The 58,189-nt window shown below is 44.2% G+C and overlaps 1 protein-coding gene, 2 non-coding genes and 1 pseudogene across 3 annotated transcripts; 3 read left to right on the forward strand and 1 right to left on the reverse strand.

The window, feature by feature from the left end:
• Positions 1–35,445: 35,445 nt before the first annotated feature.
• On the reverse strand, positions 35,446–35,519 carry TRNAD-GUC (transfer RNA aspartic acid (anticodon GUC)). The gene has a single exon. It is a non-coding gene; the product is annotated as a tRNA-Asp (tRNA).
• Positions 35,520–37,037: 1,518 nt separating this feature from the next.
• TRNAT-GGU (transfer RNA threonine (anticodon GGU)) lies at positions 37,038–37,109 on the forward strand. Its single transcript has one exon. It is a non-coding gene; the product is annotated as a tRNA-Thr (tRNA).
• A 1,630-nt stretch (positions 37,110–38,739) lies between these two features.
• On the forward strand, positions 38,740–41,203 carry LOC132254513 (NADH-ubiquinone oxidoreductase chain 4-like). Its single transcript, XM_059740349.1, has one exon. It carries the CDS (start codon positions 40,478–40,480, stop codon positions 41,003–41,005), a length of 528 nt encoding a protein of 175 aa, XP_059596332.1. The 5' UTR covers positions 38,740–40,477; the 3' UTR covers positions 41,006–41,203.
• An 898-nt stretch (positions 41,204–42,101) lies between these two features.
• On the forward strand, positions 42,102–43,480 carry LOC132254512 (NADH-ubiquinone oxidoreductase chain 4-like; annotated as a pseudogene).
• The last annotated feature ends 14,709 nt before the right edge of the window (positions 43,481–58,189 follow it).

Genomic DNA, 58,189 nt, shown 5'->3' on the forward strand with positions numbered 1-58,189 from the left:
CTTACTTCCAGCTGCTTACCTATTTGAGAGAGACTGACGAGGCCTCGAGACGAAGAGCTCCTCTTAGGCAGACTCTCTCAGGTCCTGGTTTTCTGGGAATCTCTTTTGATCATCGGGTGAATAAGCTGGTCCAGCATCAACATCATCCCGGTTGTTGTCCCTCTCCTTTGGCTTTCAAGGATAGGGTCCAAGTATAGAAGCTCTACTCGGGCAAGCAAACCCCTGAAACCTGAAAAAGGGAAGCCGCGGGCAAGAAAGATGAAGAAGCAAGGAAAGCCTAAAGCCTAAACAACAACAAAGTCTGAGCCAAGAGCTTCTGGTCTTCCATCAGCCCATTCACAGCTCAGAGTTTCGTCGAAAGAGCATTTCGGGATGCTTTAATGCCATGTTCTTTGCGGTTGAAGAAATGTCGTTGGGAGTCAAGGAAGGTTAGATTCTATTGAAAGGTCGGTAATCGAGGCCTAGACCTCTTGCAGGTAAGCCAACCCCTGTACCAACATCTATATCAGCACCCATAGAAAAAAAGGAAGCCGCAGCAGCATATGGGACAAGTGGTAGGCTTAGATCATCATCTCGATTGGAAACTAGAGCACATAATCATGTGCTATGCTATGTATTTTCAATCTCTCTCGAATACCAAGTCTCTTCTCCCTCCGAATTCCTACTCCTTATTTGGATATGATGAACAGCTGGTTGAGCGAGTAGACTACTTTGTCCTTTCTACCCAAAGGTGATTGGGATCCTAAGGCATGAACATCTCCTTCGTTCTTGGTAGGCATAGACCCAGCTTTATCCACATAGATTCGCAGAAAGACAGCTATAAGAAGAAGAATCTTTCTCATACCGTGAGTTTGTGAGTCAGTCTTTCAGTGTCCCCCTGTCGTATTAAAGAAAGTACTGATTCGATGTTGTTATTAGCCATTGTCATCTATTCTCTAAACTCCTGTAGTAATATGGGAGGTGCAGACTGCATTCAACATTATTCCGATCAGTAGGGATGTAACTGTGTATGCTAGAGCACGCTTACCCGTATGTCGATGATGTTCTTTTACGGTCATTTCAGCTTCATACGCATGAAACTCGATTAATAGATCGTGGCCGGGAGCGGCCGCCTCCGGTCCATACATTCGATTAGGGGTATGAATCAGGATGTCCTACATTAGACCCAATTTAGTGGGACTTAGAACCACGGTGGGATCTATAGCGATGAGAGCTTGCGGTACCATCTCCCAGAAAGCAAAGGATCCTAGTAACAAAGACATACTGAGCATTGGCTCGAGATAGCTGTCACCGTAAGGTCTATTCATAAGGCTCATAACCCAATTGGAGAACACTTCCGGATCCGACGATTCACGGTCGGGAGTGCGGCGAGAAGACGGGTTTGATACGATTGACTGACTAGGAAGTGAACTTAACTCCCCCTTTGGAGACCCAGTTTACTGCCACATAAGGGCACATAGGTACTTGTATTTCTTGTATATATACTCTCAAGTAAACCCCAATTGAGATAATACAACTATACAGCCACCGTTTGTTTTTTCATGGTATCAGAGCTCTAGGATTCTAAACCTGCCGCTGTCATTGTTCTAGCAATTTCTTTCCTGCTGCATCCTCTCTCAATCTCCTCTGCCATGGCTGCGACACCATCTTCCACTGCTGAAATTTCCTCATCCATTGAAACATCATCTCTTCTGTTGTCTGCTGCACATATTGATATTCCCAGCCAGGTTTCGTCCTTAGCGGCATCGTCGTTGACCCAGGTTTTTAAGTCCTTGCCTCCTAGCACTCTTGCCGGACCTCCATCTGTCATCTCCACCACTGCTCTTCCTCCCTTCTTGACTCAGGTATCAACTTTGTCATCTCCTATTCTCCTCAAATAAATTCCTTCACCCTATTCTTTTCTTCTTCTTATTTCTCTACACCATCATATCCTTCTGTTCTTCCTTCTTCTTTGTCACATTCTTATCAGTTTTCTATTTCGAATTCACTTCCTTCTTCCACTCTACTTGCTGCACCGAATATTACCAATCAAACTTGATTCCACCAACTATCTTCTCTGGAAAGATAAATTCCTCCCTGTTTTAATTAGCAACGACCTCTTAGGATACGTTGATGGCACTTTTCCTTGTCCTCCTCAATATACCTGTGATGCCGAAGGACGCTACACTCCCAATCCGGCTTACCATGCTTGGATTCGTACTGATCAGAGTGTGCGATCATGGCTCAACGCCACTCTCACTCAAGAGATGCTTCTTGATCTACGACCAACCTCTCCTCTTCTCCGCGATGTTTGGCTAGCTCTTGAGCGTCGGTTTGTCGATCAATCCACTGCCAAAGAGATTCAATTGAAGTATGACATGCAACATCACAAGAAAGGCAAGTCGAATCCCAGGGTAAGACCTAAACCACTAATTCCGTCTAATCGGCTTGGCCTATCCCCAGGTATTCCCTAAAAAATAATGTCATACAGCTCCTCATCACTGTCACTCTTTCTGGCATCTAGCTCAACGGTATCTGGTTCAATGTTCGCTAATGTCTTTCGTTCGATGTGGTATTTTGATGTTAGGATGAAGATTCAATCCAAAAAAACTACCTATAAGACAGCTTAAGCCCCATTATTCTAAGCCTATTTAGCCTTACGCTGATTCAAAAGCAGCTCCCATTCCTCCAAGAGAAGAAATGGCACCAACATCGGTCACTGAAGCACCTTTCGTCACTGAAGGAGCTATCTTCCCCGGCAACAGAGTTGGATAGATGCCATGAAGCTTCCCCGGTCCCTAGGGAGGGCTTTCCGAGACCAATGCCTATATTCTAACTTTCCCTCTCTCTGGCAGCTATTGAAATGGAAGTTGGTGAAATGTACGATCGATTTCAGCTATCTAGGGCAGTAAAAGAGGCATTCCGTCTTTACTCCGGCTTGACTATATGATGCCCTACTTTCCCGGTTTTCTGTGAATCCCGGGGAATATGGTATACTATGCCTTTTCGTTCTCATTCTGGTTCTGGCTGTTCACCTTCACTAATGATTTGATTTTCGATCCTCTACCGAAGTCACACCTTGCCAAGATCAATTCAAGTAGAAAAGGGTTCCAAGCCTTATTATAGCACGCACAGGTGAGAGCATCCCTACCTCTAATGCTTTGTACTTGAACTGACCGAAAGTCCTGTTTTGTTGCTTAAGGAGTGGCCTTCTAGGAGGTTTTCTATACCTCTTCGTCCCTGGCTTTTCTTCCTTCTCCCTTTGTTACTGACTTTGTTACAGATGTCGTACCTCTTCAGTCTATTGCTCCTAGGCCTATGGGTTCTAGAGTAGAGAGAATTCCTATTGACTTTCTTTCCCTCGGGGGAACTCCCTTAATCCCAGAAGTGACTGAACTCTCTTCCCTTCCGAAAAGAGCTGAAGTAGCCATGTTTGCATCGCTTATGCCTGCAACGGAAAGAGCATTTACGTATACGACATCTCATTCGGAGTGGGGATCACTCCTTTGGTTCAATGTAGGCTATCTTTCAAAAGAGCTGATCTACGACCACCCTCTCGTCACTCCCTTGCTTGACAGTGAGGGAATCCTAAGTACGTCATTTCACCAAGCAATCCTTCCTGCACTGAAAGGGGGGAAGCATCAAATTCCATGCCTCCCTCCCTATTGAATGGAGTTGCCCTATTATTAACATTTTTTGAAAGAAGTCCTTCTCTAACAAATCTACCAAGGAAAGATGCCACAAATCGGATTCTGTAACCTACTACCCTCGGGTTACTTTACTTAATCCCGGAAGTTCCTGCGCTTCCTTCTAGCCTACCACTGCTTGCTTTGCTGCCTACGAAAAAGCTTTCAAAGCAAAGAGCTTTTTCTCACCAAATGGGAACTGAAACACCTTTCGAACTGAACTTTCTTCCCCTAGCCTATGACATCATTCCATAGCCCTATGCCTACCGTCTTTCTGGGTCACCCATCATTCGCACTGGTAAGTCAGGACCATATACCTCGGGTGCCTTCTGGTTGGCTTTCCAAAAAGCCTATTCCTGAGCTCCCAACCATTTCTGTATGATGTTCTAATACTGCGGTTAGGCCTTTTGATTAGACATAGACAATTCCTACTGCCAAGCTAAAGGAAAAGATCTCACCTTCTTCGTCTCTTCTTGCTTTTTTAGTGGGGCACTTCACTCGAGCTAATCAGTCTTGGCTTGGTGCCGGGAATGGAAGAACATCTGATTCACCAATAGGCATATTACGAAGAAAAAGGCAATCTAAAGTGCCAATCTCAACTCCTCCTTCGGACCCTCACCTTGTTCAGTCTTGATGGTAGATAGTTCAATGTACGCTCGATTGCTAGTAGTTGGAGGGAGAGTTTGAAAGCCCACACTCAGTACTCAGTTACTTTTAAAAAGGCAGAGCTTAACCAGACTTCTCAGAAGGCTACGCACCTGGCTTGGCCACTCCTATTAATAAGGTTTCCTCTCTCTCAATCTCACTCAATAATTATACGAAAGAAGGGGTCTCTCCTCTTCGCTACCTTTCCAAGAGGCAGAAGCTGCCCTAAGTCCTACAGTTCCTTCCTTTTGTTTTCTTTCAATGGCTGCTAGTTGAAATGTCAGCTCTCTTGCTTTCTCTTCGCCTGGTACTCTCCTAACTAAACTAGTAGACCTTCCTCCAAGAGCTAACTCGCTGGCACTTGGCTGGGGATCAACAACTATAAGGTATACCACCATCGGAAACTGATTCAACTCTTGGTCACATTCAACCATCAAGAAAGAATCCACCATTTAAACGGGTTTTCACTCTTTCGGGCGATTGCTCCACGCGTTCAAATGCTACCCACGTTCAGTTCAAGCCTAGAAGAGCTCCTAGTCCGACTAACATTGGGCTAGCTGAACCAGTTTCAAAGGCTGGATTTCCCCTTGTGCTTGTTCTTTCCCAACTCTATATTGGCGGGAGAACCGATTCCCGAACTCTTCGGTATCTCGCTAGGTCCCAATGGCTTTGACTCGATTAACAGGAGCTCTACTTTCCTTTCGTCTATCTCTTTCCGGAATAGGTGTACTAGAGTACCTCAAACCTCAACTTTTCGTCACGATCCATGAGATATCTTTATGAGAAAGAGATACAAGAAAAAGGGGTTCGAAACCATGCCCCTGATCTAATCTAAATAGCCGAATCCAAAGAGGCAACTCTACTCTTTTGACTCCACCATAGTGACTCGGGTAAACTGTCAAGTGAATGAGAGCCTGAGAGCAGGTGACCAAAACCCCAACCAGTTTAGACAAACACTAAGCATACAGGTAGAGAAAGTGCTCGAGCAGAGACAAAGCTAGAGAATTGTCTGAGTAGACAGACCAAAAAGGCCAAAGTGGAGCTAAGTTAAAAAACAGATTATTGACCGCGCATCCATCCCTTGACTAGCCTGAACAAGGAGCCTACTTTAGCGGAGTTCTCCTATAGTGGTGGCTGCTCTCCCCTAAGAGAAGAAAGATTTTGGTAGATCATTCCAGTTTTGCAGGACAGCGGGGAAAATAGCCTTTTTGATCGCTCTTCGTTGAGCCATTGTTTAGGGATCGGTCGGAGAGCGAGGGCGGAGTCGGTCCCGCTCCAATACACATACTTAATCTTCCTCGCCCAGGGTGGAGAGGCTTAGGCATGGCAGCATAGATGCCCGCTCAGTAATTCCATAGGGAGGGGTTTCAGTACTGGAGCTAGCCCACTTTACCGAGGTTACAGTGGGAAAAAAGGGCTAGTTCAGTTTGAAATCGACGATTTGTTCCGTTAAGAGAGGAGAGGAGGGAAGCAAGGAATTGATGCAAGAGAATGCCCTGCTAGTCTTTACACAGAAGAAGAAGTGTAAGACGACGGGCTTTCTATCTCTTAGTCGTCAGGATATGGGCAATATACCCTTGCTGAAACTGGAATGAAAATCAATCCAATCAGTTTTGTTCAGTGGGCAAAGGCATAGAGTGTGAGTAAGAGATTCAAAGGAGGTCCTCAATTAGTTCATTTCGCACTTCTGTATCAATTCATTCCTTTCCGAGCTATGGTTCAGTCCCGGTTCAAGAAAGCCGAAGGAATGAAATGAATAACTTATCTAAGCGGATCCACCCAATAGGAAGATCGGAGATAGAGGAAAGATCTATCGCAGAAGAAGAAGCGGGGAAGATCGCAATCCTACCAGAAAGACTAAAAAGAAAGCGCTTTGATAAGACTTAGCTTAAAAAGGAAGTAGTAATGGTTTTATAAAAAAGATATAAGGAGTTCGATTAAATACAGTATAGTATATAACAACAGATTCTTACTATTACAGTTATCGTAACTTTCTATCCTACCAGTTGGACCAAAACGAAGGGCTGATGTCCGATGTTAAAAAGCAGTTCTTTTTATAGAAAACATAGTGTGAAATGAACTTTTCTTTATAAGAATCTTCAATGCGTAATCCTCTGTCTAAAGAAACAAAGGTGTTTTATGGCTTGTTGAGGCCACGGAGTACGGGAGGCCATTACATCCGCGGGTAAATGATGAAAAGTGGAATTTCCTCTATACCACGATTCATCCTGCCTCACTAGACTATTCGTGGGGTATACTCCCCCGGAAAGCTAAAGGATAAGCGGGACGAGTGCTATCTCCGAGACTCATCCAGGCAAAGAAAAAAGAAATGCTCTCTAGTAGAAAAAACCGGAAAAGAGGCATTGAAAGATTCACAGGCGAAGGGACGGGTAATAAACACTACGGTGGATTAGGTGTTTGCCTAATATCCCCAAGTATTCGAAGAGTAGTTCTTTCTTGAATTAAAGTGCTTTTCCGAGCGAATGACATTTCAACTTCATCTCGACAAGACTAGGCGGACGACTATTCACGAAAATCGACCCGACCAACTTTCGAATTAGGGTTAAAAGTTTAGGTAGCTTTGGGTGTGCTCTCTCTTACTGGTTTTAATACTTTCACACACGACCATGATCAAAGGGTCAATGGGTGTCCACGTCATCAATCTTCACACCAACGTCTCGATCCGGTGACGAAAATGGAGTCGTTCGATCTGGAGGATCCTAAACCTTCACGGGAAAGGAATGGAGTGGCTGAAAGGAGCGTTAGAGATTGATCCACCAGACGCGGCCTCCTCCTCTATGCTCTATGCAACCGAAGGCCGAACGAGTCCAGGGATTAAGGGAGTGAAGCCCAGGGCAAGAATCAACCAAATAGGTAGAGTCCCGATAGACTGGGAAGGTAGTTGTTCCACTCCTCTTTCTCGATGTGAATCATAGCCCAGTTTCGTAAACAAGGGAATGACCTATAGAAAAGGTTGACTTCAACGAGTTGGGGAGCGAAGCAACTTCCGGTAGCTACCGAGCGTAAAGTTAGCTTTTGGCAGCTCATGAACCGACCGGTCTTACCAACCTTAACTAGAGGGGCATCCCCGGTTGTAGCTCTTTTTTTGCACCTCCGGTGCTTGTCCTGGCAAGGCTGGTTCAACTCGTCCGTAAACTTTCATGCTAGCAGTGCTGCCCTGTGAACTTTAAAATCATCCGGGTCGAGCAGGTTTATTGAACAGGGAGGCGAATCCCAGGGTCAGACCACTAATTCCATCTAATCTACTCTATCTAGATAAATTCTCCGTATTATAAGTTCTCCAATAAGAGGAGTTTACATTTGAGAATACTTTCCCCGCTCTAGAACAATAGTCAGTATAGTTGGCCTTAAGCCTAGCTGTGTTACGGAATCGTGTTCAGGTCTTTCCTTTATTTAAATAGAAAGTAAGAATGTACTTCTGCTGTAAGAGAATGGCTTGCTGCGCCCGTCCTTGAGATCTAGAATAGAAGAGTCAACCTCGAGAAGAATAAGCGTGGATGCCGGCTCCGTGAAGGCTTTACAGAGAACTAGGCTTTTCGCTTCATTGGATAAAGGCGGAGATCACTGCTTTTTAATTCCTCTCTTTGGCTGTTCTTTGGTAGGTACTTTGCTAAGTATAGGACTAATTTCCCGGGAAGTGAGCGAGCTATAAAGCATATAGAGCATAGTAGATGAAAGCCGGAAGGGATGTGCCCATCAGTGAGAAGATAGCGAGGTTGTTTTTACATGCAGGTAAAAGATGCTTGTTCTTTGTCAGGTCAGCGAGTCAGTCATGAAAGCAGGGTTAGGAGACATCCAGAGGTAATATGAAATGGATGCCCAAAATGGGATGCTATCCCGGGGGAAGCATGGACGCTCGCTCATTTCTTAGCTTCTTTGAAGTCGCATCAAACTATCTATTCATCCTATTCATCAAGATGGAAATTCTATCTATAAGAAGGACTATCTACAAGCTGATCTTCTATCTAAGCTGGTAGAGCATATCTTCCGGGGAATATATTATATGAATGCTTTCATTTCGGCATAACAACCTGGGAAACGCTGAGATCGAACTAGGAAGGCCTTTCCCTTGTTTGAGTCTTCCTAACCCGGATGGTTCAAGCTACTTCTTTCATGAATGGCACATCCTAAGGCGTCGAGCTACCGGGGAATCCATCCTTCCCTCTTCTGCCGGTAAGCAATCTACATCCGCATCGAAAGTCTAAAGACCCTCGATAGGCCTTCAAGCTCAATGGAATCCACGATGGCGGAAACTGGGTCTCCCATTCATAGTCCCATGGATTCCGATCCTCCTCTTTCTAAAGCCGAGAATCGCATATTGGTTGTTGTCGCAAATGCGCTGGCCCATAATATAATAAGGAAGAAGAAATTTGAAGGTTTTTTGAAAGGGTTGAAATTCAATTTGTTCTTTTTGTTCCAATCGAGTAACACTGTTTTTCTGTCACTTTGACCGATGCTTTATATGAAGTTCCCACCTACGGCTACATGCCTATTAAGAGCTAGTCGAGCTAACCCCTGCTAGTGAATCTGCTCGACTCGTGGTATAGCTCGTCGGTCGATCGATCAAAGTATAGCGTATTAGCAAGCGTGACGTGCCGGACTGACCCAACACGTCTTTCTTTACCGGCATGCACAAAGTGCTTTCAGTAGCACTCGCATCTTATCACCAATGGGTTTGGTCTTGGAATTCATCTACTGGCATCGGAGAGAGAAGCGGAGTCGGGAGCTGGAGGAAAGAACACCTTTAGATGGACGGGAGAGGCAGTTGTTTCATTCGTTGACCCGGAACTAGGTACAACTCCATAATCAGAAGCGCAGGAAGCACAAAGAAGGATTTTTCTTCCTCATCTAGCTACTCTAGGTTGGGAGGTAGGTTCGGGTATAGAAACCATACTTTAATATCTTGGAGTAACCATCAAGATGAAGAGGACTTCTGCAGGCTAGATAGAGGCTGAAGGTCTTTCACGCTATAAAATGCTTCACTTTGGTAATAACTCCAAAATTATAGTGAAGTCTTTTCGGTTCTATAACTACTGGACTGATTACAAGGAGGTGGAATCTATTGTGGAAAAGGCCTGCTAAAAGAGGGTTTCATAATGGCATATATGTAATCTAGTGTTCGATCAAGTAGTTGGTCAAGTCTTCCTTTCACTGGCACAGCTGTGGGATTTGGGCCACCTTGTACAGTGGTGGCACTGACTATTCTGGCCTGTCACTTGGACATTATAAGCATCTATCTCAGGATTTGTAGGGACTTGGACAGTCTGTCCAGTCACTAGGTGACGAAGGTAGACTCAAGTTATTCGTTTGAGGAGAACTCCTATTCTGTACTTATCCTAATGGGACACCCTGCTCCCCTTGTTAAAACAAGGTTTGATACCTCTGGTTAGGGACTTCGAATAAAGGATTCTCCCTAAGGCTTGGGAATTCATTAGCCCTAGTGCTAAGGTCCTTTCTAAGTCAGATGCATGCATTCGAGGCCACTCTTTTGATCTCGCCAACCAAGGCTTGGTTAGTCTCATTGTGCTTAGCAACTATGGGTTCAAGGGTGACTTCTCTGGCCACTTGTTTGGCCATCGGTGCCATTGTTGTTGACAAGGACTGGTTTACATCGAAAATAACTTTATCAGCCTCTCGATGTGTCCTTTCGTTAACTTCGGGTACCAAGTAGGGTTTCACAGTCACGCCTCTATGACTCCCATATTCGTTCAGTTTCTCGATCTATCGGTCATGTTTATCGAAGTACTGGATTTTTAAGGTCTTCAAATTAAAGGCGAAGTTTCGTAGCTCCCAGGAGGGTCAAGCCCTGATTCCCAAATGTCGATATCATTGAAAACTTTTGATTCCGATCAAGTCAACTACTTTTCTTCAGCAGCTAGCCGGGTGAGAAGTAGGACAACAGTCAGAATCAGAGAATTTATCACTTGGCACTTACTCTTTCTCTTTTTGATCGGATTCAGCCCCAGACCTTGGGTTAAGCTTTTCCCGGGTTTCCTCTTGAAGCGGCGCAGCCCCAAGTACCATTTGCCTATCTCCCACTTCCCATTGTGCTTTTGATGGAACCTCTCAATCGACGGAAATGCCCCGGTAAGAGCTATGGACTAACTTCTTTACAGGCAGAGTTAGCAAAGGTACAGCCAGTCCCTCTTTTTTGCCCCTAAGGAACGAAGGACCACCAGGCGAGGAACTCACCGATAAAGATTAAGAAAGGAAGGAGCGCCGCTTGCACCCAATCAATGGGCCAGCGAAGGTCGGTCCTCTATTTTATGGTATTATAGTGGAGTCGAAGGACCTACGGGACGCTTACCTCTTAGCAACGAGATGTGTGCTTTCAGTAAGCGAAGAAGGAAGGGACTCGAGCTTTCAGTTCCGTGAAGAGAACTGATTCACCAAACCAAACCGTTCAAAAACGACAGTTCGGGCTTCTCTAAACTTTATGATGTGAACAGTTCTTGCTTTCAAGCCGTGTTAACCCTATTAAATGTCAGTTAGTAATCGCCAAGCCTCATGCTGTCGGTATTGGAAACGTCTTCAGTTCTTTTATTCATTCCGTTTAATCGTATTTGTATTTTGATCGGGGAACGATGTGGATTGGTCGGCTCTATAAGGGAGGAGACAGGAGCTCCAGCCTAGAGACGGTCCTTAGGCCGGACAGAGGTCTGAGGAAAGCCCCGGAAAGGTGGGCTTCACCTTTTTCTCTTCTGTAGCCTTCTAAGGCGAGGCCACCCTATATCTATTCAGGTCTGAGGTGGAGGAGGAGAGCGGGTATGAGGGCTCCTTCTACCCCTTCTATGACGAAAGACCTAGGTTGATTGATGCCGTGGATGGTATAAACTCTGGTTTCCATTTGCTAACAGTGAGATAGTGTCCAATAATTACCCAATTAAAATGCCTCCTTCAAGTACATGCAGATAATCCTTCTTCGAGTAGAACCTCAGCAGATAGAACCCAGGTCAAGGTCCAGCATTTCGAAGCCATTTTCCACAGGTCTCTTATACCTTGGTCCAGTCTTTTGTATCCCACCGATTTTCCTAGCGATCAAAGCCCTCCGCCACGGCTTCCAAAGATCCTTTCTTTCGCTCAAGGGAATCAGGACTTTAGGGTAGATGCTGTTTTGCCCAGATAAAGTGCCCTCTGATCCCCTTTCCATATCCTCAACAACAAACGCATCCAATTCATCTTCCTCATCTGCCCCATCATAGATGTGTGGTTTGGCTTTCCCCTGTTCCACCGTCTCTTTGAAGAACCTAGAACCCCAGACTGGAGCAGGTGTGTACGTTTGTTGGAATGTAAAGTCAGCCATAATCACGTCGTCCACTTGAGTGGGTGCAGGGATAGAGATCGGCTCTCCATTACTCCGCCTCAACAATTTCTTCTTGCTTTGGGAAATGATATCTTTCTCCTCTTTAGTCTGTGGTTGGTCTTGCGAGAGAGTTTGTGCGCCGCTCATCTTGGATTTGTCGGAGTTGGTTTTTCCCCATCTTGGGGTTTTCCGCGTAAATATCGGTGTCTCTTATTTGTGTGGTTTATTTTGCATTCCAAGTGTTTGATAATTTTTGTGATTTATTGCTTCCATTAAGCTTGTGGCATTATACTTGGTGAATTTCTCTACTTGGTTGGAAAGCATTCCTAACGGAGGGAAGGGAAGACGAAAGAACTAGGGTTAACAACGAAAAAGGTGACCTTTCAATTCTTCTTTCCGCTCTTGGTTGACAGGCTTTGTTACCGGACCGGCAGGTGTATAAAAAGGGGAAGTTTCCCTAAAAAAAGGTTTCCCGATTCAGGTTTAGATTCAAACGATTGGGATTCTATTCTTCAGGAAGGTCATACCAGGGAAGTTGTTACGAAAGGAGATTGAGCTTTCAGGTACAGGCGATTCAAAGGGTTTTCCTATTTTCCTAGCTCTAGTTCAGCTATTCGATCGAATGCCTCGGGTGAGATTCAAAGGCTTGCTTTCTTGGTTCCGCTCTTTCCTTTCGGGTGGGTTGGAAAACTTTCATATCAAGGGGGTTAGCTCTATCGAACGAGGGTTAGGTTATCAAAGTTTGAACAAACAAAGGGAATTCTCAAAGACTATTCAATTCGTAGCGTCAAGCGACTTCAAGGAGACATCATAGATGGAACGAAAGAAGCGAGGTTTCTATTTAATAAAAAAAGGTAGCGTAGCGGTTCAAAATGTTGATTGGGGGAGAGATCTATGTGTCATAGGATCTATCGTCAGGGTACCTTTCATCAGTGGACGTCAACCTTTCTCTATCGTCAATCGACCGCCGACCGCTCTGCGGAATCTCTTCAATCTCGGGATACGATATCACACATCCTCATTTAATAGGTTATTTTTATCATCCCAGTGATAAGGAAGGCATGCAGATTATAAGTATTGATATAAACAGACATGAAATGAACAGCTCTATGAGGCCAAATTCCAAGTAAAAAGTGAATTATAAGTAATGAGAAGATCAAAATTCTTGAACAGAAAAGCTTAGCACTCTCAGTGCCAGCAAGACCTTGCATGCGTGGAACTGTAAAATGGTCAGACACTGACATCGATTTCTGGGGAATTTGTCAGGAAGAAAAAGGGGGCAAGAGTTTTTTTACTTTACTTTAACAAAATGAGATGACAGAATAGCGTGTCATTTCGGAGAGTGCCTTACTCAGAAGTAATAGACTGATTAAATTAAAACTAGGATATATCTTTCATAAAAGTGAATCGCAATTCTTTATTGAATTCAAAGAAGATTTCGCCAATGAAAAAGATAGAAGAGCGGTATGACAGAGCTCAACAAATGAAGGAGCTTGCAGAACTAAGCAAGGGATGCCATTAAGCAAGAAAGAAAAAGGCAGAGCTCTATGCTCACTCAACCATAGGCTTTTTAGGGCTACGGGGGGATACCTATAGAGCACCTTCCCTACTTGGGTGAAGAAAGAAAGGAGTAAGAGAGTGAGCTACATACTTTATGCGATAAGGAGAGATCTCCCCCCATACTCTTACGAGTAAGCGAATATATTACCTTCCTCTAAAGAGAAAGTCTAGCTTAACTTCCCAGACTCTATCGAATCTGTCTAGCTACACTACCTGGAACCTAACCCTCGGGTGGATATAGAATGAATATTCATCTCCTGTCACTGAGGAAAGTTCAACCAAGAATGCTGGGAGTAGGAAAGATCATTTATTTACTACTGGAATCTGTGCTTACTAAGCGCTTTCAGTCAAGTCCGCTTTCTAATTTAGAAGCTGCTTGGATATGAATATATTCTCTGATCGGATAGCTTTACTTTACAAATTATATTGGGATCATTGAATTGGCGCTTTTAAGGACTCCAATATTTGACTTATTCCTCTACTTGTCAGCAGAGTGACTTACCTCTCTTCTATAAAAAAGTATGTAGCTCGTTTTCTCACTCTAAGAATAAAAAAATCTTCCACGCTTAACGCCCTAATTCCTTCTCTAGGCTATCATCCTATTGTATCTTGGTTTCTTTCGAAAAATTTCCTGTTCAAAGACCGAGCTAAGAACGTATCGGAGAAGGTTACCAAGTTGAGTGGAGGGATGTGTTGAAGGTAGGAAAAATACTTAAATGCAGGATATGTATGGCTAAGTTCATTTAGAAGTTGACTTTTCTGAGCCCCCTTCTTGTCTGTGCTAGGTTAAGTCAGCTGATGGTCGTAACCGTGGGATCTTCTCCAGAGTGTATAAAAACACTAGGAAGCATGATACCACGTCCTGCTTTAGGTTGCGTCAAACCTAGAGCAGAAACCAAGAAATCTGTACCCCTTACTCAAGATAGGGACCACTCAATACAAAACACATAACCTCCTAAAGGGAGGCCGGCCGGTCCTAACGTCCAAGATAGGTACTCGAAAATTTATACCCTTTAGCGAAACCTTTTCGTAAATCTTCCACATCAGACCAAAACGAACCAACTGAGGATTTAAACTTCCATTGTCGATTTCCGATTCACGACAGGTTAAATAAATAAGTAAAATCAGTCTTTTTTTTATTTTTTTTGACTTAACAATGGTGAAACGGAGTACTTAAGTACCAACGACAGTTATGTAGCCAACTCCTAACCCATGCTGTCAGGGAGGACCATTCAAGAAAATCTCTCAAAAAGGAAGCCCTTTCCATATGGATTAATAGGACGACCTCTCCCTAGCCAAAGCTCGAAAGGAAGTCTTTCTTTTTAGGTTTCTTTGGCATAATAAAAATAAGTATAAGCGGGTAGTCTATTCGCCAAGTACCTATGACTAATTCATCTTCTTCTAGTGACTCAGATCAAGCTTAAAGGTCCAATCGGGAAGCGATAAGAATAAGAAAGAGTGCTCCATACGGGGGAAATGATAAGCCTTTTAAAGTAAAGGGTGTCCTTTTATAAATAGTTTGAGTTCAGTCAGTTCTCTCGAATAGGCGAAAAGCCCTATCATGTATAGATTCGGTTTCAGAGGTGAAAGCAACAGTTAGGCTGCTCGCAAAGTATACTACACTTGTTGAGTAAGGTAAGGAAGGCAATAAGTTCGTTATAACCTCCCAACAATGCTTTCTATTTTCAAGTAAGTAAAGATTGAAATCAGGCCCTTCGTCAGATACATATACGCTTGCCCTTCTATTCCCGACAACGAAGAATTCATTGTGTTCCCGCTTCCTCTGTCGAAGGAGTGGTGCTTTGGTCAATCGCGCACCGTCCGCATGTGCTATCAGTCATTCTTGCTCTCAGTTCCTTCCCAAGCTTTGAGTGAAGCTCCTTACATCAACAGTTAAGTCATTAGTCTTAGTCCCAGAGCCTATCCATTTCCATTTTATAATTCCCACTTGGCTCAATAGCCGGAGATGAAATAGCGAAGGTTACGTTCACATTTCTAAGCGCTTTTATTCCTACATCAGATCCGGCATAATCAACAGGAGAGAGCCAAGCAACGGTTACTGATTACCTGACTGAACCACCAGGAGCGGATTAGGATGCAACTTCTATTTTCATTTTATAGTCTTTGGCAGATTACTTGCCCCAGGAATGCTTGCTTTCAGCAGTTAAGGGAAAAAAGGTAAAAAGAACCCCAAACCAACCCAATCTCGAAAAAAAAGAGACGCTTTTCATGTCAACTTTCTCTATGACTCTATCAACAAGAAACTGAGAAGTAGATCTTTCTTATCATATTCAATTGAGAGTTAGCGCGTAGTGGGAATTTTTTATTCTACGATCCTTGCTCTTGAAATTTATGGGCTTGGCCACATTCTATTATTAAGATTAGGGGTTCCCATCTCTCAAGTGAGTTTTATTTTCTTTTTTACTTACCCGGGTTAATTTTCTTCTTTTTTCACATTCAACCATCAAGAAAGAATCCACCAGGTATGAAGTGTCTGGTTAGATGGGACCAGGAAAAGAAGTGAGTTGCCCCCCTCTTACTATTGAGTTTCCTTCACTCGGGTATTTTAGTTCCACTTCACTAAGACGAGAGAAGCCCCACATTTATTTTCATTCTATGAGCTACGAGCATCGACAAAGATCTCCTTATTAGGGGGGAGATCCCTTTTTTTTATTTTTTCGATCTCCGTAGAAGGGAAATTGACTTGAAGCCAAAAAGACGCGGGTGGATAAAACTGGCACGATTTCACTCTCCCTCTATGAAGGAAATCAGCATGTAGGACAAAAAGACCGAGTTTCCATTAGGAGGTGGGACAGGAAGCTTAACCATACTTGGCTTTGGAAAGACTTCTGCTCGACACGTTAAAGCTTTCCGGGAGGATATTTGTTCCCATCTGAGATTCCCAGGTAAAAGACTGGGGCAGGGTATAAATCTCCTAACCCCTGACCCATAGTATTCATGGATCTGATCTTTCCTGCTATTCCTAAAAAAAGGAGAGTGTTCAAGGCGATAAGAGTCGGCATCGGCATTTTGGAAGAAAGAAAGGGCAAGAATCATTCAATTCTTCCTCGTCTTCAAATAGTCTCAGCTGTGAATGTAGCCCTAGACAGGTCACAGATCATTGCTAAGAGTTAGGCTTAGAAGTGCGCTTTGGTTAACAGTTTTCATTAGCCCTCTAAGGCCGAGACCTTAATAAGGAACGAAAGGATGGATGAAAGGGCAAAGGGACGAGCGAAAGGCTGATTAGGCTTCCCGGTATTCAAGTAGCTAGGGAGGGAGACATGGCTAAGGCTTCTGATTAGAAAGTATTCGAGATCGAGAGAAAAGAAAGGCTACTCCTGATCTTCTCTTGAATAGCCGTAGTCGTAGTCAAGTCTCCCAGGGATGAGATTTGTTGACTGCTAGACAGCTTTCCTTGGTTTCACTGCTTTGAGCTTGAACATGGGCAATTGACTGTTTAAAAGAGGAGATGCGCGCCTTAGGGTAGGTAACTCAATAGGGAATTGTCTCTATTCTATCACCGGGTTAGGAGAAAGAGTTAGTTTAGTGTGGTTAAGCTGGGACACCAAGAATGGCTTAGTCTTTTGTTTTATCAGCAGTGATTCCCCGTGTTCAAAGAAGAGAAGCTCTTGTTCAACGTCCTCCTTTTGGTGGATCTTTGCCTTTGCCGTTGATCCTAGCAATGAAGAAAAAGGCTATTTAAATAGTTGGGCACGCACCTTGGCAGTAGGATGTGAAGCTGTTCACTCTGCTTTCCGTGGTTCCGGTTTACCTGTCGAAGGTGGTATGGCATTGGTGTGTATATAAAGAAAAATAATAAGATCACGGCTCCTTTTAGGAAGGAATCTCTAGAGAGGAATAAAATCCCCTAGCATTTTGGGTGGATTGCTTTGAATATCCCTCTTTTTTACCAGAAGATTCGGAATTGCCGGTCAAAGCATCTTAGCATACGGCATCTCCGGGCTTAGTGTTTTAGCTTGGCAATAGGGTTAGCCCCCTTTCTTCAATGGAGTCTGCCTTCTCCTCCTAGGAGGAGAAGTAGGGAGAGCAGGTTTAGAATCCAGCAGCAATGGCAAAGGAGGAAGCAGCAAATCCTTCTCACGAATGAAGTGATAATCCTACCGGTTCCTTTACTAGTTATCTTTCAAATGAGAATAGTCCTTACTTTACTGAAAGCTTCGTAAGGGAGTCAAAAGACTGATTTACTCATTCTGTAACATAGGAAAAGGGGATGGTGACTTTTCCCTCAAATTCCGGTAATCGACGAAGCGTGCTGGGAATACTTAAATTAGCCCTCGTAAGGTCTTTCTATCACTCGTAAGGCCGACGTAGAGGAGAGATCTTTGAACTCGTTCGAGATAGCCAGATCAGATCGGTAACGAAAAGATGTTCGAGATGCGTTTTCATAGCTATGCTTCGTAGCCAAGCCAGGGATGAGTGACGGTTAACTGATTGATTTGACTCTTTCTCTTCCCTTGCTGTCTGGCTGACTTAAAAATAAATCTCATACCCCATACCAATGCTTGCTTTAGCTCTATCTGGAGCTAAAGGAAGGGTAGCTTATTTTAAAACCCTCCCAACTTGAACTCTATCTCGTGGGACTGAAATGATTATAAAACCAGTCCATTACTACAAGGCTAGGATAGATGGTGCTCATAGGCTGACTCCTACAGTAAAGAGCAGGTTCGTTTCGTCAACATGCTTCCTCTAGCTATAATAGGATAAAAGATGGATTACACTAGTTTATGAAAAGAGCTCTCTATAGCAAAAGGAAATTAGAAGGTTAGCTGGTAAAGGGTTTGTTTCTTCCTTCGACTCTATCACGCTTACAATCTCTAGCACCGGGGATTCAAGAGTAGACTGACTACTGGCTGTAAGGGCGGGGATATACTTCTTACTTAAGACTCCTATCACCAGAGAATTCAAGGGTTGGCAGACTAACTACTGGATACAATATAGGGTATACTGGTTCTAAGCCTACCTTTTCTTTTCCTTACCCGCTGACAACCTTGCTTACTTTGAACTTATTCTTAAGCTTGGCAGACTAGCTCCTAACTTCCTTGATAGAGCGATGAGCTTACTTAAATAGAGTTCTATCCTCAGTAATTACTTAAAAGATAACCTTGCACTAGAACGAGGCTGACTCAGACTCTTACTTCCGGATAGCTGCTTTATAACCTTCTTCTTACTTTTATATAGGGGGTTTGCTGGTTCTAAAACCTTTATCCCCTTTTTTTGAGGAAGTAAGGAAGTGGATAAACTATCTAACCCTGTAGGAGTAGGAGCCAGCTAATCCCGCTATCAAGTAAGCTAGTGAATAAGGAAGGTTATAGTAATCTAACCGGCTAAGCTATCCCTAGCGGTGTATAAGTCAGTCCCATGGGATATTTTATTTAGTTGAGTCAGTTTCAGTTCAAGCAGAAGAAGAAGGTTAGGAAGAAGAAGAGAAAGGGTCAGGGAAAGCAGAAAGTACGGAAGAGAAGGGGTAGCGTGATAAAGTCAGGATAGAATATCGTAAGTAAGGAAGTGCCAGATGCAAGAGTTGTGAAGTTTACTTTGCAAACCCTGTACGCTCTAACCCTCTATCTAGTCAGCCAAGTCTTCCTCCCTCTCCAACTCAGTCGAGATCTTCAAACCAGACTCTCGCAAATCCGCAGTAAACCCCTTACTGTACTGACGCAAGTCAGATAAAAAAGTCAAACTCATGTGGAAGCTTCAGTCACAGATCCTGTAAACCCCGGACTCTCACTTTTCTGTGCTTTCTTTTCTCTCCCCTTTGCTTATGAGATTTTTCTTAAGTAAGAAGAGGAAGGGAAAGAGGCCGGCCTAAGGAAGGTCAGGGGACTCTTCCTCCAGGAAAGTTTTTGGGGGCAGGGCCTGTGTGTGGGGAGGATTGGCAAGGAAATGTCATACGTAATTACAGTGCAGCTCGCTTGGACGGACGCATTACCCGATGCTCCTACGTACGCTAGTCTGGGCTGGCCAAACCAACCCTTCGATGCTCTCCCATCTCACGATTTTCAATGTGACGTTATTCCACCACTTCGTGTGACGTCTGACCTAAACAATTTTCTATCTGGAGGTCACACGAAATTCCGGCTATGAGACCGATCAAACGTCAGAATTTGTACTCACCCTTGGCCAAACGGGCTGGGATAGAAAGAGATCCTCCCGGTTAAAGCATGAAGTCTTCACTTCCATTTTGAATCCCCCCAAAAAAGCAGTTTCAGATGCAGTCGCAGAAGTTAGGGCAGACGGTATAGTTTACCCAGAATCAAGAGGAGCAGGGGAACGGACTTTCTTCCTAGGGGGAAGGAAAGGATGAATTTGCATAGAAATAGATATAGAGAAGAGAGGACCAACCTATGAGACTAGTTTCTACTTAATTAATAGACAAGGGCTCCCCGGTGAGAAAATAAGATGCTGTACTAGAGCATAAGAGGGCTAACTTGAACAGCTGCTAATAAGTGGACTGCTCTCTTTCCTTAATTCAGCTTGTCTTTTTGTGCAGGTATTGGACACTTTCTTTTCTAAGCTAAGATTGGTGCACCTTAGTGCTTGCTTGTTCGCAACTATACTCTTCTCTGACCAGAGATATAGTTACTCTTACTTATCAGCGTAGAAACCCTGAGCTCTAACACAGCTGAAAAGCGCTTACACCATAGGAAGGATAGATCCGCGGGGAGGGAATCTAGTTTCTTAACCGAACCGATAGGATAGAAATTATCTCAGGACTTCCCACAGTAAGTGAGTAAGTGAGAGATCCACACTACAGGGAGATCCTTTATCAAAAAGATCTTCCCACTTCCCGGTTTAGCTTATTAGGGCTTGCTTTCATAGCTGCAAGGTAGATCAAGTGATTTTAGGGATACTAGAGCAGCGCAGACGGATAGAGTTGTTTTTTATTTGACTAAGTAGAGAAATTGGATCAAGACTGAAGTGTACGACTCCTATTCCTTATGGGAGGTTTTATTGGAGTGATAGTGCTTGGAGTGGTCCCTTATCGTTTCGTGTTTGCTGGCTTGCTTGCTGGCTTTCTTAATCTTATCTAACTTTTCGCGCTGCCTAAGAAAATAGATTCGACTGACTCTTATCAATAGTAGGGGGAGATCTAGGAAGAAGTAGACGAATCCCCTTACTTATGCTTTGATTGGACTTTGGTGCTTGAGAGAGCAGAACAGAAAGCAAGAGACCTTACTTGAACAAACCCAGTGTTTTCAGTTCTTTTAGTAGGGAAGACAACTCCATAACTCAAGAATTAATGTAGGGGTAGGGGAGCAGTACTAGGAAAGAAGAAGACAGCTCAGTGCGTTAATAAGTCTACTGCTGTACTTTACGGGGAGAAGTCGACTTAAGTACTAGAACCAAGAGCGCTTACTATCAGAGTTGCGCCTAACACTCTTCAAGAGAGCGAGTCCTCTTCTCTTTCTTTATTGGAGATAGAGGTGCGCTTACTATTCTAGCTATGTCCTGCTTCTCTTTCTCTTTCTTAATAGAATCCCCAAACCCTTATCCGACTCGAATGAAGAATCTAAGGGATTTTCAAATGCCACTTGTCCCCCCAGGTTCAAAGACAGAAGCCAAATTCCTTGACTTTTTAGGAGTTGAATTCGGGGTTATGGGCGCATTGGCTATTTCTGACGCTTCAATCGCCATTTCTACACCATTTGAAGAGAGCTTCCTTACAGGAGGTTGAAAAAGCCATTTTCGTTAGACCCACTTGGTTATAGTAGAATGAATTTCCCACTAGAGAAACTAGAAAAGGTAGTCCTGCTGGCTAACTAGAGACAGCGCGGATGTCCTCTTGATTCAACAACTCAACCCTTCTTCAGGTCTCTCTAGGCCGAGAGAACACCTGCCATTCTAACTCATGATTCTCTAAGTAAGAATTCCTCCCATTTTATGAGCTTTACAGACCCGTCGCCGTCCCCGAAGAAAGGGAAAAATAGGAGCTGTAAGCACTTTACCGCTAGGTGAAGGAGTTAGAGAGCGGGTAGTTTTCATCGCTTGAAGGCCGATCTGTCTATATCAAATAGAAAGTTTGATCCTTTTTGTCTTGTTGTTTTTCCTTCTTCTCGGCTGGAATAAAAAATGCTCTCTTTGAAAGATAACTCGAAGAGGTCGTCCTCCTGACTCAGGTGCTAGAAGAGCCAACCAAGGGCTAAAGGACATTAAGGGAAGGAAGACGCTTTTAAAGCCCTCAAAAACCAACTCTTAGGTTTTTTGCTTTTAGCTCTTTCGTTCCTTCTTTACCCGATCCATCCGCCCGGAAAGCCCCCCTACCATCAGCCCCTGGAAGAGGAAGAGGAGGCACCTACCGAAGAAGTCTTCCCTCTATCTATTCCGGAAATGGTAACTCCTCCTCAAAAGAAGAAGACGAGAGGCTATCGAATGGATTGAAGGAAGCCGTTCCTTCAGTAATCTTACAACGAGGGAAGATACATCGACTCTCTCGGCTATCGCTTTCTTTATTTATTCCAGGCTTTCTTTCTTTCTTTATTCCAGAAACTCGTCCTCAGTCAGATGCCACTTTTCGGGTACCCTTAAAAAATAAAAAATAGATATTCGCGTAACACAGGCGGTTAGAACAATCTAATCCCCTTCCTGTTTATTAGTGGAATTGGCTGTTAGAAAGCCAGATGAAATAGCTTCAAAACACTCATCATGTCATGCCATTTCCCTGAAAGAAAGTCCCAATCCCAAGGCATAACCAGAATCAGAAGAGGGGCATCCCTACTTCCATAAAAAGGGGCTAAACAGGCTCTTCAAGGAAGTCCTCCTCTCAAGAATCATCATCGGCTTTGATATTGCTCTTTGCCTTTTTTTATGTTAGGTTAGGCAGAAGTACAAAAGAACCTTTCTTTGCAAGAAGAATCCGTATTAGGAACTCCTCTAATCCAACTCTCAAGAGGCATCATCGGCTTTTCCACTTCTATTTGCTTTTCGCTTTCCGCTAGACCCGCCCTCTAGCTGTAGAGTATAAGCTTTTCGGATCGTTCCTATCGAACAAAATCACAAGTTCAAAAGTCCCATTTCCGTTGATAGCTACTTCGCTTTTGGTTGGGAGTTGGCTATTAGTTATTTTTCCACAGTTTCCAGAAGGGGGCTCTAGATTGCATTTAAACAAGAGAAAGCATAAGTTGAATTAGTACCTTATAGGAGGTTGAGAAACTAGTTTTCGAGAGGGAAACTTGGTCAATGAATTCTAATTTCTTTTCCACTCCTGAAGTCATCTAACTGGGACATCTATCCTTTGCAAGCCCTTCTCGGCAAGGCCAGCATCTCGAAATGAAAAGATGTCTTCTTGTTCAAAGGTTTGAGTACTACCAACTTTGGAACTACTTTCTCTTAGCTTGTAGCTAGGAAACGGAGTCGCCCGGAAAGCTGTTTAGAATATCTTCTGGAAGAGTTCTTTCCTTGCCTTAACCTTCCCGCTTCGCTTGCCAGTTCCGCCTTAAGTAAGCTATAGGGCTTCCCAAGAGGGACGAGCTCTTCGAACTATGAACTCCAGAGCCAAAGGAAAGGTCTTTTAAGTCTCGACCAACGGGAGAGGAACGAAGGTATCGCCTTTAAGCCAATTCAAGGAAGGGAAAGGAAGTGCACTCGGTTGTAGCAGATCAGATTCTCTCTCTTAAGGTACGATCACAACCTATGAATTTCTGTTTTCTGTGCATCATTCATATATGCTAAATGCAACAGAGTAGAAAGGAGGTTGCTTTGGGAGGAAACGCATGCTTATGCTCAGTCACTTTCTATTCCCTGGATGATTGCTGGTGATTTCAATAGAATCTGAAATCCGAATGAGAAGATTGGGGGTGCAGTAGGAAGAAATTGAATTCGAGAAGTATAAACTGGTCTTCCCAACTGCTGCATAGAATCAGAGCTGGGTGGCACTGAAGTTCGGTTTCGATCAAGACATCCCAACAACTGACTATAGAGGGGGAGTAATGCGGAAGTTCAACCGCTGACAGAGGTCCTTTTCCAGCAACTCTCTATTTGAAAGCCCCTACTCCCATAAAGAATGCGCAGGAGTGGACTGAGCTCGGCTCAATATGGGCACTGGTGGGTCAGCTGAAACAGGGAGCGCACAGCCATACACGAATCACTTTAAATACAAGAAGCCGAGAACCCAATCGTGTCACTAGAGCCAGGATAGGCAGGGCGCCTTCATCAGCTACAGGCACCAACTTACTCACATAGGGCACAGTATCAACGGCTCCCGAGAGGGGCCAGATTTCAAAAACTTCTATCGGCGGTAGTAGACCAGTAACAATCCGGGAATGTCACACAACAACTGCTACCTCAAGTGCAGGCAACATTGCTTCAGAGCAAGTTACTATATTACGGGAATCATCCTCTGGTCGTCGTGTGAAGCAAATAGCCAGCAAGCTCTATGCTTTGTCTCGGCAGGTACACGCTTGTCAGTTAAGTCAGTTATTCGGGTAGCAAGCGGATTAGGAATTCCACTTTTCGGGAAAGCAGAGAAGATCACAACAACTCTTTAAGATTACGGTTAGCGGGACATCTCAGAGAATTTCCTTGTTCGGTCGTTTCCGTCCTTCAGTTCTTGAGAAGATCAGGAATTCCCTATTTCTTTCGGGAAGGGCATAGGCATTTTTCGGATAGTTGGTTTAGGTCAGAGAATCAATATGTCCTTCCGTTCCAACTCTAAAGGTAAGTGCGGTTGATTGAAAAACTAGTCGGCTTTTGAGAGATTTAAAGACATTACCAGCTTTTAAGTCAAGCTCTTTCCTTGCTTTTTCTCTCGTTAGGCACACGGGGGGCCAGGCGTACGATAGACAATCTATCTTGAGGGTGTCTTTCTTAGCCGCCCAAGAAAGACAACTATTGAATTCTGAGCCTTCCACTTCCGAATTTCTCCCTCGATGAATATTGTTTAACAACCTTGAATCTCTAAATCTTCCTTCTGATTTTTTTGATTTCGGGTAACTGAGATAGCACAGGCTTCAGGAAGGGAACTCGTTAGGAAGGCTACTTTGAAAAGATCATCTTTCTTTCAAGTTGTAAGTCGGAAGCTTGGTTTCAGTAAGGGCACTCGTCTGTTGGCTTTTGGAAACTCTCTCTTTTCGGTGGAAGTCTTTTAAGTATATAAGTTGCAAGGTCTCACTTGACTTTTCCACCCTAAGGCAGGGCTATGCAAGGAGTTCTTCCTTCCATCAGTTCAAGCAGATAGCTCTAGCCTTCATCAAGCCCTGAAAGAAAAAGTAAAGATACTTGAACAAGAGGAACTAAAGGTCAACTCACTACTTCCACTTCCTGCAGTTAGAAAATATCAATCTCTCTTCTTCCAAGCAGGCAGTAGGCAAAGACAACTTCCACTTCATAGCCGGTGTCTGAGGTAGCAAGATAGGGCTCAGCCAAAAAGTTTACTAGCGCAGGGGTGCTCACCTTTTTTGGCTCATTCCGGCATAATTCTATAAAAAATATTTTAATCAAAACGGTTTTTTGCTTTTGTCTCCGAGCTGAATAGATCTATCCAGTAACATGATGGATGATCGACCTTTACTTTACCTATATGAGGATGGATGGGAGCAACTGGAAGTCGACCTAGCTTCCTCTAGCGAGTGGACTCTTCGGCTGGATCCAAGGATTGACTTCTTCCAGTAGGCCAGGGGGAATAATGAGCAACCAGGAAGAGGAAGGAGCTGCTCATCTTCTTTGTCCAGGCCGAACTTCATTCAGAATAGGAGACCTCGATCGATACATAGATCATTGCTGCCGGCCGGTTCCGCCGCTCATTTTGTCCCCGCTATCTATCTTAGTATTAGGATTCCATTTTTTCCATTATGGAAGGGATTCGATCCAGTGGGGGTCCCACCTTCATGCCGCGACCCTCTTCCTCCTTTAGAAGAGGCGGCCCCCCTTCTTTCTCAAAGTCAAGTTTCTCGCTTGTTGGATTCCAAACCTCGCACGTATATGGATCAGTCTCCTATCCTTGCCGCTGTTGACCTCTTTCCTGTTCAGCCACAGAGCAGTTCGCAGCTGGATCTTTCTCAGGTATTTATTTCCTGCTTCAGTCTCTTCTCGTCTCCTTTCTTTCATTCAGCGACTGGGTACACACTTCGCCATGAAAGATCTTGGTGATATTCATTTCATTTCTTTCTTGGGAATCGAAGCCAAACGTACATCGACTTCTCTAGTCTTGACTCAGACTAAATACACCTTGGATCTGCTTACTCGCACTCATATGCAAGACTCCAAGCCATGTCCCACACCCCTTGCGTCTGGCTCAAAGCTCTCTGCATACGATGGTGCTCCTCTCTCTGATGCAACAGAATATCGTAGCATTGTTGGCGCCCTTCAGTACCTCACTCTCACCAGACCTGACATTTGCTATGCTGTCAATCAAGTTTGTCAGTTCATGCACGCTCTAAAGTGTGTTTCGTAAGGTGCCTGGCTAGTACGGACCCAGTAGGGCAAGCAATTAAGCTAGTCTGAAAGACATCAGGGTTGCAGCGTAGGTGTCAAAGGGTTTTGGTACGGTAAATTACTGATATTAATCCGGTATTTCATATAAAGAGTTAGTGATCTCCCGCTTCCAGCTTTCAGATTTTTAGCCTTCTTAGTCATTGACGTTTCCGGCCGTGGTTAGGGGTTGGCCCTTAACCTTAGTAGAAGAGTAGATGAAGTATGGATTGAGAGAGAGTGCCCCCTAGTATTTGAAAGCATCTTCTTTGCCAACTACTTGACCATAAACAGTAGTGAATTAGTGATCTACTAACCCCTAGTATTGCACGACGGCAAGTTTGAAATCTCAGGTCAACCTTGGTTTGTGAGGTTTGTTTTCCTTTGTTTGACGATACGGGGCTATATGATACAGGGCCTGGTTGATGGAGGCCCTCAAAACGAACGATAATTTTATTATTAGGGTATTTATTTAGTATCTGCTTACTTACGAGGTAAGGGAGGGACTTTAAAGGTCAGTGCCTTGCCAATCGGTTCACGAACGACTGTTATAGATACTGATCTGAAATGAAAGTCTCCGTTATAGATGCAGTTCCATCAGTGCAGTCGTAAAGATCGGATTTCGAAAGCCTAAGGCAAAAAGGTGCGGGCATTATGATGGGCCGGCCTCTGCTTTTGCGGAAGAAGCGTTCATCATCAGGTGAGGCTGGGCTACGAGTCAATACAATAACTGATCTATCTTCCCTTCCGGGGTGTGCTATGAGTAGTTTGTTCTTCCCCTTCGACTTCAAAAGTCAGGGTGAGCTCGATCGACTGTAAAGGCAGGCAGCTCAACCATAGTAAGAGGAAGAAGATGTTTAAATATGTTCCCGATCGACCATGGGCGAAGTAGTCAGTATATCTTATTCTATTCCATAACTACCATATGTACTAATTCCCATCTCATTTCCCAGGCGTTTTTCTGCCAGCCACGAAATGGAGCATGGCATGGGACGGAGGAATCGATACATACCTTTCTCAGCCCCAGCCCTTGGAACAGAATACTACTGCCCCAGGTGGAGAAGGAAGAACCGACATCGAGGTGCCAAATATATTTGATATCGTTTAGTTGTTGTTTCTGAAATCAAAGAGCTTCAATCAGGCAGGTCAAAGCCCCGTGTACTAATAATGTGCTTTTTCGTGTAGTTCTTAGCTACTACTGGATAGCTTGCCAGTTTGGCGCAGCATTATTCCAAGAAGCAACATCAATCATCCTCATACCGAGTAGAGCGAGTAGTTGAGTCCGCATTTCAATACGAATCGGCATCGGCCAAGAGATCCTATTTTTTATTCCTAGCAAACAGATCTAACAGTTTCTATCAAACCAACCGATTTTTCTGTTTAAAAAAGAAAGGGATTTCCTTATTTCGATTTAATGAGTAGAATTTGGTACATGCTTCTCAGAAGAAATGGAAAAATGGAAATGTTATTTTCAAATTGATAGCTAGGAAAGGGAACTACTGAATGAGACTTTGGTGCTCCTACTCCAAGATTTTAGTATTCTAATATTTTTAATGAAAAAAAAAATAATAATAAAATATTCGGTGACAGCTACTATTCCGGCATAGGATTCTGAGGCAGTAGATTGATTCGGAAAGGGAGGGTGATTAAATACCGCACCCGACTACCCGAACTTTCTTCTTTCATCCGCTTTAATCGGTTCACTTAAAGCGAGGGATGGTTGGCCAGGTCGATGGATTCTTTTCGGGTTTCGAGAAGGAGCTGCCAAGAAACCTCGATTCCGTTCAAGTTTTCGGCAGGGTGGTCGAAGATCAGGAAGGCGCTTTGTTGTCGATCGCCAGATGTTTTTGGTTTCGAATTCGAGGTGCGGTGAATGGTCGACTGCTTGGTTCCCTATTCATCGAGTTGTTCGGGGAATAGCGAATAGCCATCACTGAAAGGAGTAATGGAAGAATTGAACCAGTGACTGACAGGGAAGACCTCATTTCGTATATAACAAATAAATGAATCAAGAAAGTAATAGCTTTTGCCTGCATTCATTCAGTCTTAGTGGCGGTGCCCGCGCCATTTCCTATTGCTTGCTCCATTATTCCCTCACTGGCACATGCTCCGGGCTCCTGCTTTGCCTCTCACCCATCAACAAATGAATGTGTTGCGACTTACTTAATGAACGTAATGAACGAATCTTTTCGATCGAAGCAGGAGCATCTTCTATGTATGAATATGTAAACCACACCCTTGAATTAATATTCAAATCGGCTAAAAACTCTATCCCCCGGGTCCCACAAATGGGTTCCCACTTCATCACGGCAGCTAGCAGGGCAGGCATTGCTTGGTTCCCGAATGGGTCTGCTTCCTGCGAGTGTGCCCCCCCATAAGCTATAAGGGCGAGCCTTACGTGATAGGGGCGAATTCTTGCATCGTTTCATAAAACCACTTAACAATTCAACATTTCCACCCCACTGCTAATGTGGATTAGTCTTCCGTAGGATAGGCAAGGCATCTAGGACTATTAGCTGGTTCCTCCCCCCATTCAATACTATTCGAATCTCTCCAGGTTGAGCAACTAGGTTGAACAATCAATCTTGAATCTACAGGCGCAGGAGATTCATTCGGGGTCTCAGCTAGCTACCATGTATATCTCTTCCTGGTTAGACATCTACCCCGACTGGGAGCAGAAGGTGGTCGGAACGAGAGGGCTGATCGAAGATCAGAATTGGGCGTAGAGAGGCTAGCGAACAAGCAAAAGGTGCTTAACGCCCTAGCGCGAAAGCCGTTGCGCTAATGCGCATCCGTTTTATTGCTTTTCTTTGTTGAACCCTCGACGGTCTACCCTCTTTATCGATATCCCAATTCTAGCGTTCGTTAGCAGAAGTAGAGATAGGGGGAGATAGGATTTTTTACAACATTTATGTGAAAATGACAGAAGCCGCTATAAAGGGAAGAAGCATATCCTGCACCTTCACCTGCGAAGCGCTACGCTCCTGCTTACGAAAGACTACTTTCCAAGCGAACTACTGAAGACAGACTACTGGGAGTGGGAATAAAGCTCCCGCCCTTTGCCCTTAACTCCTTCAATGTCGCACCTACTACCAAAGACTGAACCAAAGAAGGGATGGGATAAACATAGCCATCTCTCCCTCACCCCGCAGCTCAAACTCCGCATCCTGATCCAGATCCAGCTACGGACTTACTAGAGCTACTACGCATCCTAGAATTGGGGGAAGGCGTCTAGACGCCTAAAAGAAGGCATAAATTAATGTCTGAATCTTCCTAAAGTAGCAGAAGACATGAAAATCACTAAACAGCGCTTTAAAACTATGAAATGTGGGCATAGACAGTTTTCGGGTATCACAGTGAGACAGTGATCCCTACGCCCTGAACTAACTGCCCGAGGGCCCACCTATGCTACTACCAAGCCCACTGCTGCCAAGCAAGGTATGGCAATAACAAAAACTTCGATACCTAAATGAATTCACCCAAAGACTTAAGACCGAACCAATCTCATTCTTTTTTTCATTACTGCAACGCGCCAACGGAAGCAGAAAGCGAAGCTCCTCCGTAATGCTTTATCTATGATTTACTTAAAATAAAAAAGATCTCAGTGATTTATTACATCGCTTGCTATGCGACTATAATTAGTTGATAGCGGAACTCAGCTGGGACAGCAGATATAAAAAAGAAAGAAGCGACGTACTCCTACCTAAACTTCTCTTGCTTTAGCGCGAAAGAACGACGGATATCGCACTTTAGCTAGAACTTTCATGGCTTACCGCCCTTTCTTTAGCGCCTATGGTCTAACTAAAAGAAAAGTACTCGTCAAGGGCCCAAGCGTGAACCTTCACTTCCGCATCTAGCCAGCAAAGGCAGACGCAAGGTCTGGGCACCTTTATTTATTATAACATTATAGAAGCGGAACCTCCAAGCTCAGACATCTCGTCCTCTGAAGCTGATGAGTTTAAGTCTTCATCGGAACAGGAAGGCAACAAGTCTCTTAATGATGGGAGAGGACAATCCTCATCTGATTCTAAGACTGGTGCGGGACGATACCCTTTTAATGGTGAAGGAATCTTTGCAATGGATGTGGAGTTGGCTGAGACCTTCTCCTGTTTAGACTCCTTCGATGGCTATGGCTCGGCTACGGGGCGTATACGGATGGTCCCATTGTCGATGAGCTCTTGATCTACGACCAACCTTGAGGAATGAATAAAAACCTTGAGCGGATGATTAATCATGCGGTGGAACCTACTTTGGGATTCTCAGTCTTATCCACCTCTTCCGGCTTCTTTCTTTCTGGAAGCTGAATGAGCTTCGCGGCAAGGAGGCCGTCGAGAATGTCATCGAGCTTGTCGTCGGGAATAAAAACAAACAAACCTCTCGAGACGCTCTTTTAACGACCTCGGCCCTTAGGCTTTTCAGCCTCTTTTAGCGCCTTGCCTTTACCCATCTGGACGACCGTTGTAGCCATGGACTGCTTGGTCTTATTGTCGGATTTAGGCTCCGGCCTCTTGGGTCTATCTCTCTTCAGATTACGAGCGAGAGAATTCTATATATCTGTCGCCCGGGAGGATAAGTCCTTGAAGGTTTCGGGTTTGACACCCTGTAGAAGGAGAGTCTCGCTTCAAGTTGTTCATGCACATGCGTATAGCTTCTCGCTCGGAGATGCTTTGTGGACAGTGCAAGCTGAGGTTGCGCCATCTTGTGATGAAGTCGGCGGCTTCCTCGGAGTTCCGCTGAGTCGTTTGAGTCAACTTAGTGATGCCGACGCTCTTTTGAGTGCTGTAGAAGCGTTGAAGGAAAGCGCGCTCCATTTGATCCCAATTCTCGATTTTTCTGGGTGGGAGCTTGCTATACCAAGTGAAGGCAGCTTTTCGAAGAGTTTGGACGAACTGCCTCATCAAAAATGGTCCACTTTGAGCAGTGTCACCACATTGAGAAAGAAAATGAGCGATGTGCTCAGTTGGCGATCCAGTTCCGTCGAAGTGCGAGAACTGAGGCTGCTGGTAGTTTGGTGGAAACGGCACAAGGTCGATGTACACAGGATAGGCTTTTTGATACCCTGTACTTGAATTGGCCGTTGCCCCCAGCTGAAGAGCTTTGAAAGTTTCAGTAATCATCTGCTGTACAGCCTCTGGAATAAGTGTCGTTGGCTGTGTTGCAGGAGCAGTGGTGTGGACCACAGGCGGGACTTCCACTGTCGGAGGAGGATTTTGAGCGGTACGCGCTCTAAATGCAGTTATCTCCGCATCCTTCTGAGCGAGGCCGGCCTCTAACTGAGCGAGGCGTTCCTCGAGATTCGATCCTGATGTGCCCGGGGTAGCGTCAGTGGCCATTACAGCGATGGGACCACTCCCGAGCGATCGAGGTGATGATGCAAGGGAGGCTCTTGGTGACTACGTTGGTGAAGACACCGGCGAGACCCGAGTAAAGTCTTCCTCATTGAAAAGAGACTGGTCGTCTCCATAAAGAAAGAGGGTTATCCCTTGTTGTGAGCGGTTGCGCTCCTTGTCATGCTTCGAGTGCGCATGTGATGTGTATGTAGGGAAAAAACCTCTTATCTTTAGAATAGTGCAGTCACATACCTAACATACCTAGTCGTTGGAGTTTTGCCAGCACCACCATAAGCAAAGCGCGCATCTGGAGAACTGCTACGCCACTTGTGTTTTATTGTTCCAAATAATCCCCCCCCACGCTTACCCGAATCACTCCTGCTGTTCCATCCATTTACAAATACCGTCCTGTAAATGGAGTTGCCTGCCCTGTCTGTCCTGGCTAGCGAAGTACGCTTTCCTTCCTTTAGTTCAAGAGTTCCGGAAGTTCAAACTCAACAAGAAAATGACATCCAGTGCTATGCAAACTACTTTGATTAGTAAGTCTTTGCTTCGGTGAATTGCTAAGCGTCCTTTATTTTTTTTTTTTTATGGTTGAATTCTCTCTAGTGGAATTGCTGTACATGATGAAAAAAAAATTATCTTTTTTAGAATATTTTATGAAAATTTTAAAAGAAAAGAATTCGACGATAAGAGAAGAGGGGAAAGAAGAGCATAAATAAGAATGAAAATTGAAGATATATGAATAAAATAGAAGAAGATAGATATAATAAAAAGAGAAAGCAAAGTACCTATCACCCGGCTAGATAGAGAACGAGAGCTCGACCGATCAAGACTTTGGACCGGGATCGATCGTTTCGTACGGGAAGGAGATAAATAAAGAAAGAAAGTCATTCGATTCCAGATGAGCGGATGAGCCTTGACCCTTTGCCACAGAGTAAAGAACTCAATCCCGATCCAGATTCACCTCAGCGATTGACCCTTGACCGTAGATCGTTACAAACAGAGGACCGGGCAGTTAATATCGAAATTCCAGATTTGAAATTCCCGGCTTTCCTTCGCCAATCAAGCGCGGGACGTACTACTGATTGATTCCAGACCAATTTGATCGGGGAATACATTATATATAATAGAACGGAAAGCAAGCAAAGTGAATGCCAATGATTCGAGATCTGGATAGCGCACTGAGCTAAGCAGCAGAAATTGGACCTAAAGCGACGACGCTTGTGCGCCGACTCCTCTATTTATAGATTTGGATTCTATGATGGACGAAATACAGCCTCGAGCTATAGTAGCCAAGCCCTATGAGAGCTAAGCTCCTTTTTTGGCTTAAGAAAGATGGTCATAAAAACGAGATCTTTCATCAGCCAGGCCAGATCAGACCAGGTGACATACTCCAGATGAGTGGTCGATCCCAATTGTTGCGGAAGATCCAGATTCAGATTCAGATGAAGTCGCAGGGTGGTCGTAGATCAGAGGAAAGGAAGGTAAGCCGCTTCACCTCCGTCCGCCTATCCCCTTTTTTCTTCCTTTGTTGCCGCTTCAAGACATGGGATAAATTAAAGGAATGAATGAGGTACTGCTGACCAGGTGAGAGAGATATTCCCAATTGCACCAGTAGAGCCGGAGTAAGCAGATTGGCGTTATCAGATCCAGATGAGCTCAGAGCCATAGCCTATGCGAGTCTTACCAGAGCTCTTGTACATTTTTCAATTTACCTATGAGAGATCCGGTCTAAAAAAAAAGGCCTATTTTAGAGACTTATTCTCGGTATAATCCCCTATAAAAGAGCTTGAAGAGGCACTATAAACATGAGGAGGGCCGATACGGACAGATGTGAAAAATGTTGCGACAGCTTCAACCCTTTTGGGGACCCTCTCGAGCGATACATAATTGAGTTTCAAATTCCATATTCCCCGCAGCCGTTCACTCTTGAGTTCATTCCTTCACGGAAGACTAGAATACTGAATTGCATTAAGGTAGTGATAGCGCATTGAAATTGGATACTGAGCACGGAAATTAAGGCGCCTTATCGAGAGTTCTTACTGGCGGGACCCCTATCTCCTTCTTGGACCCCCTATCTCCTCGATTGAAGAAGGGCGGATGCTTAAGGAAAGAGAGGCGTAAGGAAGCTGAATGATAGCGTGATAGAGAGAGGGAGCGCTCGTGGAGCTTGAAGAGGGGGAATTCGCGCTTCGCTTCGACCAATTAAAGCAATTAGCCACTAGATCGAAGAGGTGGCGCTTAACGACACAGAGAGACTGCGAACGCTAGGTGCTTTTAAGCCCTCTTATCAAGACTTGTAACTGGACCCTAGTACCTCTCAATGAGAGAACTGGCATATTCTTACTAACTAAACAAAGGAAGGCATAGAGACTCAGTCCCTCACTCCGGAAAGGAAGAAGAGACCTCAGAGGGCAAAGGTTGGTCGTAGATCAAGTCAAGAAGCTCGTCGTCTTACTGATTGAGCACTTGGCGAGGCAGGAGTTGGATTGACCAAGGATGGGATTCGCGCATACCAATGAATGGAGTCGATAACTTTCGAAAATCTTGATTTTATTTGTAAACAAGTAAGCAAGAGAGGGTACTCGTGGACCGATTGAGACAGCAAAGAGAAAGAGCCTTTCCAACAAATTCGCGGACAGATGACCAAAGAAAGAAGATAGAGCCTTGCTGACAGATCTGAAGAAAGAAGAGTCTGAGACCCTTGTCCCAATTGAATTTCAAGGGATGACCTATACAAATAGATAGACGAGAATTCAAGGCTAGAGGCTACCAGTACTTTAATAACTACTTAAATTAAATAGATTACCGGAACAAAGAAGGAAGCAAGGTTGGTCTACGATCTTAAGCAGGCTGATGCTACTATGAAGGGTGGTCGTAGAGAACGGAACAAGCAACGGACTGAGCGCCTAGCGTAGCGCAAAAGCCGTTGCGCGTTAGCGCTTTAGTTTGATTGCTGGGTGTAGCGAAGAAATAGAATCGGAGTGCTATTTACATGTACATCTACATATATTTACATGTAAATATATGTAGATACAAATTATAGATGGATCTATATCAATCCCATATCTTCATACAATAGAAAGTGTGGTAGAAAGGTTCATCTAGTTCTTTCTACCATACTATATATTGTATTGGATCTATATACCGCTGATTCAATCTAGTCCACTCATTTCATTTAAGACTTGGAATTGTAATCCCTTTCATTTCTTCAATCATTGATAAGAACTAATAAATAACTCAAGTTTCATTCAAATTAATTATTTTGACTAACTGTTTTTACGTAAATGATAAATAAAAAAGCAGTAGGAACTAGAATGAACAGTGCAGTAGCAATAAATGCGAGAATATTGACTTCCATAATATCATCGTTTCATTTTTTTTTTCGCAATAACTCGGGATTGAATCCCATAGATATGAAAAATCTTTCGCCTGTAAATTCAATGGGATGAATTACATCTCGATGATATTGAATCGGATCAATATCATGAATAACAATATCTGAGCTATCAAATTGATTCATCGTCGAGAATTGAATAGTATAACATAGGAAGATCTTTTATCCATACCGACTCAAAAATTGGATTCCTGATCCACTCAAGAATTCCTTTATTTATCCACTCTTTCTTTCTAGAAATTGCCTTCCTTGTACAATTATCAGATAAAGTCTCATCTGACCGCTTTTCCACTTCCATTGATCACAAACCCAAACAAACAATAGAAGTGAAATGGAAAAAAGGAATAGGGGTCAAGTTCTAAACTCCGTTTTTTAATGATCTAATTTTATTGGAAGACAAAGAAGTGTGATAAAGATGAGTCCCGGTATAAAAGATCTAATCTTCCATAAAATGAACTATTTTAGAGTTTGGTTTTTCTTCGATGGGACCCCTAAAAAAAGATTCTTCATTACCTTGCTAAGAGTGGTGGGATCGTTGTTTGATCTTTTTTTTTTTTAATATCCTCTTTCCTTGGATTAGTACTCGGACTCATATATAAAAAGTTCAGTATGAAATTTGAATGAGATCGATTCTTTCAAATTTGAATTAGTAATTGAAGTTACACAAAATCGGAGCCAGAAAAGGAGATAGGTTTAATTTGAAAAGTCTTCTATTAGGGTAACTATGTTAAATTCATTTTGTTTTTGTATCGTACAAAAAACGAATTCCATTTGTGTATGTGCTCCCGGGAACCATATGGTACTCTATTCCATTACACGGATCAGGAGTAATAAAAAAGCCAGACCCAGCACGCTTGGATACCTGAATATAATGCTACCAATAATTGTACTAATGCACATATGTCTCTCTCCCATCAATCGGTACTAGTTGAAGTAATGGAAATTCCCATATTTGTTTGATGATAAATTCGAAAGAAAAAAAAAAGATATAAAATCTAAATAAGAATAAGGATCCCCCCTGGGAATGAAAATATGCTCCTTGTCGCTCTTTTCACAGAAAATGGATAGATGAATTAATGTATTTATTGGATCCGTCGGGACTGACGGGGCTCGAACCCGCAGCTTCCGCCTTGACAGGGCGGTGCTCTGACCAATTGAACTACAATCCCAGGGAAAGAAGGTGTACATCCTACATATTCTTATGATTTAATTCAACCCATTTCTATTTAGAAGCGCCGTCTTCTATTATAAGAGAGACGCGAGTGATATATTGATTATACACACGGATATGCACTTTAGTGATTACTAGTAATCCTTTCGTTATTGACAAATCGATTGATAATCAATCTTTCAATGAAAAAAGTATTTTTTTTTTCTTGACTCTTTTCCTTTCCTTAGACTTTATACTTACAGATCAAGATATGAATCTAGATCATTAGCAAGATCAGAATTTGTAGGAACAAAACAAATAAGTAGAGCAAATAAATGGGGGTAGGTATATATCAGAAAATTTGACTTTCGTTATTCCTCTGTATCCGACATTTCTGACGAACAAATGGGTTATAGCATTTCATGTTGGATCAGCGAATTATTGGGTCGAGCTGGATTTGAACTAGCGTAGACATATTGCCAACGAATTTACAGTCCGTCCCCATTAACCGCTCGGGCATCGACCCAAGAAGAATCAATTCTAGGCTTATTGATAATCCATGATCAACTTCCTTTCTTAATACCCTACCCCCACCCAGGGGAAGTCGAATCCCCGCTGCCTCCTTGAAAGAGATCCTGAACCACTAGACGATGGGGGCATACTTCCCCGATCGCCATCATACTAGGATGATAGTATCAATAGTTTTTAAAAATTGTCAATATAATGTAATGGTATGACTAGATCCGAAGGATCTTTCCGTCTTTCATGATTCCATAGAATTTTTTGATTCGTCATTTAGATTCATGAATCAGTCATTCTAATCGACATTCTATATAGAAATCGATTATATAAATCGATATTACTTACTTTACTATAACATATTACTTACTTTACTATAACTATATTTATAAAAATAAAAAATAAAAAATAAATAATGATAAAGATATAAATATATATCTAAAGAAATCAAAATTAATAATACGAAGGATAGTCTCTTTTCAGGTAGTCATTTGTCCGCCAAAAAAGGGGGGTTAAACGCCATTTCTTCCACTGTCATTCATTGATTCACTCATTGTTAAGATGAGATATGCCTATCTCTATCTCACACTAAGCCAGGAAATTTACAAACGAGAAATCGGGGAAGAGGGATCAATAAGTTATCGAAAATTCTTTTTTCTCTAAGAATTTGGTTCAGGGAGGGGACAAGTCGAATCTCTTCATCACATGATTCAATGAAATATCTTGGATCTATGTCGAATTAGTAGGTACATGTATCAATCAAGTTAATTTCGTTCTGATGGGGATCAATTCAAAAAGCAATTGGGGTTGGTCTTGAAACAATTCATTGCATTGATATTTCTCAAATCAAATATCAATAAATCATTTTACCCGATACTCGCTAGGTAAATCCAATTTATCGTTCCTGAATAAGCCACTAGCCATTATGAGTTTACTGCATGTACTTATGTATAATATATATATACACATAGATATATCTTATCTGCATAGTGACCAATTCAGGAATTGAATCAAATGGGCCCTTTTAACTCAGTGGTAGAGTAACGCCATGGTAAGGCGTAAGTCATCGGTTCAAATCCGATAAAGGGCTTTGCTTTGACTTTTTTCATAAAACTTCAGTCGTAGTATTCATATTTGAGCGGAGAATATAGATATTGTTGATATTTGTAATAAAAAAAAATAACCAACTGTATAATTATAAGAAGTTATCATTATAATGAGTTATAGTATAGTAATTCTAGTTATAAAGTTGAACATTTGTTTCAAATTTATAATGAATAATGATAAGTCGTCTCTTGAATCGCCAAATATTCTTATTTTCCATTATTCCAATCAAATCCATTATAGATTAGAAATCAACAAAAGAAAAAGTCAGTGGACCTGAATTGAATCATGACTATATAAGCTATTCTGATATTAAGATTCAATATAGATGAAATCGTGGAAGCGGACCTTTTCTTTCCTTGGACCACGTAAGAATTCGTCGTCCGATTGAATCTTCTTGTTCCTGGATGCTCCATAGGAATCCATCGCTATTCCTTTCCTCTACCGAGAAAGGTTCATTCCGAGTCACAAAAGCAATCTTTTTTTTTTTTTTTTCATTTTTCTTTTCGTTATGGTAATGCAATGCAAGAGTCAGGTTGTTTCTGATGATGAAAAGAGCTTTTTTTTATGTTATGTGAAATTTATGAAAACCCGATATTTAAAGGTCGGTAATATTAGAAGACGACTGTCGGTATCTGACTATCAGATACCGACTGTCGGTATATCTTTGAAAGCTCAGATGGAGAGAATAAACGGACTCCTCGAGGGCTACTTAAGGCACTTTAGTGCAAACCAGAAGGACTGGAGCTGTTGGATGTTGCTCAGTGCTACTATAACTTAACAACCAAAAAGCTCTGCGTCGAACTTCAACCCCTTCGAGTTGGCCACGGGGCAACAGCCTCTGACGCCCCACACCATTGCGACAGGAGGGGGCTTGCCCATCACTTTGCCAAGAGGTGGCAGGAGCGCAACGACCTAGCCCAAACCTACTTAGATGAAGCAGCAAGGCGTATGAAGGGAAAAAAACCTTCTTGGAGATAACTCCAAAAGATCAACCAACCTAACCTACTTAAACAACCTAAAGGCTTAGCTCGGTCTGAAGGAAGAAGAAAGTAGACCTTGTAGAGAAGCGGATAGGAGAGGTAGCCTATAGACTCAAGCGACCAGCTCAGTGAAAACTCACCCCGTATTCCATGTGAGTCAGTTGACTTCGATTAGACCAGACCGACCCAGATAGGAACGTGCCCACGAGGGCACCACCAGATGTTGTAGATGAACCTACGAAAGAAGAAGTTGAGTATATCATAGCTGACCGCACCATGGGCTAGCCCATACACCCACTGCACGAGTGGAACTTAGTCAAGTAGAAGGGCCAACCTGAGAGCGAGGCAAGCTGGGAACGGGCTGAGACTTAGGATTCGAAGACCAAGTCAGAGACTACTGGACGTCTCGCAGAGCGACTCTCAATGAGGACGTTGATACTTTTCAAAAAAAAAATATTTTTTGGCTTAATCCGCCTTTACTAAAGATCAAGGAAGTACACTTGTACTCCGGCTAATAAGGGAAAAGCTTTTTCTTTTTCAAATCCAAGTTTGACTCTGATTAGATCCTTAGCGCAAGCGCTAAGTAAGCCCTAAACGGCCTTATGTAATGTAAAAAAAATTGAGGAAAATAACGTCAAGTAGAAACGAACAAGGTCTTACGGCACGATCACTATATCTTTTCTTTTTCTCTCCTCTATGGAAAGAGGGGATGATACGTGGCGTGGTATACCTGATCGTTTGGTCAACGAGACGTACGTAAGTCGACATAGCTCCATGTATATGTTCTTTGGAGCTAGAACCCATCAATAAAATGAAAGAATGGTGAGCCTAGGGCGACGAACATGGCTCAAGAGTTTCTATACAAAGCCCTTCTCTTCTTCACTCAAAGAGGTTTGTTTTTCTCCCTTTGAATGGTACTTGATTCATAAAGAATGAATCTTTTGGTTAGAAGTTATACGGACTTTATAAAAGGAAATGCCACGCTCCGCGTGTCACGAGATATGGGGCCTTCTAATCCAAGGGTCATCCCTCTCGGCCCTATTACGGTAAGGCCAATGCATCAGCCAACCAGTGTGGTGGCGAACACACTATGCTGTAAGCTAAGCTGTTCACCTTGTAGACGGAGGAGATATATCAAGTGTGCCGTGCGTGATTCATAAGATTCTATAGTAGCACCAGCTGATCTACGACCACCCTAACTCTTCCATGACTTTGACTTTCCGGACCATCGGATCTGCCCTCGCAAGTCTCTCTAAATTTTGGGAGCAGAGCATGCAAAATCGAGCAATGGATCTTAGAAGAATGAAACTTTGAACGGCACGACTCTTTCTATTTCTGCGCTGGCATTTGAGTTGTCTCCCCTCCTCTTTCAATCGACACACTCGACGCAGATAGCTCCGGTGGCCCCGGCTTCTGCCTCTATCAGGCGGCGGCAGCCCCCACCTCCACAGCCACAGCATGGAGGAGCAGCTCCTTAATCCGCACTACAACCAATAAAAATTTTCTCCAGATTTATATATGATGCTAAACCGAGACCGAGATAGAGAGAGGGCTGCCCCTTTGTTGGCTCTTCGAGACAAGAGCACTCATAGGAATGGTGCTAATTCCCATGTTCCTTCTAGTCTCGTTTGCTTTCGAGAGCCTCCCCCTCCCCGTCCCTTACTCGTCTTTTGAAAGCCGTCATCCTGGATTGGATTTTCTTTTCCGTATGCCCGGGAAAGTGCCTCACCTTTCTACATTAATTATTATCAAAATTTCCTCGGGTCTCTATAAAACAGAATGAAAAGCCCGGGTGGAAGCACAAAAAAAAGGAGAGAGGAAAAGTAGAAAGGGGGGAAGAAGTCTAGTGCTAGTTCTTACTGAAACTTCTTTATCTAACTTTCATTTTAGAGTGGTTTCTTTGTTCTCTTATTTGGATTGAAAGAAAGACAAAACTCCCCTTTCTTTCTCTTCTTTCTTTTTGATCTGATCCCTTCGACGAATTTCGGCTATGACCAATGCCCCACTAGCTGAATAGGCGTAACAAAGCTACCTGAAAAAAGGCAAGGTGCACCTTGGATTAAAATCGACGAATTGCGTTTTGCCAGAGATATTTTTTTAGAAAGATTCTCCATTTTGTTAAAAAATAGAAAGAATCTAATCTAAATAAAGGCGCATACGCGGGAAGGGGGCCCCACTACTTCTTCATTCAGGGGGGGTGGGAGACTAGCCTCATTACTTCCCACTGGGCGAGAGGTGCACCTAACCCACCTACCCACTCATCAATCACGGTGTTCAGCTGACTTGCACTGATAGACCCCTATTGTATTGGAATTAGGCGCCCATCTTTTTACTGTTGTCAACTAATCTCTTCAATGTTCGATTCTACTCTATGTTAGAACATTTCTGTGAATGCTATTCCGATCTAAGTGGTCCTATTCCGTGTCCCATGCTAGGAAGCATTACTCCTCTTTTCATTCCAAATTCAAGAATACGACCGATACGATTGATTGGTCTGTGCGCCTCTCTAATTACTTTTTTGTATCCCCCTGTTCCTCGGATACAATTCGATCCTTCTACGGCCACATCTCAATTTGTGGAAAGCCTTCGATGGCTTCCTTATGAAAACATCAATCTTTATTTGGGTATAGACGGTATCTCTTTATTCTTCGTGATATTGACCACATTTCTGATCCCTATTTGCATTTCAGTGGGTTGGTCTGGTATGAGAAGTTATGGGAAAGAGTATATTACAGCATCTCTAATTCATGAATTTTTAATGATCGCCGTGTTCCGCATGCTGGATCCTCTACTATTCTATGTTCTTCCCGAAAGCGTGCCAATCCCTATGTTGTGCGGAGCTGAGTATCTTCTATTCGCTGGGATAAAGCTTTTCCTCTGCAGGGGCCTTGTGCAGTAAACCCCCTACGGGCGGTCGTCTGTCGTCGTAAAGTAGTCCCCGCGAAGCTTTCGGGAAGAGGGGTAGTCTTGTGTGTAAGCATAGCATTTCTGGTCGAACCCGCCCAACCCAACTAAGAAGAACCGAACCTGACAGACACATCTTTTTCCTTTTGGGAGGGTACTCCGAGTAGTGGGTACCTCGTAGGACCTCGACCCGCCTACTCGGGTCTTGTATGGATATGCAGGAAGGGGTGCTCCTAGGTGTGTGTAGGGGTTGTGTTTGTTCGCGAGAATGGATTCCTCGTCAAGTCAGTTTGGGGGGTGTGGACACACTTGCGCGAATTCGGGTAACGGCTACAAGGGAGAAATCGAAAGGAAACTGCACCCGACCAGGGATGGACGTAAACTCGTAAGCTACCGAGGGTAGGGATAATCGTCCAGGTCTTATTGTGAAACAAAAAAGCCGCCCCGCCACAGCAGGCGGGTTGGTTCCTCTGTCGTCGTCGGGGAGCTCTTGGCGAGGAGACCTTAGGATAAGTTGCTAAAACAAATGGGAGGGGAGGATCGACCCGTTCAGTATAATTCCGAAGAAAGACTGTTGGCAGCAGGTGGAGACATTTCTTTGGCCCCCTTCAAAAGGAAATGCGGGCAGGGTAGAGCTCGGCAGAGGGTTCGAGAATAGGGTAGGGTCCTATCCTTAAGATTCAGATAAGAAAAGAGTTCCAAACCTTTATGCATGCACCTCCGTACAAGTTCCGGCCAGGATAATTGGGAAAGATCAAACCAATTTGATCCGCTCACATCACAGTAGTAGTAGCGTAAAGGCCGTAAGTCGGGGGGCGGCCATAACATAAGGCTCTTACTTTCACATCTCTCTCCCTCTCTCTATCTATAGATAGATATAGATAGAGAGATCCGCTGCGTGAGCAACCCGACTGTGCGTTACATGTGCTCTACAGGCCGCACTCCTCTTCCCAACGAGCCCATTTTTCTTTTTCTTTGGAAGACGGGCGTTGCGTTCGGTTCGAAAGGCATGGTTTTCAGTATGTCTCCGGATAGGGCCCCCACTAGTCCGGATAGCTAGTGAGCGGTTCTTTCGGGCGGGAAGCAGGTCGGGCCCTACGGGCGGGCATCTCCCACAACGCAAGCTGCATTGTTCGCCACCACCCGAGAAGCAAAAGATTCGAGAGTCCAGGCTGAAAATACATGCATAGATAGTGGTCTAATGACAAGGGCCGATGACGGAAGATCGGGACGGAGCCGTATGATGCGGAAGTCTCACGTACAGTTCCCTGAGAAGGGAGTGGCTACCTACTGGAGCTTCGACCAACCACCACCGGTCAATTCCGCTTTGGGGCCACCCCTTACTCTACCATTATTATAGGGGTCTGGGGTGGGTTCGAGACAAAGAAAGATCAAGGCAGCATATCAGTTTTTCCTTTATACTTTACTGGGATCTGTTTTTATGCTATTAGCTATTCTGTTGATTCTTCTCCAAACAGGAACCACCGATTCACAAATCTCATTAACCACAGAATTTAGTGAGCGGCGCCAAATCTTTCTATGGATTGCTTCTTTCGCCTCTTTCGCCGTCAAAGTGCCTATGGTACCAGTTCATATTTGGTTACCCGAAGCTCATGTAAAGGCACCTACGGCAGAATCCGTCATCTTGGCAGGAATTCCTTTAAAATTGGGAACCCACGGGTTTTTAAGATTTTCAATACCCATGTTTCCCAAAGCGACACTTCGTTCCACTCCTTTCATTTATACTCCAAGAGCGATTGCTATAATATATACTTCCTCGACCACTTCAAGACAGATCGATCTTAAGAAGATCATTGCTTACTCCCCAGTAGCCCATATGAATCTGGTGACTATTGGTATGTTTAGTCGGGCGGCGGCCGTTAGGTCACCTATTTTGAGTTATGGACACACAAGGCCAAAACATGTGTGTCGGGCGTGCGACCCATCAACCTACTAGCAATGGGGGAGAAAACATAGCATGTCGCAACAAAAGCTTGATTCGAGGCGTCAGCAAAACACAGCCGTCTGCTCCAAAAACAAAAGCCCCTTAGCGCCCCGGGACGGGAGTGGGGGACGGCCCTACGCACAAGCAACAGCAGCACCAGCTCTACGAAGTCAGAATCGAATCTTTCTGTTGGCTTTCCCAAATTCATTCGTGAATAAGAATTCAAGGGCTAGAAGCGAGCGCTTCTAGCTGCTTCGCCTGCTTCTTATTATGGCGGCTATGTTGGCGTGGCGGAAATGAAGGAAAAGCGATATGAACGTGCTATTTTCAAATCGATTGATAGATAGCCTGATCTGTTCTGATAGATCGAAAGAGTAGGAATGGATAGAGAAAGAATCTATCAATAATAAGGGGAAATCTTCTATTTCTATCTATTGATGAGACAACTATCTATTCTTGATCCATCAGAAAGAAATCGATATGTATCTGATGGAGTCTACATCGTACGTAGAGCGCCCAAGCGCTTTTTGGGCCAACTCAGTTCTCTTATTGATGCGACTCATGGTAGCTTAGCTTTAAAGGCGTATCAACAAAATTTATACCTTAAATACTATTACTAAAGTAGCCAAGCTACTATAGCATAGTGGTTCTAGGATCGTTCACTGGGAAGGGTTTTGGCAAACACAAGTGATATTCAAATTAGGAAAATAGGTGATTTTCTTATAGATGTTAGCTTTAAAAGAAAATGCAAATGTTTTTAGAAAGATTTAAACTAATCTAAGCTAACATTAAAGACTAAAATGAAAGGGTGTAAAAGCAAGTTTCTCAAAGATAGGATAGCTATGCTCTGGCTCTTATGCAAATTGGAAATCTCAGGATAGGCTCCTCGCGTTGGGGTTGCAACTATGGTGATGCTTGCTTCCCGAACCGGTATGGATTTAGCAAATCAAGTTTTAATCCTTTAAAATGGCAAAACAGATGGTAGTGAATTTCATCAATGGTTATTCACCTTAGACTTCCTTTGAATGGCTCGTAAGAGATAACTAATGGTCTAAAGCCAAAAGCTTACCAAATATTGGCAACTCAAAGTCATTCCAGGTGATAAACTCACCTTTCAATGGCCATTGAAATTGGTTCTAATGGATTAATGCAAAACTTGGAATTGAAAACCTCACTTTCCAATAGCTCGTAGGAGATAACTAATGGATAGAAATCCAAAAGCTTATCAAGTATTGGCCGTTGGAAGTTGTCCAAAGGAAATAAAAAGCAAACTTTGCATTAATGAACCGTTAATGAAAAACGACTACCTTACCTTCCAGGTGCGAGAAATTTCCATGGGATTGCATCCAAGCCATCACATAACATCCATACTTTGAGAAACTAAAAGTTTTAGCCAATCATCCTCTGAGGAAAAGCCCTCAGAGGCTGTTTGGCTACTAAGAAAATAGAAATGGGGAAGAACAGGAGAAGAGAGAAAAACAGAGCTTTATATATTCCTAACTTAATGTACAGAGGATCGATCCCCCAATCTCCCCATTTTTTTTTATTTTTTTTTTTGAGAAAAACAGAGCTTTATATATTCCTAACTTAATGTACAGAGGATCGATCCCCCAATATCCCCATTTTTTCCTCTCTGTTGGAAGTGTTGTGCACCTCTATATATAGCAAAATTACAAGATAAAGCTTTATGTCGGCTGAATACAAGGTTACAAAAGGAATTTACATGAGAAAATATCAAGCTAAAAATATTTGGGAAGTCGGTGGTGCGTGCGTGGAGAAACAGAGGATTCAAAGGAATTTCACAATGTAAAAGGCACATTGCGAAATTTTCGCAAGGTGAATTACTCATGATGCGAAGTGCCATATTTTCGCATCATGAGTTAATTCACCTTGTGAAATTTTCGCAATGTGAAATTCACATTGCGAAATGGCAAAATTTCGCACCATGAAGAAAATCTCCTTGCGAAATTTTCGCAATGTGAAATTCACCTTGCGAAATTGGTCATTTGGCATGATGCAGTTGCCTTCCGAAGGCTATATCTTCCTCATTTCAGCTCTAAATCATACACGGTTTAAAGCATTGGATTTTTGACTTCCTAATCTTTCAAATGGTATATAGCATGTAGAAAATGGACTTCGAGAAGTGCTCCAAAAGTGTGAAAGAAGACTGCAGCTGTTTTCTTCACTCTGTTTTCCTCTTCTCCATTGCTTGTGCTCGTGTTTCCACTTGAAATTCAAGCCTGTAATCATCCAAAATCCTTGCTTAACTCTCCCAAATAGCTCCTCCATCAATTGGAATGCTTGAATTGGTTCATAAGCTGATAAAAACATGTAAACTTGCCACAAAAATGGTTAAAACCAATTACTAAGGACCTTAATGAATTAATTGGGTTAAATGAATATGATTACTACTCAAAGGTGCTTAAAACCATTATTATTAGGTCTACAAAATAGCACTTTTTGGTAGTAATCACTTATCCATCGGTCCAATTCACTGGGCTCATCTCATGGAGGGAAAAGCCAAAATGTAGTTGTGTTGTTGTTGTTCGCCGCCTCGACGCATTCCCTTCTCTCCCCGGCATCGTCCCACATAGAAAGAAAGAGCGCAGAGCCCCGGCCCGACCTGTAGGTCCGCTAACGTAAAGTGAGGAGTTGACCCTGAACTGGCGAACCGAAGTTACTTTCGGAACCATACTTCCTACAGCTAACACGTGTCCAGTCCAGCTGGAACGCGCAGCGCAAACGAACGTGAGTTGCTATACCGAATCCCCCGCTGGCCATCGGGGACCGAGTGGTAAGGCCATGATCCGCAGGGGAAGGGATCACTCATTCTTCCATTGGGGACAGGTGCACGAACGACAACTCCAAACGTCACACATCCGCCGCCTACCTACCGTTTAGGTGGCACCAGCGAGATCCAGCTAAAGTAAGAAACTTCGTGTCGCGGCTGCTCCACTCCGCTGCGGTCTCATGAACTGAACTTTGTTGCCTTCCAGCGCGCGAAGCGAATGGGTGTTGTATTGTGGGTCAGTTTCGGGGCGGGGGGCGAAGAGAGACCAGAAGAATGATTCATTTGGATCGACGAGCTTTTTCAGCCCCAAAACTTAGAATCAATTCAATGTCTGTCTATCCATGAACATCTATTCTATCTGTATATCTAGGGGATCTCTCTATACATATAAAAGTGTTTTATGGCATGATATGGTCGCCTAGCCGTAGCCGCATATCAGCTGTGCTCAATATGCGGGATTTCTGTTGGATCAGATCTTTCGCTTTGACGGAAGCTTTTGGACCTAGCGAAAAGGACTCTAAGCCTTCGCGCAAGCAAGCGCGAGAGAAGCAAGCAAAGTAGAAGCTTTGCCAGAAGCAAGACGAGGAAGCGGAGCTGTCTACGAAGTGGTAGCTTCCCCCGACCGACTCAAATACAAAAGTCGCGACCTACTTTGATTCAAAAAAAGAAAGGCCTTTCTTTTTTGCCCTATCTATAAGGGTACACTCTGCTCTGCTCGCCCTACTTTAAAAGAAAGGCGAAGGTTGGTCATAGATCTTAAGCAGGCTGATCTATGATCTTAGTGGGCTCCGAGAGGGCAAACGACTTTCTATCATAGTTGCAAGGGTGCTTTCGGTTGGTTTCATAAGAGGGTTGTTCACTACAAGCTATCAGCGCTGTCTTAGATTGAACGGCAATAAGATAAGTCGACGTTCATTCTCTAAGGCGGGTTTCCGCTGAGAACGGAATAGTGTTCGTGTCCAAAGGTGAACAACGCCCTAGCTTCTAGAGTTCGCTGCTTTTCCCAGGCTGGAGAAGGGCTTATACTGCTCGCCTTTGTTTGATATGTTCATTCAGTATCAATACAAACTACAACTACACCAAAGTGGAAGGGCCACTATAGAAGCTAGAAGTAAAGTAGCCTATTGTAGAGTTGTCGGCCTAACCAAAGCGTCACGACAACAGAAAATTACCCTTATGAATGGAATCTTAAGTAGGGGGCTTAGGCTTAGCCCGCCCACCTACCAATCAAAGAGGCTGAGAGTAAGCGTAAGCTCACCCGTAAGCTCGAAGAGCCTTTCTCCGCCAGAGAGAGTAGAGAAGGGGAGAAGCGACTCGTCGTAGAAGCGGTAGCTTCCGGGACGAAGCCAAGCCTAAAAGATCGACTTGGCGCAGTTAGGCATTCTGGGCTGGAAGGAGGCAAGCAAATGAAGGGAGGCATTACGGGCCGACTACAAGAAGCAAAGCTTCGTAGACTCGACAAGTCGCTTATAGAATGCAAACTACTAAGTGAAGACTTTGAACTTTCTTTAATAAGGGAAGGGGGGAGGGAAGTGAAGCTTAGCGAGCTTTATAAGGCCGACCACTACATAAGCCGCTGGCGGAGAAAGCTCTTCGAGCTTCCCTTCATTCGCTTCACGGGAGCCGCACAGCACATAGCTGGAAGTCAGAGGGCCCGTACTACCTGCCTAACCCTTCGCTCCGAGGGACCGTAGATCGGAAAGCGCCTTCTAAACCACCCCATTCATCCAAATGAGAAGGGAAGGGGCCTATGTATTTGCATGACCCCTGCAGATTTGACCCTATCTACACCCGGAGCCAATCCCCTATCGGTCCTGCACGCCGCAGAACGGGAGCTCGTGTGGAACCTTTTCTTTCTGGCGTAACAGCAGTGGAACGCAACAAAAGATTACGGTCGCGTAACATAGGGGCCGAAGGTACAGTACGGTAAACTCGGCCAAAATATGACACCCGAAGGGCCCGGCACGCACAATCCTATCCTATCCGAGTCCGAGTTTACCCCTTGCACTTCGGACAGCCGTCCGTAGCATCATAAGAAGGACCTCCCGTTCGAGGTACAAAAATGGTACGGTACATAGGAGGTTGGTCTTTCTCAACGTGGTGTATAGCACGAAAAACCTTTCGATACAAGATAGGGCCGTTTACATCAAAGAAGAGAATCAATCCTTTCTTCTCTTCTTTCTCTTTTCTTTCTCGAGGGGGAAAGAGAGAATTGGTCTTATGGAGGGAGGGGGAACATTCGGGCGCATTTATAAAAATCCTCCACTGAATCCAGGATCACAAGTGGAACGCTAAGCAGGGGTGGGAAGGCAGCGAGCTCCGCAACAAAAGCGAAGCGAGCCCCTTACTCACCTCTCTCTATAAAGCCCTATTAGTCAAGCTTGAAAGCCGTTGCGCGCTAGTAGCGCGCAGTAGTTTTTCAGCTGGCTTCAAAGTGCTAGTTGTAGCGCGCTAGCGCCCCTATAGAGTAAGGCTCTTCTGTGGAGTCGTACTCCATGAGCCTTGTCTTCCCTCCAACGACTAGCTCCCGTTTCTTGTTCCGATCCGACAACGAGGACGCTGCCCTGCCCTTCTCCTGCCGTGGAAGGACTTCAGCCTGTGGTGTGGTCCAACCCATGGGCGGAGTCACCCTCATCCCCCCCCATTGCTCAGTGCTCCCTGCTGCTTCGCTAGACTTTACCCGTCCCCGGCGTGGACGCGGGCTTCTATAAGAGAATGAGAAGCTCTCAACACAAGAAAACGCGAACCGCACGGAGCCCACCCGAGTTCGTTTTCTGCCGCCACTGGCCGGACGCTGGGGAAACACAACCCGGCCCCCTCTCGAGAAACGGGGGTGGGGGCCCACAAGCACCCGACCCGCCCCTTCTTCTTCAGTAAAGTCGACCTCTTTTTTGCCAGTGTTGACGTAGTGCGCACGTAGATAAGGAAAGAAAAATCCCAGTGGGGGGGAATGGGGGCCGGTGCCTTTCTTTCTTTTACGGCCTAAACTTCTATTTGTCAACTGTGGGGAACTACTGCTCGGTCGGGGGGAGGGAAAGGCTTGGGCCTACCTATCCCGATAGGACCTCATAAAGGAACGGGAGCTGTTGAGAGGTTCCATATTGCCGAGCCGAAGGGCAGCACTTCTGTACGTGATCGTAGTATGTCACGTCGTCTCGTCCCCGCTGCATCGAAGAGTACCTATGCACTATGTTCCGGTTCACTGATAAGGAAGATAGAGTTGGGGTGGGGGTCTACGATGTGAGACTAAAGTATGACCCGGGGAGATACATGCTAACTATGGGTAGGAAGCAGAAACCATTATGTAAATAATTTCGGGGGGTTACAGATCTCTTATACTACCATCGATCGACAGAGCGGAACGACCAGAAAAAGAAGTGAAGTTAGAAAGCCAGCCGTATGATAGGTGGTAACTATCTTGTACGGTTTGGGGGGTAATTGGCGTACTCCGATCAGTAGGGGGAATCTTTGGCTCTATTGAACATACAGGGAATTGGAGGTAGCATTCTACTGATGTCAAGTCATGGACCGGTTCCTTCAGCCCTTTTTCTATGTGTTGGTGTTCTATATGACCGACATAAGACTCGACTTGCTAGATATTACGGAGGTTCAGTGAGCACCATGCCGAATCTCCCTACCATTTCCTTCTCTTCTACTTTGGCCAATATGAGTTCACCTGGTACTAGCAGCTTTATCGGGGAATTTCCCATCTCAGTAGGAGCTTTCCAAATAAATAGCTTAGTAGCCACATTAGCAGCGCTTGGGATGATTTTAGGCGCGGCGTATTCCCTTTGGCTATATAATCGTGCGGTTTCTGGAAATTTAAAACCCGATTTCCTCCATAAATTCTCCGATCCAAATGGCAGGGAAGTTTCCATATTTATACCTTTTCTTGTTGGAGGGGCGACCGTCCGTTGAACTACCAAAGAAAAAAGGGCAAAACCAATGTGATCATGACATTGTAGGTGCTTGCGATGGGATGGATGCGACTTCCCTCAGTTGGTTTGGGTGGCATAGCCCGTTGTAGAAGTCCCCCCCTTTTTTTTATCCATTTCTTTAGTCTTTAGGGAGCCAAAGCTTGAGTTTACTAAAAAAATAAGGCTCGCGCAGGGGCGCTCACGTTTTTTGGCTAAGCCGTATCTTGCTGGGTGGGACCGAGAGAAAGAAAGGACGGGGGGCAACCATGCATGGTACTTCTCGACCGTGTCTCCGAGGGACAGTTGAACGAGCGACTCATGAATGCTACCGGGTCGGACGAGCCAATAACTCGAACGCGTTCGGTCTGTTTTTTAAGCAAGAATCACAGCGTTACCTTACCTTCACCATGATACGGACTCCAAGTTCTTATGGCAGAGCACGAGGAGATTTATCATCAATATGATGATGGGAATGGAAACCAGAAGCACGACCGGCGTCTTCGTGGTCCAAGATAATAAAACCATCAGTAACAGTAACGTAAGCATGAGACTTTTTGGTAGTACCGGTGAACCAGATGGCCGCGGCGATGGAATCTGGGACGGAGGACTCGTAGTATCTCTCTAGATCTGGCAAAAGCGAAAGACCCCTAACGTAATTCGAATGGGGGCTGACCGCTGAGCCCACTTTGGCCTCGCATCGCAGGGCGGGCCCCTGTGGTTGCGAGCTGGAGCTGCCATAGCTTATGGCTAGAGCAATGGGGGGGGGGGGTCCCAGAAAAGTAAGGATAACGAGCGCTCCGCCCGCTTGGCGGGCGGCAGGAGCAGCGGGCAAGTGCTTGGTAGGCCAACAGCCCAGTGAACCGGGCGGGGCACTCGACGAAAGGGGACACACTGAGCAAGTACGAGAAATTGGCCCCGCTCCGCTTTATTAAAAGCAAGGACCACTACGGGAGGTCAAACCAAGGACCTATGGAAGTCGGGGCTCGTCCCCGGTCAATATTGGATCAAAGAATAGGGGGCCGTAGCACTGACCTCTTTTTTTATTGTTTCAATACAATAGGGGAAAAGATCGTACAGTTCCCTACTGAGACAACAGAAACTCTCAACGGATCCTCCGCGCGCTGGGCATACCTCTTCCGTGCGTCTTTCTCGTGGCGGGAACAGAACAATAGGGAAAGACCCGGCCGACCTGCCCAGGGCTCGAGGGCGAGCTTTATTTAAGAGAGAATGGGGAGTGAATCGAAAGGCTTCCGTTTCCGTTCTTGGTTTGGGGGCTTTCGGGCCCCTCTCGATCTTATTCGTAGTTGGGAAGGGGGAAGGAGTCTAAATCAATGGACATTAATGAACCCTCATTGATGGACGTTGCACATGACACGATCAATTCGACTCCAGGTCCGACGCTAATAGAAGTTGCTTACTCTCCTAGTAGCGAAGGAAAAGGGCAGGGCTTTTTTCGTAGTAATAGTGGGCGGGTCTCATGAGATCTATGCCGGCCGTCGGAATCAAATGAAGGTCGAAGGACCATTCGATTCATTAAGGGGCATAGATCTAGGCCTATTTGTTCGGTCAATCACCAAAGGCGGGGGGGAACCACTATGGACGAGACCCCCCGGCCTCGATTCTTTTGCATAGTCCGGGGGCCGGCCGTAGTAGAGCAGCGGGGCATAGCGGCGCCCTCGCCTGGCGCCATTCCCGGACCTAGCAGCAGACGGGCGGGCCGGGCGCAGGTGCCAGATCCGAAAAGTCGAGTCTCGATCAGCCTAGTGCACTAACCATGTGGTACGATGGGCACTCAAAGACCTGGCGAATGATGGCCCACCCCACCCAAGAGCGCTTATGTCATATGGGAACTCATGGCTGGAAACAATCCTTATGGTTTTGATATCCGGTAGGAATAATAAGAATCAAAGTCCAGGTTGGTTGGTGAGCCTAGTGATAGGAGACTACCTAGCTTGGTTCGGAGAGCACTTGTTGGGTTAAAGATTTTTTTCTTGCTAAATGTTACGGCCTAAATGCTGAACTATTGACCCTACTTGTTCGGATGGGTGTTCACCCCAAAGTGTTCCCAGACCGCATGCATACATCCGTAAGTAACTTAGTACAACATGGCAAATTTAATTGATAGGAATCAGCAAAGAAAAGAAAAACGGGTCAACATCTTAATGTGTATTTGAGAGATTGTCCTCGGGCTGAGGAGTGTCCACATGAGTTCGTTGAGGTGTCTACACAGGAATAAAAACCTCTTTTATATTCTGTCGAGAGTTCGGATTGCTCCACCTAAGTAGAACAAAAAAGAGGAATTGGATGCCCCAGGGGGAGCCAGAAGCTTCGCTTCCGGTAGCTTGCTGACTCTCCTAGTTAGAAGAAGGCTCTTTGGCGGATTCTTTAGATCTGGATAGAGTCTCGCTCAGTAAAGAGAGTTGTAGATTCGTAAGATCATGATAGAGTCCCCTTGACTTTCTATGTTATTAGTAAAGCGCTAGCGCGCTACAACTAGCATAGCAGCCTGTGGAAAAGGCTCTAGAGCCCCTACTCCTAAGTTGGAGCAACAAGCAACGGCTTAACTTGACGTAGCCCAAGTGCTTGCTCGTGAGCGCCTAGGCTAGCGCGATACGGCTTTGAAGCCTATTCTTGCTGGAGTTGAGTTATAACCGTGAAAGTTACAAGCTTGGTACACTAACCGCTTTGTCTCGCGTCAGCGCCCAATGTCTTAATTTATTAAATTAAATGAAGAAGCTTGCTCTTCCGACCTAACCGGCTTTTGCGTGCTATTCCTTCCGCACTGGTTAAAATGAAAATAAAGCACTAGCCCGAGGCTTACGTAGTGAAAAAGGGCTTTAGTGGCTCTTCTCCTCAACCTCTTCAATTGGAGCTAGCTATAGAGCGCACTTTTTCTATGCTTTATTTACTTACTATAGAGGCGGGGTTCCCCCTCAACAACTTGACCCTACCTACCAACAGACTTTAGTAAGTACTACTTACTCTCCAGCCGGTCCTTCTTCGGCCACTTCTTCGAACGATTATGAAAGAAGAGTTATAAGGCCTTCTCATAGCCTGTGAATCGGAAGCCCTAGACCATACCAACTTGCTTCAGACTCACTTTCCAGCTCACAATTTAGAAAGTGTTCAACTTCAAAGTCGGAGAAAGACTCTCTACAAGCGGATAGGAGTACTTTGCAAGTGCACCAATGTCCCAGAGGAAGATATGAGTTAGGGCGGGGCATGACATACCTTCACGTAAGAAGAAGGTGCGGGTGTACAGGTCTAAGTCCTAGATGAGAAAGGCGATGTTCGCTAACCACCTAACCATCTGCAAATCTGCTTTCCAGGGCAGGTGAGGCTGTTCTGATTGATCCTAATCATGCGAAGCCCACGGAGCGAACTAAAGCATTTCTGAAACCGTGCTTTCGATGGCAAGGCCAGAAGAACCAAGGATTCATTTTCTAAGTTAGACTGCTGCTCAACCTTTCGAACGAACTGATCATGATGTATTGGAGTATTGACATGATAAGCTCGTTCGCCCCTACTTAGTCTTATCTAGGAAGTGGAAAATACATTCCCTTGTTGTTTACTACCTGATTATTTGATGCCTATTCTGATACGGAGGGACCGGTACCCGCTCCTTCTGTTTAGGATTCCTGACCTTACTAAACGTTCCCTTTCACAAATCATTCCTTTTATGGTTGAGGATTTGGTAAACCTAGAAAGATTGTTCCAGGAGAGGGTGAATCTCTTGAGTATCGTTTAGCGAAGCTTGGACTTCATTGTAACATTTTTTTGGATGGGAAATAGTGTGTATAGTCGAGACAGCAGATATGACTCAAGAACAGGTACCCTGCTACTTATGAATATTCAACTAAATCTGCACATCCAACATCTAGTTTTCCAGTAAATTCTGTATGATATGAGAACGTCTGTGAGTAGCCAACATCTGTATCAGTAGTTGAGTCAATCGAAAGAAGGGCTTCTGAATTAGCTGAGGAAACCGCCCAGCAATTCCTCTACATCAAGAGCGGGCTCTGTCGTAAGGAATTTGATGTCAACACTTAGATAGAGATCTTGCTGTAAACACAAGAAGTACACGATCAATTTTGAGTTGGGGTACCAAAAAGAGTTAACGTAGGTTGACGGTGGAACCCCTCTTCTTAGGGAAAGAATGGGGTGGGAGACAGATAAAAGATAAGTAGGGTTTGCCATAGCATTATTCGTCTTCGAAGCTGTCTTATTCTAGCCATGGCATTAATCGAGGGCTTTCCGTCCGCACAGTAAAGCGTGTGCATTTAGAAAGGTTGACTTCTGTAGGCCCTGTTCGGCTATGTTTGTCCAAGCACACAAGCAACGAAGTCGGGTGGTGGTCTGGTAAGGTTTCCTCCGAAGAACCGAAAGCAAAGCGCTATGCCGGGATCGGGTAAAAAGCAAAAGCGCGCAGAGCAGAGCATAAAGTCTTGGCTTGATTAGGACAAGCGTAGCAGGAATGTTAAACCTTGTGGCACTGCCCTTTCAGGTATATCCCATACATCGATTAAGTAAGCTTTCACTTCAACGGAGATATAAAGTCGTTTATCAATTCCCAGCGTGACACACTAAATACAGCTGCAGAGACATGAATAAAATCTTTTGTCTCCCTTCTTGCTAGGGAAGAAGGTTGCCCATATTCTATATCTTGATTCGGAAAGATCACTTTCAGAACTGATGCATCTCAAGCTCTCGCTTTCAGAGCAGATGTGCGAGAAGTTTAATTATGAAGCTATGCTGATATCTATCTAAGATAAAGGGGCTGACCTTACCGCATTTCCAATCCACAAGCAAAGCATTGAATGAACACAGAAAAGAGTGGTAATATGCTCTTAGACTATAGAGGGTTTTCCCCACCTTTGAAGCTTTCAACTCATCATATGGCTATGCTTATGCGCGATAACTTGTGTACATAAAATCATGAAAGAGCATTTCGAGATGGAAGCAAATACTTACAATGAAATCACAGACTCAGTAACCGGGGAAGCTCTCAAGGCAAGGTAGCCCAACTTCTTTCGCATCGCTTTCACAGCCCAAGAGAGAGCTCAGCGAGGCGTATCATCTAAAGTAGGACTTTCATGCTAATTCTAATATGTAATTGACAAGGATTCTGTCTAAGCAGGAAAATCAGGAGTTTCCCATCTTAGGCAGGGTACCGCGAGAGACTTAAAACTATTCAATCTAAGCCATCTTTCTTTAGAAAAGAATCGACATCTTTCATTTTCCATCCACGAATGTTAATGCTTCGATATCAATTAATTTGGGGGCATAGCCCAGTTCTTATAACACATCTATGATACCAACAAGAACAACTTCATCTGGGACAGAAGCTGGAATTGGATCGATGAGTACCCTTCTTTTGCCGATGCGACCTCGCCGGAGACAGAGAATGAATTAGAAACCGATCCAAGCCTTCTTTCCTCCCTTGCCAACTACCCTTAAGAAAGGGGATTCCCCTAATTCGACTGAGATCTCGATCTCTTCTTTCTGCGAATGTGCCTGCGTCTGTTTATGTCCTTTTGGATAGAAATGTAGCTTCGTTCGGAACAATTGGCTTCGGGGATAAAAGGAATCTCTTGGTTAGGCGTCTGCCGATGCAGATGGAAATTCGTTAGAGGGACCGACTGAATTGCATTCGACACGGTATAGCAATTTGAGTTTTAGACCAAGGTATGAGTTTGTATACTCGTCATTACGAAGCCAGAAAGAATAGGCCAAAAAGCCGTATTGCCTCGCGCCTTTAGCCAAGAGAGGGTTTTGGAGAAAGATAGGTAAGCGGTAAGCCGCAAAGCAATTCTTTTTTCTATTGATTCTAGAGAGAGGAAAAAATCAAATGTTGAATATAAGGAGAGCCGGCTTCAAGCAAGGCTATAGTGCGTTCCCAAGCGCACAGGGGTAGAGAAGTTCATTTATACTTACTGACGCGGCCCACCTAGTTGGACCGGAATGGACTTCTTCCCCAGTTAGAGGAGAAGACGGAGAGGCCTAACAAAGGGCTTGATCAACCAAAGACTAAGGAAGAGGCGGTAGATCGAGGGAAGGGCCAGAGGAGCACCACCGCCTACGCAGAATGGGCGACGAAGGCAAAGCGCCCAGTTTTTTGAAAAGTATGGCTGCGAAAGCCTTATAATTTAATTCATATAAAATGTTATATGCTTTCAGCTGATTACGAGCACAGCAGGGTAGTCATGCCTAAAAGAAGGGGAGAGACGAGTGGTACTAAGGAGGCACCAGAAAAAGAAAATGAAGCGAAAGTCCCGAAGCATTTTTAGGAATTAGTCGAAAGAACAAGGGAGTTATGTCTAACTCCGGCTCACACCAACCAGGCAGGCGGCTAGAAGAAATGAAGTGACTGAGTCACCTAATAAGTTGGTATTTTTGTGATAACAACCTATTTTTCCGGATTCATAAAAAATGAAAAAATAGGTTGTTTGGATTTCACTTTATTCTGTTCTGATTGATACCCCTTCGTCAGGAGATGGGGATTGCTTACTCAGATCTAGGCCTATTGGACAGCTTTCCTTGAATTGCAGAAGACCAAGCCTAGCTACTTTCTTTATCGGTGACTAAGAAAAGAAGACTTTCGAAAAACTTGAGCTATTCTTCTTTTTATCCTGGGAATAGAAGGAAAAGCTCATCCCAAGAGCAAGGGTACGAAACTAGGCTATTCAAAGCAATCCGCCCCGCTAGGGCATTCATCTCTATCCATTACTTCAGAAAGAGAGAACTAAAAGCAATCTTGATCAACTATACGTTAGCACCAGGCCCTGCTCTTGCACTTCGATCTGCTAATGTGAGACTAAGCTTATTCAACAAGAAAGAAGATACTATCTCTAACTAATCCAATGCTACTACTCCTACTCCCACTACTACTACGAAGATGCCATACTTCACTAACTAATTGGCCTGGCCTATCGGTGATATAGACTATTCCTACTGCTGTGCTACTAGAGCAATCACATCTTACTCAACAAGAGCAAAGAGAAGAAGAGCAAGAACAGCTTCTTCAATAGCATCGGTTATTCCTTCAACATCCGAAGAGGTAAGCCCTGAAGTCGAAGTCACTGAACTGAACTGGGTCACTGAACTACCTTAATCAAGCCTGGGCATTCTCATAAGCTTAAAAGAAATTCTTTGTGGTTCGGTTCTTTCGCTCAAAAAAGAATTTAACCGACTTCCTTCACTGGCTAGGAGGGAGAAAGCAAGGCCCTTGCCTCTTACCGCGTAGTGGGACTCCTTCTTCGTGAGAAGGATTTTGATTTAGCTAGTCTTCCTTCTTCACCGGGTAAAGGACTTAAACAATCGAGTTGTTCACATTCAACTATGGCAATTCTTGTTAAGAGCTGAAACCAAGAGTGAAGAGCGGCCAAGCGGAATCAGAGTTTATTCAAGCACTCATTACCATAGGATAGGAGCATTCGTTAGCTAATCTTTCTACGCTACCGATCTTTTATTCTATATTTCTAGGTCGAGGGAATCGGTGCAGAGAAGGCCTAAAAGCTGCCCTTAAAGCAGCCTTTTTTCTTAATAACTTAATAGCCCTTTGAATAAGCGACTTTTCTCCCTTTATTTAGAGAACGGAGTGAAGGCATCATCCTAATCGGCCTTTCGGCTAGCACGTGGGATCTTCTTCTTTCAATTTTGATAGAAGGAAGAAAGAGGAGCCATTCCCCTTTGAAGAAGAGCTTCTTTATCCCCTCGTTCGCTAGCCTTTTGGCTTAGTGTTGACTGATTCCCTCTTGGCTTACTATCCAAGTCCAATAGCTTTGGAGTCTTGCTAACATAAAGCTGAGAGCAAGCATTTCTTCCGCACGCACCTTGATCAGGGCTATTTTCGCTAGTTCTTGAAGTTCAGTCTTCTCTCTTAGTTAATTGGCCTAAAGGGCCTAGCCCGTCGATCTTTCTTTTCTCTTTCGTTTCCAAGGAAAAGGCCAAGAGCAGCTTCTTCTGTAAGAGCAAAAAGCCTTCTTTTTCTTCAATGAGAAAGCATTCGTTTGTAGTCGCTAAGAGGAAGCTTCTTCTTATTCAATGCTAGCTCTGACCTATCCCCCCATAGAATCAAGGCTTAGAATCAATGCTTTGACCGGGAATGCCCCTTCTCTCGCCCTGCCCTAGTGGGAATCTCTGATGTGAAAAAATCCTCCCTTGCTTCTTCCCCAAGAGCTCTGCTAACACAGGCTAATTACCTCGCTCGAGCTGAAACAATTGAATTTGCCGAGCTTTCTTTCACTGCAGAAGACCGAGAAGAAGAAGCTACCTTCCCCTCTACCCTTGGTACAGAGCTTCCATTGCGAGAACCTTTCATCCTTATCGCTCTCACTCTCGCCTTCTTCAAGACGAGTAATTAAAGTGACCGACTCTAGAACAGCGGAAAGAAGGCTAGACGTCGTCAATTCCTGGCCCTATCAGGCCAGCTACTTCATATCATACCTGGTCCTATCAGACTCTTCAATCCTGGCCCTGTCCCTAACGGTCCAGATATTTCATAACCTGTCCCTGGTTCAAGCTTGA

Source organism: Vitis vinifera, chromosome 10 (genome assembly GCF_030704535.1).
Source record: "Vitis vinifera cultivar Pinot Noir 40024 chromosome 10, ASM3070453v1".
NCBI classification, from domain to species: domain Eukaryota; kingdom Viridiplantae; phylum Streptophyta; class Magnoliopsida; order Vitales; family Vitaceae; genus Vitis; species Vitis vinifera.

Excerpts from the sequence above, each read along its gene's own strand:
- LOC132254513 (XM_059740349.1), top strand. The coding sequence starts at position 40,478 with ATGTTAGAACATTTCTGTGAATGCTATTCCGATCTAAGTGGTCCTATT.